The following is a 62,986-nucleotide window of genomic DNA, read 5'->3' on the forward strand; positions in this document are numbered from 1 at the left end:
GTCTGAAATGAAGGTGTTGGCTGGGTGGCTTCCTTCTGCAGGCTCCTAGGGATAACTGTTCCATGCCTCTCTCCTAGCTTCTGGTGACATCTGGCAATCCTTGTGTTCCTTGCTTTGTAGATGCAGTACTTCAGCCTCTGCCTCCACCTTCACATGGCATTCTCGCTGTCTCTGTCTCTTCACCTGGCCATCTTCTTATAAGGACACTAGTCATATTGAATTAGGGGCCCATTCTACTCCAGTATGACCTCATCTTACCTAGTTACGTCTGCAATGACCCTATTTCCAAATAAGGTCACATTCTGAGGCACTGGGGGCTAAGACCTCAACATATCCTTGTTGGGGGACAAATTCAACCCATAACAATAGCCCCATTCTATGATTCACGAAAGAGCAAACCTATGCTCTCGGATTCTCCCTAAATTCCCATATACTAGGCTTCTTCCCATTCTGTCCCTTTGCCCATGACTCTCCTACTTGTGATGTCCTTCCTACTCTCCTTCATCTACATCAATATCAAATGCAGCAAGAGGCCAGGCAGTTAATCAGAATGGGTGAAGCAAACAAGGCGATAAATGACAACTGATACTTTGCTGCAGTGTCCGGGAGGCAATGATTACTGGGGACTGGGGATCTGCAAATTTTGTACTGAGTCTAAAGGAGGGAGCTGCTACTCAGTTACTCCCAATTGCACCATGCAGACATGTGTGCCCTATTTGGCCACATCTTCTGATTGTCCAAGAGATGCTGAAAATCCAGATTCTTGAGTGAGTGGACGTGAAAGAAATTTTCTGATTTTAAAATGTTGGCCACTAATTCAAGTAAAAACAAACAGCATGAGTCAGGAAAATGTGTCTACAGGGAATTCCCTGGCAGTCCAGTGGTTAGTTAGGACTCTGCGCTTTCACTGCGGTGGCGGGGTTCAATCCCTGGTTAGGGAACTAAGATCCCCAGAAGCTGCAGGGAGCGGCCAAAAAAAAAAAAAAAAAAAAAAGTGTCTACAGTCTACTCTGGCCCAGGGGCCATACTTTTACAACCTCTGACTTACACAAATTCCTCCCACTGTTTCAGGCTCACCTTAGTTAGTACCTTCTAACTATTTCAATCCTTTTAATTCATATTCATGTGCATGCATTAGTTGATGCTACACAAGATGGAGTCCCTGCCTAGGGGCCTGGAAGACTTAGATAAACAGACACACACGGAACCAGGTAGTAAGGGTTTGTGAAGTAGACGCCAAACAAGCTAAAAAAAGATGAAAAGCTTAAAGAGGGAGGGAGGGAGGTGGCAATCCTGGAAGGCTTCCCAAAGAAAATGACTTTAGAAGCTACCCCTAAAAGAATATGCAGACGTTTACAAAGAAGAGACCAGCCCAAATCCCTCCCTCCTCCGAACTCCCAACAGTACGAACATTTTAGATGAGGTATTACAACATGTCTGAACCATACAGTTCATTCCTGTGGTTCAGTCTAGTCTTCCCAAAGGGTCTGTCAGTTACTCCTGGAGCGTTCTACGCGCGTGACACGGCATTGTGCAAGTAACAGGGTCAATTCATGCCCGGGGTTTGATTCTGGGCCTGGGGGAGATGCGGTTTGCAGTACTCACAGGAGGGAACTGGAACAGACTGGAAAAGGGAGACGCGACGCGGGGCGGTGGGGGTAGGGGTGTGTGGTGTGTATGGAGATGGGCGGGGTACGCCGAGAACCAGGAGAGGGCCAAGGGCATAGAAGGCCTGGCCACGCGCACCCGGCACCTAAGTCCCGGAGGCCGCAGCCTCTCCCCGTTCGGAGAAATGAGGGGTCAGCGCCCACCTCCGAAGACCTGCTCTCCACCCCGCTTCCCCAGGGCACCCAGGCGCTGGGGCCCCCAGTTCTGCGATCGCAGCGGGGTCTCACCTCCAGGCCACCCCTAGCCTCCCGCTCGACCGTGGCCCCCTGCACGGCCGCCAGCGCTCAGCCCCAGCTCCTCCCTCGGGCACGGCGCCACCACCCTGGACATCGTGCCCGCAGCGGCCGGCCACTTCCGGCGTGCTCCCCCAGGCGGCCGTCCCCCGCCGAGACGCCGGACCCGGCTGTGCCCGCCAATCCGCGGGCGCGCTCCCAAGCCTCCTCCCACCCGCTCAAGGGTCTTCCCTGCGCAGGTTCGGCGTCGTTCTCTCGGTCTCACGCGAGCAGAGTCCTGAGGGTCCAGCGCCGCGCAGGTTGGTGCACCTGCAGGCGCCAAGTAACGTGTGCGAGGCCACCACCGAGACGCAAGTCCTCCGGGGGGTCCTAGACTCGCCCACGGCTGGCTTCTGGCCAGTCGGTCTGGGTGGGGGACCCTGTCAGATAACCACGCTTTTGTTCTAATTTTTAATTTTGTTTTTTCCCTGCGTGCTTTTGTGGTCTCATTCATTGATGACTTCTGTTTGCAGTGCCCTCTCAAAGGCTTGGTAGTACAGAGATAAACAAGGATAGCGAAATGTTTAAAAGGGCAAGTTCTGAAGTGAGAACATCAAGACACTCAGAAAGTCAGACAGAATCGCTGACCCACCATTTATGGACTATGTGACTTTGGGCAAATTACCTAACCTCTCTGAGTCCAATTTAATGGATTATCCTACTTTTCCTCACTGATTTTTGTTTATTTTAATTTTATCTATTTTTGGCTGCACTGTGTCTTTGTTGCTGGCTGTGGGCTTTCTCTAGTTGCTAGGAGCGGGAGCTACTCTCCCTTGCGGTGCACGGGCTTCTCATTGAGGTAGCTTTGGCTTCTCATTGCGGTGGCTTCTCTTGTTGCAGAGCACGGGCTGTAGGCACACAGGCTCAGTAGTTGTGGCTCGCAGGCTCTAGAGCGCAGGCTCAGTAGTTGTGGCACAAGGGCTTAGTTGCTCCGCGGCATGTGGGATCTTCCCGGGCCAGGGCTCGAACCTGTGTCCCCTAAGTTGGCAGGTGGATTCTTAACCACCGTGCCACCAGGAGGTCCCTCCTCACTGATTTTTAAATGCTGTTTTTATCATTAACTAAATTCACACATGTACTTGGTTATGTATTTGAGGTACTTTCTGTCTGCTTATCTGTTTCTCTCTCTCTGCTTTGATAATAAACTGTTATAATTATTGTGAGCTTTTAAATATGTTTTAAAATCTGGTAGGAGTAGCCCTCTCTTCATTTACTCTTCTTTTTTCAGAAAAAAATTGTAACCCTGAATGTTTTCTTGTATTTCTTATATTACTTTTAAAAGAACAAAATAGTGTTTTTGTTTTTTTGTTTTGTTTTAAGAACCAAAATCTGCTTAAGCCAGAAGAATGAAAATGGAGGAGAGAGGGAAGAACAGTAGCTACATTTTTGTTGCGAAATGTAAAGTCGTTGAGGGTGGTTTGCTTTGGCTTTTTAGTCATTTTTTAAAAAGAACAAAAAACTGTCTGATCTCATCTGGGTTTAACATGCTGCGCCTGTCAGCAGTGTGAATTCATTATGTAATTCATTTGCTCTACAAATACGTATGGCGTGCTCGCTCTCTGCCAGACGCTGGTGATGCAATGAATGTTGAGCAAACCCATGGCTGTATCATGGAACTTAAGGTCATGAAGAGGAGATATTTAAACAATTCCATGAATAAATATAAAATGTTAACTGTAGTGAGTGCTATTCTGGAGAGTACAAAGTGCTGTAAGTGTTTATAAAAGAAGATTTGACGTACACAGGAAGGTCTGTGAAAGCTTCCTGGAATCAGGTTCTCCCTGAAGAGTTAGGCAGATGAAGGACAAGAAAGTAACAGAAACCCACCTCTACTTAAACATATGTGACAGGAAAGTCCAGGGTGTTGGCTTCCACAAAGGCCAGAATTCAAGGATTTAAGGACTGTCATCAGGACTCTTTTCTCCCTCTCCATTTCTTTCTGGTTTTTTTTTTTGCAGTACGCAGGCCTCTCACTGCTGTGGCCTCTCCCGTTGCGGAGCACAGGCTCCGGACACGCAGGCTCAGCGGCCACGGCCCACGGGCCTAGACGCTCCGCGGCATGTGGGATCTTCCCAGACCAGGGCACGAACCCGTGTCCCCTGCATCGGCAGGCGGACTCTCAACCACTGCGCCACCAGGGAAGCCCTCTCCATTTCTTGATTTCACTTTTCTCTCTGTTAACTTCATAGATTTTCCCCCCCACATGGAGATAGGTTTCAGTGCCCAGGGTTGCAGAAGGGCATCTATAGAAATTACAGAAAAAGGACTCTGATAGGTTCTGCTTGGATCACATGTCCAACACTGGATCAATCACTGTATCCAGTAGATAAGGTACTTTGATGGATCAGCTTGGATTACACGTTGGGATAGGGAAAGGGAGCCATGTTACTGCTAGACCCATCGGGGGATGGAAAGAAAATCAGTTTTTTGGTTTCTTTTTGTTTTTACCAGAAAAATGAGACAGTTCTTAAGACAGGCAAAGTAGCAGATGTCTACTATGGGAGACTGCAGGGGAGAGCATTACAGGCAGCAGGAACTATCTATGTAAGGCTCTGTGGCAGTGTCTGAGAAGCTGGAGGCCAGTGAGTGGATGGTGAGAATGAGATGAGCTTGGAAAGATTACGCCACAGAGTGCCTGGAAAGCCACATGTAGGCTTCTTGGCTTTATCCTAAGGGTAACAGAGACCTATTAGGGGTTCAACAGGGCAGGGTACCTGGGTGTGAGATGGGGGAGCCACCATCCCACTGCACCTGCATGAAAGACCTGGAGCGGGAACTACCCAGCCCAGCCTAACCCCTTATGAATTCCTGACCATAGAAACTGCGAGAGAGAATGAGAGGTTGTTGTTGTTTTAAGCCAGAATTTGGGCGCGATTTGTTAAGCAGCAATAGATAACCAGAATGTGAAGCACCTGTCACTATCATGTAATTTTCTTTGTATCAATTTTCTTTGCCATATTCTCATTCGTCAGTGGTGTTGCTTGTGATTCAAGTCATTTCCCGCATCACTCTTATGTACTTTGTGCAATGCTTCTTCTTTTGTTTGTTTTGTTTTGGTTTTGGTTTTGGTTTTGCGGTACGCGGGCCTCTCACTGTTGTGGCCTCTCCCGTTGCGGCGCACAGGCTCCGGACGCGCATGCTCAGCGGCCATGGTTCACGGGCCCAGCCGCTCCGCGGCATGTGGGATCCTCCAGGACCAGGGCACGAACCCGTGTCCCCCGCATCGGCAGGCGGACTCTCAACCACTGCGCCACCAGGGAAGCCCAATGCTTCTTCTTTTGTTGGAAGATTTGTAATTTTACTTTGTAATAAATTTTCATTGTACAGTATTTTAATTTTATTATACAATGTTTACATCACCTGAGGGACAAGATGTTAACTAGATAGGTGGGAACAGACATGGATATTAAGTCAGGAGGGATGTTTGCAAGGGGACTAACTGGAAGTTGGGTGAATATTTTCCTGTTTTGACGAATTTTCCCTACCCAGATTCATAACTGTGGATATTTAGATAGTGAGTATTTGAAAAATTAGGACTCCCTGGTTATCATCTTTGGGGCAGGGCTGTTTTGTTGGTGATGAAGGGTAAGGACCCCTGAATCCCTATATTGGAATGATTTTTGGTTGCCTTTGAAATCTTCGTAATTCACCATGACTTCTTTGACATAGTTACTAACGTTCAAGAATCATAGAGATGGAAGACACTCTGGAGATTATAGCCTTCTATCTCTTTTTTTGAGCATAATCAACCTTCCTTCCTCCCTTTCATCTTCTCTCCTTCCCTCCCCACCTTCCTTCCACAATATTTATTGAGATCCCTTATGTGCTAGCCATTGAGGATACAAAAGTGAACAAAAATGGGTATTGTAAAAAGGCCATGGGACTTCCTTGGTGGGACGGTGGTTAAGAATCTGCCTGCCAATGCAGGGCACACGGGTTCGAGCCCTGGTCTGGGAAGATCCCACATGCCACGGAACAACTAAGCCCATGCACCACAACTACTGAGTCTGCACTCTAGAGCCCATGAGCCACAACTACTGAAGCCCGGACGCCTAGAGCCCGTGCTTTGCAACAAGAGAAGCCACCGCAATGAGAAGCCTGCGCACAAGGAAGAGTAGCCCCCGCTCGCCGTAACTAGAGAAAGCCCCTGCACAGTGACGAAGACCCAACGCAGCCAAAAATAAATAAATAAATTTATTTAAAAAAGAAAAAAGGCCATGGATGTTTGTGTTTTCTTTATCATGAGCAAACGTTTATTGGGCCGTTACTATGGACTGCTGGTTTTTTTTCTGCCTGCAGTTTAAAAGAATCTCTCACTATGTAAATCAGAGACCAAGTAAAAGCAAGAAAAGAGGAGAGAAAGGAAGATATCTTTAAGTGAAGACAATAATCTATTAATTTGTTTTAACCATTGATTTTGCTGTTTGGTCTGAGAAATGTTAACAAATTTAAGTTATCTTAAGAAATTCCTCCAATGTACATGCAAATTACAGGGGTAACAAAGAGATCTACATTAATTGTCTCATTTCTAAAAAGATATTTAAGTAAATAATTCAATTTTCTGTCTGAATTACAGAATACCTCCAAACAAAATCTGGGCAAAATATTCAGTTATTTTTTTCTTAACAGCAAAGGCCATTTTGCCCATAACGTGGACTTCTTAATATACCAGTAGGTGGCAGTAGTTTGCAGCCCGTGGTTATTAACAGATTAAAACACCTTAAATACACTTTTATTTTTAGACAATAGAAAGCCTCCTAGTCTCCTACAAGAATCATATGGCTTTTGGCTATTCCTACCCTGTGAACTAAAAGTCTACATCGGTGAAAAATGTCCACGAAATACAGTACAGTTAAATTTTAAAGCAAGTACCGCGGTTAGGACTGAGTGCTTTCACTGAGGAGGGCACAGATAATATTTGCACTTTCTCCCTCTGTATCTCTGTCACTTCCTTCACTCCTTACACAAATACTTACTGAGCACCCACCATGTGGGTCACTGGAAATACGGGGGTGAGTAAAGCAGCAATAGTGCAGCCCCCATGGACCTTGTAGTCCCCTGCAGATGGACAGATATGTAAGTTCCACTTTCATATTACAACAAACAATACTAGAAAGGACATTTTTACACATGTTCTTGAGTTTCTCTTGGGCAGTGGTTCTCAAAGTGTGCTCTGAGCCATGAGAGCGAAACTATCTTTTTTTTTTTTTTTAAATTTATTTTTGCCTGTGTTGGGTCTTCGTTGCTGCATATGGGCTTTCTCTAGTTGCGGTGAGCGGGGGCTACTCTTCGTTGCAGTGCGTGGGCTTCCCACTGCAGTGGCTTCTCTTGCTGCGAAGCACGGGCTCTAGGTGTACGGGCTTCAGTAGTTGCAGCTCGCAGGCTCTAGAGCACAGGCTCAGTAGTTGTGGCGCACGGGCTTAGTTGCTCCGCGGCATGTGGGATCTTCCTGGGCCAGGGCTCAAACCCGTGTTCCCGGCATTGGCAGGTGGATTCTTAACCACTGCACCACCAGGGAAGCCCAAGAGAGCGAAACTATCTTTATAAATAATATTAAGATGTTATTTGCCCTCACTCATGCTTGCTGTCTCATGAATGTACCATGGAGCCTTCCAGAGGATACATGATGTTGATTTGCAACACACTGACTAAAGAATCAGATATGAGAATCTGGATATTTTTTATTAAACCAGACATTAAAGAGATTCATAAAAAACATAACACAATGCCACTCTTCTCACTAATTTTTTTTTTGGTTTGGGAAAATGTAATTATTTTAATTAAATTTTATTTACATTAATATGAAAGAATTGTTATTTTAAATGAATTCATAAGTATCTGAAGTCTTTCTCGCTTTTACTTTCCAATAAGGTAAATATCAATAGGTATCTTCTGCATAAATGGAATCTCTTTGGTGTCCTCAGTCATTTTATTTATTTATTTATTTTGCGCGGGCCTTTCACTGTTGTGGCCTCTCCTGTTGCGGAGCACAGGTTCCGGACACACAGGCCCAGCGGCCATGGCTCACGGGCCCAGCCGCTCCGCGGCATGTGGGATCTTCCCGGACCGGGGCACGAACCCGTGTCCCCTGCATTGGCAGGCGGACTGTCAACCACTGCGCCACCAGGGAAGCCCCCTCAGTCATTTTTAAGACTATGAGGAGACCTGGTACCAAAAAGTTCAAAAGCCACCGTTCTAGGGTGTGTATTTTGAAGTAGGGTTGCTGGGTCATATAGGATGTCCACAATTTCAATTTTGCTAGATGTTGCCAAATTGCTCTCCAAAGTGGCTAAAGCTGACCTTTTTAAAAAATCTGTATACAGTTGTTGTTTTTGTTTTCAGGCAAATATGAAACTGTAAAGAATTATAGAATTGTTATTGAGCTAGGCTAATGATACAATAGAGATTTGATATATGAAATATTGAATATTTTTTCTAAACAACAGTGAGAGATTCAGGGTAATTTTATGTTTAGTGTACTTAGAGGAAGAAGCTTTTCTTGGCCACTGAGAATAGTGTTGTAGAGTGCCAACATTAAAAGTATCGAAAATTTATTTTTGTTTGGCACTTCATGGGAGGTAGATGTGTACAAGTTATGCAAATAAACCTTTTTTTTTTTTTTACCATCAGGGGAATTTCAATTTTCTTAAATACTACCTTCTGCAGATTTAGTTAAAACCTAAGCCATATTCCACTGACACTCAACTTGTAAAAAAAATGCTGAGGCATCTAATATTAGAAAAGTAATAATTCAAAAGCTGTTAGCTCATGGGTCATTTTGTGAGAGTTTATTTTAAGCAATTCAGGGTGCTTTTTTGATGTAGAATATTCAAATTGTACAAGCATAGTTGATCTACTACTTTAACTGCCTTAAATTTTGGCAATGAGATGTGGGTAAATATACAAACTGACTTTTACAGTTGAAGGACCAAGATGCAACAATATTAATTGGCTGTTTCTTACAATGGTTTTGCAGGTACTGATTTGTACACTCCACTCTAGTAAAATGCACTGTGACCACAGTCAGCTGCTACCTACCTGTCTGTTTATGGTGGAAGGTTTTCAGCAACCAAGAGTTAACCTAGGTGGGATTTCATTCTGCCACACAGCCATGACAGAGCATACAGAGAAGGTGGATGGGCTAGGTTAGAAACTGAAGCACAACTCAGGAGACATGTCTGAGCAGTAATAATACTGTTGATGCAATGCACATCACAAGAGCAAATGGAAATTGGTTTTTTGTCTGTTGTTAGGAGATTATCCAGCTACTAGTGCGGCTACCTGAGGGTACTGTGTCTTCAGCTGAGAAGAAGATCTGCTGTATCTATTTGTGTCAATAGCCAGACTCACAGCAGGTCATGGTCTCTAGAGTTGTTGATCCAGGTGTGAATATGTTTGAAGGTGTAATTCTATGTGGCGTGTCCTTTCGAGGGGAAGATAAACTAAATCTGCTGGTTTTAGACTTTTGGATTACTGATTTTATTTGAATGACTGCAAGCAGTAAAGAACTTAGAAATCATCTAATTCAGCTGTTTTTCGGATAGAAGAAAATGAGACCTAGGGAGGGTTGCACATTCATTTGAAAGATGTCTTTTTAACACTCACTCTGTTGAGGGCAGACACTGACCTGATCATGAATAAGTAGAGTGAATGTATAATTTACCATCCAAGCCAGGACACTTTTTTTTTTTTTTTTTTGCGGTACACGGGCCTCTCACTGTTGTGGCCTCTCCTGTTGTGGAGCATAGGCTCTGGATGCGCAGGCTCAGCGGCCATGGCTCACGGGCCCAGCCGCTCCACAGCATATGGGATCTTCCCGGACCAGGGCACGAACCCGTGTCCCCTGCATCGGCAGGCGGACTCCCAACCACTGCGCCACCAGGGAAGCCCCAACCAGGACACTTTTGAGAGTGAAATGGGGTGCTATTAATAATTATGGCAAGGCATTAAACAAAAGCCAAAACTCCTGGGCAGGGTCTTCCCTGGTGGCACAGTGGTTAAGAATCCGCCTGCCAATGCAGCCCTGGTTCGGGAAGATCCCACATGCCACGGAGCAACTAAGCCCGTGTGCTGCAACTACCGAGCCTATGCTCTACAGCCTGCGAGCCACAACTACTGAGCCCGTGTGCCACAACTACTGAAGCCCGCGTGCCTAGAGCCCATGCTCCGAAACAAGAGAAGCCACCACAATTAGAAGCCTGCGCACTGGGATGAAGAGTAGCTCCTGCTCGCCGCAACTAGAGAAAGCCCATGCACAGCAACAAAGACCCAACATGGCCAAAAATAAAAATAAATAAATTTATTAAAAAAAAAAAAACGGGTTCAATCCCTAGTCAGGGAACTAGATCCCACATGCATGACACAACTAAGAACATGCCACAACTAAGGAGCCGGCGAGCCACAAATAAGGAGCCCTGGAGCCGCAACTAAGGAGCCTGTGTGATGCAACTAAGACCTGGTGCAACCAAATAAATAACTAAATAAATATTAAAAAAGAAAGATCCTGTGAAATCCTGATATATCTAATTATATCATCCAAACTGGAAACAACTTTGTTGGCAGAAAACATGGTTTTATTACAGGTGCCCTGTAAAAAATCTCAACCAAGTTACACACACCCAGAGAAAAATAATTTGTTTTTGTCAAACTGGTAGGTTTTCCATTAATGATAAACATTCAATAAGTATTTATTAAGTGCCTACTATGTACCAGGGTTTGAGATGGACACTGGGAATATAGCAGTGAGCCAGATAGCTTCCACCCCAAAGAACCCCCAGATTAGGAAGGAGGATGGAAAAGTAACTAGGCAATTATAATGCAGAGCTAGAAGTGTTTCTTTAGGGCCAAGTACAGGGGGAGCAGTGGGATCCCAGAGGAGTTCATTCATTCATTCAATTGATCATCATTCAGCATATTTATTGAGCATCTACAATGTTCCTGGGCACTGTGCTAGGAACAGAGAAACAGTGGGGAAAAGAGAGACACAGCCCCTGTCCTCATGTTGCTTTCAGTCTGGTGGAGAGAAAAGACAGGTAAACAGGTAGCTATAGCTAATGCTATGAGAGGGGAGCCTCTAAGAGGGCACTAAACCCAATTTCGGGGTGGTGAGGTAAGGCTCTAAGCAGAGATGGGAAGGATCATAAGGTGGGGAAGAATGTTCCAGACCAAAGGGACAGTACTGTGCATAGTCGCAGGGGCAAGAGAGGCCACGGACAAAGTCATTTTAAGTGGATGGAGCAAAAAGCTGGTGGAGTGCAGTTGCAAGGTGGTGGGAAAGGACAGCATTGGCAGGAAATAAACAGTGACCAGAGCCTGACAAATCTTGTAACCCAAGAGTTAAGGAGTTTGGGCTTTTTCTGATGATAATGTGTAAAGAAGAGATTTAAGCAGGGGAATGAAGTGGTCAGATGTTCACTTAAGAAAGTCACTGGCTGCCATGTAGAAAGGGGATTGGAGGGTGAGACGCCAGGGGCAGGAGACCAATTGGGAGGCTGTTGAAGTTCCATTGGCAAATGCTGGCAATGACCTAGGAACATCCAAGGAGAACATGGACTGATCAGAGAGCTACTTGAGAGGCACAATCAACAGAAAGTGGGGAACACTGGAGAGAAGGACTCCAGACATATGCTAGTTTCTGACTTCAACAATGAAGAAGATAGCAGAGCACCAGAAGTTTGGAAGTGGGGATAGGTAATCAGTTCTTTTCAACGTATGTTGACTGTGCGGGGCCTATGGGAGAGGCATCTGGAGATGTCCTGGGGGCGACTTGGTCTGGAACTGAGGAGAGAGCGCAGCTGGAGCCTGCGACTAGAAGTCTTCATAATAGAGGGGAAACTGAGCCCCTGGGTGTCAGTGAGGTCACTCATGAATGTGTGGAGCGAGATGAGGGTGGGGACAGGGACAGGACCCTGAGAAAGACTGGCATTGAAGAGAGGCTTCAGAGGAGGCAGGCTCACAAATAAGGCGGAGACAGGCCAGTCAGGCAGGAGGAGAACCAGGTGATGGCGGTGGCCAGAAACCAAGAAGGAATTAACATGTATCTGGTATTTACTTTTAACTTTTGGCATAGATGTGGATGGTTTACAGACAATTTACAAGGGGAAAGCATACATGTGAAACCCTTCTATCCTTTAGCCTTTTTTTTTTTTTTTTTCCGTAATTTAAGAAACGAGTCCTCTCTTTGGCTCACGGAATACCAGAGTTCCCTAAGGCCATAGTTAGAGAACCACTGGCCTCAAAGGAGGTATTATAAGACGCTGGAAGTTTCCTTGGAGTCTAGAAAGAGAGAACTGGGGAGGAAGGACACGTCCCCACTGCTCCTGCAGTGGTTGAGGGCGGAAGCTTAAATATGGCAGGAACATACTTTCCATCTCTTGAGGAGGAGCTCAGCCCAAGGGTCACCTTTTCACCATTCATGGTGCTCTCCCTGCAAGCCTGTTAGCTGGATTTCCCAGGGGTCGCTTAGAAGTCAGCATCTTGTGAGTTTGGTTAGAAAGAAGTGTCAAGTCCTCGGGCTCTAGCAGATCAACCTGAAGGGACCGGTGATGTTCAGGGCCTCCAAAGCTGACATGGGCCTTGGCGACCCCTTAGGACACTTGCTTAACAGGACAACAGCCCAGCTCCCCGGGCATGTCATTAGCTGCATATTGTATCAGAGTTTCTGCCTCCCGGCCACTTGGGGACAGGGGTCTGGCAGGGAGGGGCTTGACGCTGTTTGCCTTGAACTCTACACAAGGGAGGAAACAGTAATGAAAACATCGGAGGAGGGTATTTAGCCCCCTGAACTCTCATCTTGAATCTGCCACGTAATCACCCCTTTCTTTCCTGTTCCCCATGATTTTTCCTGGGGAAACCTACTTTCCCTGTAGCTCCCCCAATATACAAAATGAACACCTCTATGGGTAACTTCTGTCCTGTGGTCTGGAAGGTGACTTCTGTTCTTTGTTGATTGTTATGGTGCAGCTGGCAAGCAGTGGAAAAACCCTGGCTGGGAACTTGGGTCTCTGTGGTCAGTTTGGCTGACATCATAGAGAGGCCCTGGGGTTTGGGATTGTGTAGGTGGGGAGGGTCCACAAGAACAAAAACATTCCCCCACCCTTGAAGGACACACAAGGTGTGACGGGTGGCTTGCGCACAAGAGCGCTTAGCTGTAACTACCACCCGTAGCCGCTCAGTGTGGGAGATGGGGCGTGGGGGGGCAAGACATGTGCTTGGTGAGGGCTGTGCTGGGGATAGGAGCCTGGGAGGCTCTGTACAATCAAACGCCAAGTTTTAAGATCACTTAGAACCACACAAACAGGGGAAGAGTGCCGGGAACTGAGTGTCTCCTCACGGGTGGGGACGGCGGAACCCAGTGGTCCCCCGCCTGGAACCTCACTCAGCAGAAGCTCAAGGACTGACTCCTCAGAGCTGAGCATGGGCGTTTTTCCTCTGGCTGCGATTATCTGATCACTGATGCTTCTTCATCTACGATTCAGGAAGTGCTTATCTTACAGAGCTCGTACCATTACCACTGGCTTTCGGACCCGGATACCTACTGAAGTTCGACCATTCTTGACGGTTTAAAATAAGCTGTGTGAACGAACCCTCTTCTGCTTGTCAAAAAGAAGAAGCGGTTGTTTCAAGATGATGGTTTTCCATATGTGCAGGGTTATCAACGTCATCATAGTCATCGTCAGGCTCAATATAGCTTGGGACGGCCACTGTCTTCTTATTTCTAACTTTAGGTACTGAGGAGTATGCAGCTGGTGGCCGACTTGGGGTTTCCTGTGGGGCTAGAATACACAAAAAGGTATTAAATGCAAAGCTATTGTGTGTTTATATATTTTTGACCAAGTGGCTCTGCATGATTTTCATGGGTTTTGGTGATCCTCCCACTTCTTGGTGGACCAGATCCCCATTTTACAGAGAAAACTAAAGCCCAGACATGACACAGTCTCAGGCTCACCCAAGTGAGTAAGTGGCAAATAGTGGTCAGACATCTTGACTCCCGTGTCTCTTTGCCTGACTGCACTGCAGTAGGAACCATGAAACAAGTTTAGACAAGAAGCTGACCAGAGCTAGTAGCCAAATGAGTAGTGTTGTGTTTATAGATCTAATTCTCATAAGGAAGTGATACAAACCGTATTTCCTTTTGAGCACATCCCTCACAGTGACTTACACTGCTTTCCATAACTATCTATAATTGCTCATGTCCACAATCCCTCTGCTAAGAAGGAGGTGGGAAGTGGTGTTTTCAAAAGGTGGAATTAGTGGAGGATGGGTACATAGCAAATGGACTAAAGTGGTAGGAAAAAGATAGTGAAACAGCTCAGCTCCACCTTTGGTGGGGCCTGGAACTGCCTCACCGCAATCTCATCTTTTCCTAAGAGAACCTGAAAAACAAGCACCATTTCATTTCACACAAAGTTCTGCAGTTAGATCCAAGTTCATCTTCAGGGTCCAGAAGTCACTAGCTGTGTGGCCATGAGTAGGTCGCTTAACTTCTCTGTGCCTCAGTGTCCTCTTCTGTCAGAGGGACATAATAATGTACCTGCCTCATAGAGGTGTTGAGAGGATTAAATGAGATAGTACCTATAAAGTGCCTAGCATGGGACCTGACACACAGTGCCTGATCAATAAATGTTAGCTAATATTATTATTTATCCATTCAGTTAAAACATTTTCATCCATTATCTACTAAGCTCCAGGCACTGTTCTTAGTGGTGGGTAAACAGTGGTGAACAAGACAAGGAAGGCACCTATTTCCTAGAGTTTATATTATAATGGAGGACATAGATAATGAACAAATGAAGGATAACTAAATAAGCCCATTTAGGATTATTGCCATAAGCCTCATAAGGAGAATTAAAAGGATTTCTTTATATAGGATGGTCAGGAATGGCCTCTCTGAGGTGGTGACATTTGAACTGACACCTGAAAGGTGTGGTAAAGTCAGCTCTGTATACAGCTTAAGGAAGAACACTCCAGTCAAGGGAACCAGGCAGAGTTTTTCTGATAGGATATCTGAGAGGCCCAGTGTTCCTTTATACCCATGCTGCAGGCTGGAATTTGAATATGAACTCACACATTGAATACTGGAAGCATTGGTACTTATTCTGCCCCCTTAAAACTCAGTTCATCTCTTTAAAACAGGTTGCTGCCATCTGCAAATTCCAGTGTTATAGACTGAATGTGTGTGTCCCCACAAAATTCATATGGTGAAGCTCTAACCACCAGTGTGGTTGTATTTAGAGATGGGGCCTCTAAGGAAGTAATTAAGGTTAAATAAGGTCATAAGGGTGTGGCCCTGATCCAATAGTATTAGTGTCCTTATAAGAAGAGACACCAGAGAGCTCTCTCCCCTCCATGTGAGGACACAGGGAGAAGGCAGCCATCTGCAAGCCTGGAAGAGTCCTCACCAGAAACCAGATTGGCTGGCACCTTGATCTTGGACTTCTAGCCTCCAGAACTGTGAGAAAATTACTGTTGTTTAAGCCACATTGTCCATGTTATTGTTTTATGGGCAGCCCAAGCTGACTAAACACCAAGATAAATTTATTATTCTACCCTGAATGAGACTGTTATCAGCAAAATACACTCACAGGCAACTTCTGGAGAAAGCACACCCCTGGGTGGCAGAGGGGGTAATTGAACTGAGAATTGATTGGTAACATTCCTGGAAGAGAGGAAGAAGAGGAGTCAGTGTTTGGTTTGATCACGCCTACTGATTTAAAAGAAGGAAAGTGGATAGAGTTGAACATTCAAATCTTGGTCCCTGAAAACTGGAAGCATTTCCTTCCCTTTCTAGGTCTTGTATCCCATTTGTAACTGGCACTCTAAAGAAACCATTTCCTTTAGCCCAGGGACCAGCTGGATTTGAGGGAAGGGAGTTGAAGTACTATAACTTAGAGCTCATCTTCCTGTGTTCATCTGAGCTGGATTAGAAGGGGGAGGTAAGCACCAGGTGTATTTTGATTTGAAAAACAAATGTACTCCTAACGCTAAATGTACACACACCATGTGACAGCAATACTGGGTATATATCCTGCTGACCACCAAAAGATACGTTATAGAATGTTCATCGCAGCGTTATTCATAACAGCCCCAAACTGCACGCTACCCAAATGCCCATCAGCAGTAGAATGGATAAATTCATCATGGTTCACTCCCACAGTGGAATACTCTATGGCAATAAGAATGAGCAATCTAGGGCTTCCCTGGTGGCGCAGTGGTTGAGAGTCCGCCTGCCGATGCAGGGGACACGGGTTCGTGCCCCGGTCCGGGAAGATCCCACATGCCGTGGCACGGCTGGGCCCGTGAGCCATGGCCGCTGAGCTTGCGCGTCCGGAGCCTGTGCTCCGCGACAGGAGAGGCCACAGCAGTGAGAGGCCCGCGTACCGCAAAAAAAAAAAAAAAAAAGGAACAATCTACGACTACACACAATGAATCTCACAAAAAAAGGCTGAGCAGAAGAAGCTAAACACCAACAACACATACTGTCTAATTCCATGTATATGAAGCATAAAAAACAAGGAAAAACGAGCCTATACTATTTCAGGTAGTGGTTATCCTTGGGGTTTAATGGCTGAAAGGGAATATATGGGGCTGAGGAGCTGGTAATTTTGTTTCTTGACCTGGGTGTCACCTACCGGCTCTGTTCAGTTTGTGGAAATTCATTGAGTTGTACCCTTACCATGTGTACTTTTCTGTTTATATTATACTTCAGTAAGAAGTTTTAGTAAAAAGATAGATTCCAAGAAAGCTTCCTTACCCAGACCCCCCATCCCCTCTGTGTACTCTGATTTCCAAACTGGTACTAGATTCTTCTGAGCTGAGTTTTGGCCTCCTGTATGTGCTTAAGTCCCCTGGAATGCAGAAGCGTTGCTGGGGTGAGTGGAGAAGGGGACATGTGGCTAGAGCGCCATCAGTGACCTCACTCCACCCCTCCGTGGCTCTTCCCGGGAGAGGAGGGACATTTACCCGACTTGGGGAGAAATCTAGCTTCTCCCACTTTCTCCTCTAGAGCCGGCCTGACTGCCTAAAGTATATATTCTGCTTGAGTCTTTGCCATTCAGAGAAAGGGCCCTGCCCTGTAGGGGAGACCTGAGGCTGTCCAGGGCTGCCTATGTACCATGCAGGAAAGTTTGCCTGGTTTTGAATTAGGAAGCAAACTTGGCCATGGAGAAGAGCCACATTCTGCAATGTCAGTTTTATCCTCAATAAAGGCAATACTTTTGTTACCTAACTGCAGGATACATTTGTCTGACTCCTCAAGGGGATCAGAATTGGAGGGGAAGAGATCTATTATTTGCTGAATCCCTTGAGCCCCAACGAAAGTCACTTTAGAATGACTTTATATTTTTGTTTTTCAATTTATTTGTATTTTTAAGAAACATTATTTATTTATTTTAATTTTTACTTAAAAAATTTTTTGGCCACACCATGTGGCTTGCAGGATCTTAGTTCCCTGACCAGAGATTGAATCCAGGCCCTCGGCAGTGAAAGCGCAGAGTCCCAACCACTGGACCGCCATCGAATTCCCTGTGCCTACGTTTTACAGAAAGGACTGGCCCTTGACCAGCTTCTGGGAGATAATTCTAAACCCTTGGAATATCCTGCCTGTTAAGAGTGTCTTTGTATTAAGGGGCCTTGGGCTAGCCAGATAGTTTATGCTAACAATGTGACTGATGGTGAATGCCTGCTGTGTTTGCCAGGGGCCCTGTGTCTTTCTGTATCAGTTTGGCCTCAGGAGACTGAATTAGCTAAAGTAGGTCATGCAGGCGCTCCTTGCCTTTGTGACTTGCCCTGATTAAAAACCCTAGAAACCAAGGCTTGGGTGAGCTTCTCTGGTTGGCAATGCTTCACACATGCTGTCGCACATCAGTGTTGGGAGAATTAAGTGCAGTCTGTGTGATTCCCCTGGAAGAGGACAACTGCCCTGGACTCCACCTTATGTGCCTTTTCCTTTGCTGAGTTTAATCAGTATCCTTTCGCTGTGATAACCTATAACCTTTTCTGGGTCCTGTGAGTCCTTCTAGCAAATAATCCAGCCTAAAGTTGGTCTTGGGGACCCCCCCCCGACAGAGATAGCAATCACAAAGCCTCAAAGATATCGGAAAATACAAAAGTAACGCGAATGGCATATTTTTATTCAGCACAATAGCTTTTAGAAGACTCTACTTGTAGTCCAGCTAAAGAAAAGAAGGGTAAACCTAACCATGAGCGGTGGGCCCAGAACACAGCGCCCAACCTGTGACCTCTATCAAACTAGACGAGACTTGGGAGGACTTGGAGAGCAGAGAGAGCCAGGTGGTGCCCTGCACCCCCAAAGCACTGAGGTCTCTCCCCTTACAGTGGGGAGAGTTGGCAGACACGATATTTCCCTGGAATTTAAGGCACACGTTCTTAGCACGGGCGCAAGAATGGAAGTGAACAGGTGGTTCTTGAAATTAAAAAGAAGTGTTCCCCCCCACTTACTCATACATCGTTTCTTCATCTCTCTGCTTTTGTTTCAAGGGCTTGGCAATTTCGCATTTCTTGCCTAAGGAAACAAATAAGCATATTCATTTAGGAAGAATTATCAAAAGTTGTGATTTTTAGAGTTTAGAAGAGATCAGAGACCCGGCAGGTTCAGGACATGTGGGAGAAGAACCATCCAGAGCAAACAGACTTAGGGACACAGAGCTCATAAGTGATAGAGCCAGAATTTTTTTTTATAGATGTAGTTACGTTTTGTTTTATTTTATTTTATTTTGGCTGCGCTGGGTCTTTGTTGCTGCATGCGGGCTTTCTCTAGTTGCGACAAGGGGGAGCTACTCTTTGTTGTAGTGCGTGGGCTTCTCTTCGTGGTGGCTTCTCTTTTGGCAGAGCACAGGCTCTAGGCGCGCAGGCTTCAGTAGTTGCAGCATGTGGGCTCAGTAGTTGTGGCTCGTGGGCTTAGTTGCCCACAGCATGTGGGATCTTCCCGGAACAGGGATCAAACCCGTGTCCCCTGCAATGGCAGGTGGATTCTTAACCACTGGACCACCAGGGAAGTCCTAGAGCCAGAATTTTACCCAGGCCGTCTGACCACAGAGTCTAGGCACTATCCATTGTAGGCTGTGCCTGTTTCCTCATTGCCTAGTACTATAGCTACCTAGCACATAGCTGGCATTCAGAAATACTAGTTGAGTGAATAGCCAAAAGTATGGTTGGGAGGAAATGAGATAAAGAATGGGAAAAGCAGTTTGTAAACTGTGATATGCTGGACATGTAAGTTATTATTAATTATAACCTGCTTGTTAATAGGAGTGGGTCAAGTTAAAAGAGAATAGGTAAAGATTTTGTTCAGGATCATATTTTTGTCCATATCTAAAAATGAAATGTTTAAAAAATGTATAGAGAACAATAGGGGCTAGAATACACTTTTTGTATTAAAAAAGACTAATTACCATCAAGGGGTGGAGGGGAAAGGACATTGAACAGGCAGCCCAGTGAACCTGCGTTCTGGTTCCAACTCTGCTACCAATTCCTAGGAGACCTCAACCAAGGATCTGCCTGTCTCTGAGCCTTAATTTTCTTATCTCTAAAAAGAGATTGAGAAGAATGACAAAAAGTTTTCACTTCTTGAACAGCCCTGACCTTTCAGCACTGGTTCCGCAGGATTCTGAGGCTGTGCCCAGATGCAATGGGAGGACAGTGCCTTGATCATGGAGGGGTGCCTGCCCAGGTTGCCCCAGGGCAAGATGGCTGTACCTCTCAGTGTATTTACCATCCCCAGGTATACTCCAGGCCTAGGTCATTATGTAAAGGGATAGGATCTCAAGAAAACACACCATTGAATCAAGGGTTTCATGTTTCTGGAGATGAATGGTAAAGTAGAAACCCACTTGTAGATCATCTAAAGTTACATTTATCCTCCAATAAGCTGCTTATTTATGTCCAAGAATGCTAAGAACCTCTATCCGAGTCAGATGTAATACCAGAAAATTCAGAGTATGGTCTTAGAGTAGGCAATCATAGTGGTCAAACATGTTGATCATGGAATGAATCCATTTTTCATGCCTCAAGACATTTTTTAGACCACTTTATTGGGGAATGATTGCCATACAAAAAGCTGTACGTATTTCATGTATGCAACATGTATACAACTTGACGTGTTTGGAATCAAGACAGTTTTTGACATTCCATGGACTTGTACTCCCTTTCAAGTCCCAGAGGTAGGATGCTGTGATTGGCAGCCACACTGAAGAGAGATAGCATTAGTGCACAGTGTGCCCTGAAACAGATTCTGCTTTCCCCCAAACCGATGGAGCTGGAAGAGTTCTTGGAGATTAGGTAACCTCCCTCCCTTCACTATGCAGAGGGGGAAACTGAGGCCCAGAGACACAAATTAGTGGCAGGGCTAGGACTCAAACCCAGAATGCATGATGCTAAATCCAGAGTTCAGCCTATACAGGCCCAGAACTAATCTTTTGCCCTGAAGAAGTCCTAATACGCTGATAACCACCTCTCCCCTCCCCTACCTCCACCTGCCCAAATGAGATGGTCATTACCTTGTCTAAACAGACACCTACAGACACAGAACAGGAAGATGCTCAGGCCCACGCAGACAAAGATGATGGCCACAGCCAAGATGATCCAGAAATTGTTCCTCCACCAATCCATTGCCATGGGATCCTGAGAAGAATGGAGAGAGAGGAATGAGGCATGAGTGAAAGGCTTCCTGGGGTGGTGGGGGCAGTTATCTCCCATGTTGTGCAGATGCATCTGCTTAGGGGCCAGGCAGGCACTGGTTCACAGTCAAACCCCGTGGATTAGCAGCTGGGAGACCTCAGGCAAGTGACTTAACCTTCTCCAAGCCTCAGTGTCCTCATCTGAAACATGGGAGTGATATTGTCTACTACCTTGCAGGGAATTTACGAAGATTAGAGGTAAGACATGTACTTATTAGTTACTCTAGAAACTGCAGACATATTCACTGTTCTTTCTTATACTGTTAAACATGCAGCAGGAAGGGAAATGCCATTTAAAGCAATAGCTCTCTGCAGCTGTTTTTATATTGAAGGGGCAACATAGACTTAATTCATAAAAGGGGAGATAGAATTTTGAGAGCTTTTTTGTTTTTTGAGGTGGGGGTTAGAAAAATAACCTTGATGGGTCTCTTTGAGTGAGGCACGGTCAGAGGGAGAAGGTAAAGATGCAAAGCAAACTGAATTAGTAACAGGAACTTGGGGGCTAAAGCCTGACTGACTAGAGAGGAGGAGAGTCTGGGAAGAGGGTCAGAGCAGAGGGAGAGGTCACGAAGAGAGTAGGTCTTAAATGTTCTCCCCACAAGAAAGAAAGAGTAGTTGTGTGATGTGATGGAGGTGTTGGCTATAACACTATGGGGGTAATCATTATACAATATGTAAGTGTATCAAATCAACAGGTAGTACGCCTTCAAGTTATGCAATGTTATATGTCAGTTGGAGGTGTTAGCTAACACTATGGGGGTAATCATTATACAGCATGTAAGTGTATCAAATCAACAGGTAGTACACCTTTAAGTTATGCAATGTTATGTGTCAATTACATCTCAATAAAGCTAGGAAAAAAAAAAGAAGAGAGCAGAAAGTTGGAGCATCAGTAGAAAGTCCCCTTGGTGGAAAATGACCCATGCGTTTGTCGGAAAGTTACATCTAATATTCAGTCTTCAATTGTTGCCTGTAAAATGCTGTGCTGTGATTGTCTTTTCCCATCAAATCTTCAATAAAATTGGACAACAGAAGCTTGTATGAACAGAACCTGGGGAGAAATGACATGTGTGCAGTGGTTTTTCAAGCCACGGGTCACACACGGGCAAGTAGAACAGCAGCTGCCAGGCTCCAAGTGACGGTGGGGAGCAGGCTGCAGGATAGACTCCCAGGAGTGACCTCCAGGAATTCAGGGAGATCTGGGGGCGGGGCTGGGCTCTGCTCATCTGTGGAATGGACACTTTGCTAGTTCATGTGGATGTTAAAATAAAAATGATTCTTGGGGCTTCCCTGGTGGTGCAGTGGTTAAGAATCCGCCTGCCAATGCAGGGGACATGGGTTCGAGCCCTGGTCCGGGAAGATCCCGCGTGCCGCGGAACAACTAAGCTCGTGTGCCACAACTACTGAGCCTGCGCTCTAGGGACCGTGAGCCACAACTACTGAGCCCACGAGCCACAACTACTGAAGCCCGGGCACCTAGAGCCCGTGCTCCGCAACAGGAGAAGCCACTGCAATGAGAAGCCCGCGCACCGCAACAAAGAGCAGCCCCCACTCGCCGCAACTAGAGAAAGCCCGTGCATAGCAACGAAGACCCAACACAGACAAAAAAAAAAAAAAAAGATTCTTGAGGCCTGGGAGATATCCAGACATGTCCTGGTTAAATGAGAATCACCTTCCTGTGTCACCATTTAGCCAATGGAAACTCACCCATGCATGTTCATGTACTGCCATTTCTGATTCATGCTTTTGAGCTATTATTAACAACATCAGTGGGGATCCAGGCAGGGGGCCAAGGAACAGGGGCCAAATTAGGCTGCTGCTAAAGCCATTATTACTACAAAGACCTAATGACTTGGCTTACTATTTAAACATGTGTTTGTATTCCTGGCATAGTGTTTTCATTTATTAAGTTGTTATATAACGATTTGGATTTTTAGTTGCAAACATCATTTCTTTTGTGAAGGTTTGGCTTGATCAATATAATGTTCTTTGGCTATTCAGAAAGTTATATGTGGCAAACCAATCACGTGTAACTAGTACTCTTCTATAAACATGATTCTGCAGCTTACTTTTTTGTTCAACATTATGTTTTTGTCATTTATTGATGTTGGTAGACGTGCTGGGGATTCACTCTTAAGGGACTGAAGTGTCATCTACTGGGGGTATCACCCCCACAAAGCATGCACTCAGCAGATGTTTTCTTGTAGATCACCTTCTCAGGGTGCACAAAAGAAAGGAAGAGAGGAAGAAGACCAAAGGGAAAAAGGGAGACCGTGGAGAATGGAACCTTGGCTCTCAGCACGGGCCTGTGAAATTTGGTTGTGCAGAGCCCAGTGTGGTCAAAGGGCACTGGACTTAAGAAGATGCCACATATCAGAAGGCAACCTCTTTGTTCTTCAAACCTAAATTGGAATCTCATCTTCTTTAGCTCTAGGGAACCAGTTAGATAAATAGATACATAGAGGGCTTCCCTGGTGGCGCAGTGGGTGAGAGTCTGCCTGCCGATGCAGGGGACACAGGTTCGTGCCCCGGTCCGGGAAGATCCCATGTGCCGCGGAGCGCCTGGGCCCGTGAGCCATGGCTGCTGGGCCTGCGCGTCCGGAGCCTGTGCTCTGCAATGGGAGAGGCCACAGCAGTGAGAGGCCCGCGTACCACAAAAAAAAAAAAAAAAAAAAAAAAAAAGATACATAGATACATGGAATGATGGATAGTTGGATGGATGGATGGATGGATAGATAGACAGATGGACAGAAATTTCTTCCCTCCATTTTCTCCTTATCTTATTTATTTATTTTTATTGAACTATAGTTGATTTATAATACTGTGTTAGTTTCAGGTATACAGCAAAGTGATTCAGTTATATATATATACATACATTCTTTTTCATATTCTTTTCCATTATAGGCTATTAGAAGATGTTGAATATAGTTCCCTGTGCTATACAGTAAATCCTTGTTGTTTATCTACTTTATATATAGTAGTATGTATCTGTTAATCCCATACTTCTAATTTATCCCTCTCCTCCTTCCCCTTTGGTAGCCATAAGTTTGTTTTCTATGTCTGTGAGTTTGTTTTTGTTTTGTAAATAAGTTCATTTGTATTATTTTTTTAGATTCCGCATATAAGTGATATCATATAATATTTGTCTTTCTCTGTATGACTTCCTTCACTCAGTATGATAATCTCTAGGTCCATTCATGTTGCTGCAAATGGTGATATTTCATTCATTTTTATGGCTGAGTAATATTCCATTGTGTATATATATCACATCATCTTTATCTATTCATCTGTTGATGGACACTCATTCTCTTTTCTCTTATTTAAATGTCTCCTCGTTCTTCGTCTAATTTTCCCCTCATATTTTCTATCTCTTCGTCTTTTTCTTATACTCCCTCATATTTTCTATCTCTTCGTCTTTTTCTTTTACTCTTGAAGGATTTCTCCAACAAGAAACATAAACATACTCTTTAGAGCTATAGAAACCAGACATAGAGTTAAAAGCTGTGCACCTGAAGAGTATGACTGGACGGGAGGAGGGAAGTGGGAGACCAGGCAGCTGTGACTTTTCACTATAAACCCTCTGAATTCCTTGATTTTTTTAACTTTTGCATTTACTTTGATAACATTGAAAAAAGGGCCAGTTAACCATATAGCGTAGCTTCCCATTGTTCAGATTTCAAGTTCAAAGAAATTTTATTCTCATCAGATTCTTGGGGAAGAAAGAGGAGGTAGGATGATGTCAAAAAGTGAAGCAATGGGTCACTTTTCAGAACTATGCAGAATGGTAAGCATTCTGCAGTTTTTTTCTTACAAATCGAATGGATTTGAATTGCCATCAGGTGTTTCGCAAGTGTTCGGTGCGCCAAGCATTCTGCAAGAGCTTTCTCATTGCTCACCTCATTTCATCCTCACCACCATAGCCTTTTCTAGACAGGGGCCTGAGACAGAGGTGAAATGACCTGCCCCAGGTAGGAGGGAGGGCAGAACGCTTTCTCTCTGTGTCACAGGGCCTTCCCCTGTTGATGTTAGTCATGATGCCTCCAAATCATCAAGGAAAGGCCAAATGGTGGTCAAGATACCTTACTTTGAAAAAAGCACTGATGTGGTAGTGATATGGTGGGGTGAGGGCCCAAGGGATTCCCTAGAATGAATGATCAGGGCCCACAGCTGAGAATGAAAGTCCCAAGTTCCCCACAATCTACGATCAGAGAAATAGCACTCTTCCCCATGGACTGCTGACAGAGGCCTTTTCAACAGAACCAAGAAGAGCTTGTCTTCTTGGAAGAATGCAGCTGAGAGAGGGGGCCCACGAGAACCACATCCTGTTCCCAGTTAGATGTTCTCTGGACTACCAGGCTAGTTTAATAGCCAGGGTGTCCACAGAGAGGGGACAAGAGCTCTGGGGAGAGATGGCAGGGAGTACAGCCAGTGGGGAGTGTGTCACAGCTGCATGGTCAAGTTCAGGTCCTGTAAAGGTATGGAAGCTGAATCCCACCTGTGTTGCCAGGCCTGGAGTAGATAAGGTTGTGGGGTGCAGAGCTCCTGAGAGCTACTGAAGCATGGGGCAAAGAGGTGTTTGCGTGAGAGGATGCTGGCAGCCAGCCCAAAGATTCAGCTGAGTCTCTCAAGGGACCACAAGGGACCTCTCAAGGGCCAGTGGTTGAGTCTCCACCCAACACCACAAACTTGATCGGCAGCAATGGTCCAGTGAGGGGAGACTTCCTGGGGAAAACTGTCTATCCCCGTCTTTCCTCTTCAATCTCATACCAGGGAAGTAGATGCGGGGAAGCTAAGGAGCTGAGACAGCCCTCACTCCTCTCTCTACTCCCCTCCTTGGGCAAAGGGGGGAGCTTTGAGTCAAAGATAAGAGGGAAGTTTTCATTTTTATTTATTTGGCTGCACTGGGTCCTAGCTATGGCACGTGGGCACTTAGCTGCAGCATGTGGGATCTAGTTCCCTGACCAGGGATCGAACCTGGGCCCCCTGCATTGGGAGCGTGGAGTCTTAACTGCTGGACCATTGGGAAGTCCCAAGACGGAAGATTTTAAATGAGCATGACTAAATTTTTAAATGAGTCTGCTTAGTAATCAAAAGTAACTTAAAAGTTTTGGAATTGGACTGAAACGTCACTGGGGGAGGCGGGATCGCAGGCAGCAGTGGTCATTAGAAACAAAATGTATTTGTTTGCTATGGCTGCTCTAACAAATTACCACAGATGCAGTGGCTTAAAACAACAGGAAAGTATTATCTTATAGCTCTGGAGGACAGAAGGCCAGCATGATGCCACTGGGCTAAAATTAAACTATGGGCAGGGTTGGGTCCCTCCTGGAGGCTCCACTAGAGAAGCCGTTTCCTTGCTCGTTTCAGCTTCTGGAGGCCACTTGTGTTTCTTGGCTAATGGCCCCTGCCTCCATATTCAAAGCCAGCAATGTTGCATCTCTCTAACAGTTCTCCCCTGGCCACATGTGACCTCCCCTTGCCTCCTTCTCCCACTTACAAGAACTCTTGTGATTACATTAGGCTCACCTGGATAATCCAGGATCATCACCCCATCTCCAGGTCAGCTGATTAGCAACCTCAATTGCACTTACAACCTTAGTTCCCCTTTGCCATGTAAACATGTGACATATTCACAGGTTGCAGGAATTGGGATGTGGACATCTTGGGGTGAGTGGGGCACCACACGAACCACTTCATCCTCATATGGCAATAAGATTCTAGTTAAAGTTGTTCCATGGGTTTATACATTTTAAAATTTCTTTTTTTTTTGCCTTCTACTGATGTCTCCAGAAGGAAAAAAGGTCAGTGATAATTCTGCCATCTTTGACCAGAAGTCCACCACAGAGCGCCCGTTGTTGCTGACCCAGTGAAGAAGCAGTGGAGACCTGCCACAAGGCTAGGGACAGACAGGGGTCTCTTATGAAAAGAAACATTTATCAGCTTGGTGTCAGCCTGGCAGAGTAAAAAGAGCACAAACTTTGGCATCAGACAGAGCTGAGCTACAATCTTAGATTAGTCAATCTAGACTTAGACTAGTCTAGTTAACTAGACTAGTTAAATCGAGTCTTAGACTAGCTGTGTTGCCTTTAGCAAATTGCTTAATCTCTCTGAATTCTCTCTTTTTATCTGTAAAATGGGGGTAATAAGAACACCCCCAGCTCTTGCCCTGGGGTCTGACACACCAAGGCCCTTGACAGCTAATAACTAAAAGCAGCTCCCATAGTTCTCTTACTCTTCCTTCTTCCATTTATGGCGTCCACCAGATGCTCCCCAAGTTGACAAGACTGAGGTCAGGCCCTGCAGCTCCCTGACCTCCTCCCGGCAGCCAGGACACCTCACCTGTACTGTGGACTCAGGTCCTCACCCTCCCATGGCCTGGGACCTGCTGACCTATGGTTCAGGGCTGGACCAGCTCTGGCCACGCTCCCCCCTCAAAAAAAGTCTGAGGTCATATGAAGGTTCTCAAGGCCGGACTTGGACTCAGAGATAAGGCAGGGCCCTGTGAGCCAGAGTGGGGGCCCATGGTACAATATAGACCAGAAGAGGGTAGGATCCAGTGTGGCCCCAGAGCTGGGGCAGGAACTTGAGGAACATTGGAAGTTCCCAACCTGCGGCCTGGCCATTGGGATTTTGTTTGTTTGTTTTAGTAAAGTTCTCCAGATGATTCTAATGGGAGGCCAATGTTGAGAACCAGTGACATACATGTTATCATTTAATCCTTATTATAACCTGGTGTTGCGGGGTGTTCTTATCACCCCCATTTTACCATAACAGAACTGAAAGCAGAGCCCTCGGTCAAGAAATTCCAATATTGGCAAGACCTCAGCTTTTAGCTGTGACTTATTCCAAACCATAAGAACCTCAATATGAAAATGCATTTTAGAAAAGTAATGCACATTATGTGCTACTTTACCATGAGTTCAACCACTCTATAAGGCAGGTCATAATTATAATCCCATTTTACAGATAAGAGAATAGAAACTTAGAAGAGCTTGATTAACTTGCCTAAGGTTGCAGATCTAGTAAGTGGAAAAATCAGAAGCCAAACCCAGGGCCCTAAGTTGTGACCACCAAGCCAGACCTTTGGGAAATGTATTAAAATGCAGATACCAGAGTCCTATGTCCCTACTCTATCTACTCCCAGTTCTGATTTGTAGGTCTGTTGTGGGACTCGGGAATCAGCATTGTTAACAAACACTCCAATTGGTTCTCAGACCTCGGGGAGGAACACAGCATCCAGCCAGCCTGCAGAGCCCCCAGCTGGGGCAGGTGAGGAAGCTGGAGGCTTGTTCCCTGCAACATTCATAGGCAGTAGCAACAGCAGTCGAGTAGAATGAAAGCACTGAAAAAGACTCCTTGGGCTTCCCTGGTGGTGCAGTGGTCAAGAATCTGCCTGCCAATGCAGGGGACACGGGTTCGACCCCTGGTCTGGGAAGATCCCACATGCCGCGGAGCAACTAAGCCCCTGCGCCACAACTACTGAGCCTGAGCTCTATAGCCCGCGAGCCACAACTACTGAGGCTGCATGCCACAACTACTGAAGCCCATGTGCCTAAAGCCCATGCTCCACAACAAGAGAAGCCACCACAATGAGAAGCCCGTGCACCAAAACAAAGAGTAGCCCCCGCTCGCCGCAACCAGAGGAGAGCCCGCAGGTAGCAATGAAGACCCAATGCAGCCAAAAATTAAATAAATTAATTTAAAAAAAAAAAGACTCCTTGAACCCAAAGACCTCCCCTGTTTGCTTGTCACAGTGATGATGGAATTCCATCATTAAGTCACTCTCTTCAGAGCAAAGTTCCACACTACCTCCTCTCCCCACTTCCCATTTGCCTGGGTGTGCCAGACACCGAGGAAGAGGAACTGATTTTTGCTAGGGTATGAATGACTTCAGTGGAGCCTCAGGATTTCCCCAGGGCGCTGGCAGGAGCAGGGGCATCCTAGAATCCTATCCAGAGTCCTTAGAGGATAGTCATAACCGAATATGACATAGGAATGAAGTTCCTGCCGGACTAACAAGACCCAGGAAGACCCTGTTGTCTGGCCATAGTCCTCCCTGCTTGTCGGGCCCCTCCCTGCTTCACAGATGCTCCCCACTCCAGAGCTAGTGTCCTGCACTCTCTCCCCCGCTTTCTCCTCAATCATCCTGTCCTCATGACAGACTCTGCATCTCATTCCCTCCTCTGATAACAGCTTAAAGGGAGCTCTGGTCAGCCTGATGAAAGCCCAGAAGGCAAGGGAAGCCTGAATTTCAAGAAGGGAGGAAAGTGAGCTTGTTTGTTTAAAATGCAGAGAGTCAGTGTTTATATACTATGAAGGTGTCAGGAAAGAGGACAAAATGAGATACAGGGATAGAAGAGAGAGCAGGAGCTACCTTCAGGGGCCCAGATGGAAGAATCCACTTTTAAAAGGGAGCAAGGAAAAAAAAAAAAAAAAAAAAAAAAAGGGAGCAAGGGTGGAGAGAGGGCTGTGCTGCTCAGGGGAACCAGACTGGGTTGGGGGTCAGGAAGCTGAAAGCTCATACCCGAAAGCTCCCATTCTCTCTGAATTAGGAAGAGTCAACAGGCGGGGTGCCGGGTTGGGGGAGGGGCAGACATCCCTGCCTCCCCGCAATATGTTATGATCAATATGCTAAATGCATTTTTCCTCCATCTGAGCCTGCCTACTCTTACTGTAACAGCTGTCTGTTGGCTTATTTGATGTTCATTGTCTGTCTCCCACACTGGCCTGTGAGCTCCAGGAGAGCAAGGGCCTGGCTGCTTCCTTTTCCACTCTTTCTAGTGCCTAGAACATCACCTGGAGCGCAGTAGGCGCACCATACGTACCTGAGAAAAGGAGTTCAGCCTCTCTTCTATACGACTGAATGACTGATGCCCCGGCCTCTTCCCCTCTTTCCTCCACCGTTGGCAGACTTCCCCTCTAATGATGCAGAGCAGTAGGCGGTTTGGATCCAGGGTCTGAAATTCGAGTACTGGGCATCCTGATTCTAAAGCACCTCACCTGGACACGCGACCTTGGGCAGGCTCCCTGCTCTCCTCCTGCCTTTGGCTGTGGGCGTCAAGCAGCTGGCTGGGAAGCAGAGGCCAGGCAGACGTTGCAGGGTGGAGTGACAGCTTCCTTCTTCTCTCTGCTTGTCCTCCAGTAGCCTAAGGCACTCGATTCTGGGTAGTGTCAGGGTAGGAGAGCAGGCTAAAAGCAAACCACCCCCCCAGCTCTGACTCTCACTTCCCCAAAAGGCATTTCCGGGGACTCAGTGACAGAAATCACATTCACTGTCCATCACAGGGAATTCTGGAGACTTTGGGTTAAGAATCCGCCTGCCAATGTGGGGAACATGAGTTCAATCGCTGGCCCAGGAAGATCCCACATGCTGCGAGCAACTAATCCCGTGCACCACAACTACTGAGCCCACATGCCACAACTACTGAGCCTGTGTGCCACAACTACTGAGGCTGCATGCCATAACTACTGAAGCCCGTGTGCCTAGGGCCTGTTCTCTGCAACAAGAGAAGCCACCGCAATGAGAAGCCTGAGCACTGCCACGAAGAGTAGCCCCCACTCGCCACAACTAGAGAAAGCCCGCACACAGCAACGAAGACCCAACACAGCCAAAAAGAAAAAAAAAACCAAAAACCAAAAACATGTTTCTCAAAATGTTTTTAGGACACGCAATGCACTCCAACTAACATGTTCTCACCTATACTAGCCCATTTCATGAGAAAAAGTCCTGAGTGTAAACCCCTCAATTTATTTCAAAATGGTCATGCCCTGTGTATTAAAAAACTCGAGTTTTTCTCATGAAAAAGAAATGATCTGAAATAGCCATGAGTTCCAAAAGGTGTGGGTAGAATGCATGTGTTGGGGGTGAATTAGAATTTCAGAAAGTTGGAGTTGGAAGAAGTCTCTGTGGGAAGAGGCAGACCTGTAAACAGCTTAGCAGGAAGATGGGGAGACCTGAATATGAATCCAGCTCCTCACTCCCTGCCATTAAGGGCTTCGTGGACTTGGACACAAATCCCTCTGCCCGAGGCCTGCACTGTCAAAGACAGCAGCCACTGGCCCTGTGAGGCTATTCCACTGAGCACTGGCTAGATGGCTAGTCGAGGCCAGGATGTGCTATAAGTGTGAAATACACACTGGTAAAAAACAATAAAAAAAATAAAGAAAATAAAAAATTTTTTTAAAAATTTTAAAAAATTAAAAATAAATAATATAAATAAATAAAAGAAATACACACTGGATTTCAAATATTTGGTACAGAAAGAAGAACATAAAAGATCTTACTAATAAAGAACCTGCTGTATAAAAAAATAAATAAAATTATTTTTAAAATCTCATTAATAAATGCTTATCTCAATTACATGTTGAAATGATAATATTTTGGATATAGTGGGTTAAGCAAAATGTATTATTAAAATTAATTTCAGCTTCCCCCCCTTTCTAATTTTTCCTCCCAGTTGAAAATCCCCCACTTGACCCTCCTGCTCACGCTCAAATTCTTAGGGTTACCATCTGGGCATTACTATACTTACTGGTGTCAGCTCAAACATTGTAACACTGTGTAAAAACAGAATGGAATTCCACAGCAGAATGGATAAATAAGCTGGTATAGTCATACAATGAAATGCTACCCAGAAATTTAAAAAAATGAATTCCTGATACACACAGCAGCATAGATGAATCCTGACAACATTACAGTAAGTGAAAGAAGCCACATTTGAAAGAGTACAACCTGTATGAGTCTCTGTGTATGAAGTTCAAGAACAGACTAAACTACTGATAGAAATCAGAATAGTGGTTTCAATGGGGGCAGAAAGGATCTGGTTGGAAAGGGCACAAGGGGATGGAAATGTTTACATCTTGTTATGCAATTGTCAGATGTACTGAACGGTACGTTTAAGACCTAGGCACTTTATTGATAACTATACATCATCAAAAAATAAAAATAAAAAATAGAATGAGCTGCCTTTCAAGCACTTACCTGGCTGGGCAGGGAATGAAGTTTGCTGGTAGGAACTGGATGGAGACTGTTGAATTCCTCTGGGTACTGGGGCAGGTGGGGGTCTGGAGTTCTGGGGGAAAATGGGAGGAGGAGAGGAAGGGGAGCCAGTTGGATGGTTGGAAAGTGGGAGAAGCATCTGGTGGAAGATGATCAGGAATGGAGTGGCCAAAGGGCCAATGGCATTTTTTTTTTTTTTTTTTGCAGTACGCGGGCCTTTCACTGTTGCAGCCTCTCCCGTTGCGGAGCACAGGCTCCGGACGTGCAGGGTCAGCGGCCATGGCTCACGGGCCCAGCCGCTCCGTGGCATGTGGGATCTTCCCGGACCGGGGCACGAACCCGTGTCCCCTGCATCGGCAGGCAGACTCTCAACCACTGCGCCACCAGGGAAGCCCGGGTCAATGGCATTTTAAGAACAGGACTGGATTATGTCAGTTTGCAGTGGTCTGCATTGCTGCATTAGAAACTTCCCCTATGGCCCTCATCCAATCTTTAGTAAAGTCTACTGCATCTCCCAATGCGTTGGTACACAGTTTTGTTTTGGTGATGTGGGGAGTGAGGGAATGACTGAGTTTCATCCCTGGGTCAGTGCAGTATGGAACAGAGGCTCACCCACAGGGGCTCGGAGCTGGGCTGGCCATGGGAAAGTGGAGGCCTCCTGGGGAGTCCACAGAAATCTGTAGGAGGGCTTTGGACTTCGCAGGGCATGGAATGAGGGTTTGAGCTGCTCTCCACCTAGATCTCAAGTGTCTGGGAGATTGTAGATAATACTGAGGCTACACTTGCAAGTCAGCTTGAGCAGTGATTGCCCGAATTCGCCTCTTGTTCCCAGACTGTCACTTCCCAGGCTCAGTAAGGCCAAGTTCCCACCTGGCCACTTCACTGTTGTCAGCACCAGAAATGGCCATGTGGATAGTTGATGGCCACTTAAAATCCAGCTGTGGCTGCGGAAGGGCAGGGCAGTGTAGTAAAAGGAGTTCAGCCTCTCTTCTCCCTCTCTCTATCCTTCCATTTCTGTGAAAGGCTAAATATAAGGCCTAGAGAACTAAGAAGGAGAAGGCAAGCCAAACATCCTTTTTTGCACATGAGGCCTTCAGTATGACAGCTTATCACACCAGCTCTCAGATTAATCTTGTCATCTGGTTTATTTCATTATAGGGCTTGACTCTGCTTCACACTGAAATATTGACACATTCACCCATCATAGTTTATTGCTCCCCTGGCCACAGTTAGAAACTACATCTATTTGCTAGCAAAAAATGAAAGATAATCACAAAATCCTATCCTGGCAAAGTTGTAGTGAAACGGACCCTCCCACAGGGCCAGTGGTACTATACATTGATTTCTTTTTTTAAAAAAATTATTTAATTAATTTATTTTTGGCTGCGTTGGGTCTTCGTTGCTGTGCGCAGGCTTTCTCTAATTGCGGAGAGCAGGGGCTACTGTTCGATGCAGTGCACGGGCTTCTCATTACGGTGGCTTCTCTTGTTGTGGAGCACGGGCTCTAGAGCGCAGGCTCAGTAGTTGTGGCACACGGGCTTAGGTGCTCCGTGGCATGTGGGATCTTCCAGGACCAGGGAGCAAACCCATGTCCCCTACATTGGTAGGCGGATTCTTAACCACTGCGCCACCAGGGAAGCCCTATACATTGATTTTTATAAATTTATTTATTTATTTATTTAATTTTTGTCTGCCTTGGGTCTTCATTGCTGCGTGCGGGCTTTCTCTAGTTGCGGTGAGCAGGGGCTACTCTTCGTTGCAGTGCGTGGGCTTCTCACTGCAGTGGCTTCTCTTGCTGTGGAGCACAGGCTCTAGGCTCGTGGGCTTCAGTAGTTGTGGCACATGGGCTCAGTAGTTGTGGCTCGCAGGCTCTAGAGCGCAGGCTCAGTAGTTGTGGTGCACAGGCTTAGTTGCTCCATGGCATGTGGGATCTTCCCAGACCAGGGCTCGAACCCATGTCCCCTGCATTGGCAGGCGGATCTTAACCACTGCACCACCAGGGAAGTCCCTACATTGAATTTTTAAAATTTTTTTTGGAAAGAAAATAGTAATACATTTGAAAATGGGCTTCCCTCCATCTTATAACATTACTGGAGCATGTGGCTGGAGACGGCTGGGAGAAAGCACAGAAAAGCGAATTTTGATTGTTTAGTGTGTGAGAGTAGGATCCTTCTTTCTTTCCCTGCCACCCAGCCTTGCTGTGAGGCATAAAGCAAACACAGTTTCAAAAATTTAGGTATCACATTTTATAAGAGCTTCTGCTCCCTGCTCCCGAATAGGTTGATATTCTAGTATCTTTGAGATGTTCTAGGTGATGTGAGCCTTCCAGAGCTGCAGATCATTCAGGCTTCTTAGTAAGTTTATCCCAGAATTTCTACAACCCAGGAGTCCTTTCCTGGGTCCAACCAAATCGCCTCTTGCTGTTGCTTACTTTCTCTTATTTGCTTGGCTCTAAGAATGCAGAGGGAAACTTGAACCGGTCGCTCAGGGGCTCTTTGGCAGGAATGTTGGTGTCATGTTAAGTAGATGGAGGGGGTCAGGGATGCTGGTGCCTGATGACAGCGATGACGCCTGTATTTCTATGTCTAGAATGTACTTACATCAAAATAAAACATAGATAAGTTTCCAAAACAGCTACACCTCAGAAAAAAAAGACTGGCAGGCAAGACAGCAAACTCTTTACTGTGATTATTGTGAGGTGGTGGGATTTGGGGTCATTGTTTCCCCTATTGCTCAGCTGTTTTCTAATTTTCAGAAAGGGAAAAAAAGATGCTAAAAAAAAAATTAAAAAGAAGCTCCCAGGCTTTGTATTCTCCAGGCTCAACAATCCCCACTTTTGACGCTTCCTCAGAGGTCCACCCATGCAAAGGGACCAGGAAAGGGAGTGGCTGTAGGGACAACTGATGCATGAGAAGGTGGAAGTGAAAAGGACAAAGCCGAGCCCAGGTCTCCTCCGCAGTAATTTTTTCCAGGGGTCAAGAGCAGACTGCTCAATTGAGATCTGACCCCAGCCCAACACACCTTGACCCTGAGGCCTCTGAAAGGCAAGATGCCTTAAAGATAAATCCTTGAATGCCAGAGACACAGTGACAAAGACACCAAGGCTGGTGGTGTTCATCCACGGGTTTCAAGATGTAGCCCAAAGTTCACATAGTCAATGCCTCAACTCCCATCCCGCCTCCAGCACAGACCAATTAGTGTCCTCTCACAGGTCAGTTACCCCAACTCGCCATCAGAATCCAGAGAGCGATAACAGCCCTCTCGCAGTACACACCTCTCACTCTTGGTCATTATGTCATTTCATCCTGAGAAGTAGGCCTCTTCATGGCCCCACCATACACACAAGATGGAGGCCCAAGGAGGTGAAGTGATCCCGAGGTCACCCGGCCAGCCACCAGCAGGGTGGGCTCTTCAAGGCCAGTGTTTCTCCAGCCCCACCCAGCGGCCATACCAAGGCCCCAGGCTACAATCCCTCAGCCCAAGCCCAGGTGGTCACTCGCACTGACACAGGCCCAGGTGCTTACTAAGTTGCAGGAGGTCCAGCTGTGAGCGGCTGAGGGACCAGCAGTGCTCTGAGTCATGGCCAGCGCAGCTGGGGAGAAGTGGTTCCTCGCCCACAGGCTTTCCACCCACCCGAGCCATGAGTGCCAGCCTGACCACACTTCCCCTTTCTGCTCAGCCCACCGGGGAGAGGCCCAGGCACCGTCACCAGGCAACCAATCCCTCTTCCAAGAAAGCTGACTCCTGAGGCCTTCCAGAATCTTCTTGCTGCCCCTGTGCTCCTGTAAGTCCCACTGGCGGACTGTCCTGGGGTGGAGGGATCAGGCCCCAGGGCGGAGGGGGTTAGGGTGGGGTGGTCCCCACAGGTGAGCCTGCCCTGAGCAGCCCAGAGCTCCAGAAAAGCTAAAGGAGCCTGACTCCCACCCAGGCTCAGAGACAGACCTGGGTGAGAAACCAGTTTACGTGTGGCTCAGAGACAGACCTGGGTGAGAAACCAGTTCACGTGTACCAACGCCGTCCCACAAAGAAAAGAGCTCTCACAAGCCCCGGGAGCCCTGGCACTGCTGACCCAGCTTCTGCTCGGGGAGGTGAGGGGAGCCTCCTGTTTCTGAGGGTGTGTGACAGCCTGCATCAAGAAATGGATCCAGTGGACCCCTGGACTCAGTTGCCTTCCCACAGCACCACCTCTGAAATGGGGGCCGGCGGTGGGGAAGCCAACCGACCGTTTGGTGGACTTGACCGTGCTGACTGAAATGAGTGGTCACGTCAGTAAAAAGAGCCAAGCTGGCGTGCATTGTGTCTGCCCGGGGTGAACAAGTTATGATTATTCTCAGCCATAATGATGATACCCTGGGATGTCTGGTAAACGTTTAGCAACAGGCTCTCGGGAGACAGAAAGATTCCTGGTTTGTAGTGCTTGCTCATTTCCATGATGTAAATATCCCCACGGAGGCCGATTTCAAGCTACCAACAGGAGTCGCTGGACTTGGCATTGGGAGGGGACGCACACAATTGGCTGCTCACCACAGAACTGATAAATCCCATTAGGGAGCAGCTGCTGGGGACTAGGGCCCGAAACCGGTGCCCTTATCTCACCCCATCTTCACTTACCTCCTGGAAGATTATTGTCTCCATTTTACAGGTGAGAATATCGAGGCTCTGGGAGGTTACACCATGAATCAACACTGCACAGCCCGGGAAGGACCTTCAACCCAGATCTGTCCATTTGCCAAGGCTAGGTTCTTTCTTATTAGGGTCGATCCAAAGCTTAGCGGCTCAAAAACCTCTCTAAGAGCAAATCGTCAATGATCTTTTGAGAAGTGAATAAATGCTTCTGTGGGTACAAGTCATCTTCTGCTACCAAGGTGGTCACTCCTTGGTTTGTGTTTCACTGACTCATCCAATAAGCGATTTTGCTAAGGCTTCGGGATGGCCGTGTTCAGCTGTGATGCAGTGAACTTGATAAACCTACTGCTTCGCACAATGCACTTGTCACAGCACGTCCGAGTGGGGCTGTTAGGAGATCCAAATGCCAGACTCAGTCTGCCAACAACTTCCTATGTGAACCCCTCCCCTCCCTGAGCCTCAGTTTCCTCGTTTGTAAAATAAAAGAGTTTGATAAACATGAAGGTGCTTCAGAGATTGTACCATAAATCACTCTTCCGTTATTGTCTGCTCTCTGCAGCTGGGACAGGGCACCTCCTCAGCTATCCTCCGCAACTCGGGCACCCAGCACGGTCCTGGGCACAACAGAAAATGCCTGATAGATACGTGTCGACTGAAAAAAGAAGCCAAGTAGTCTACAGGGAAAAGAAGTGAGTTACATACTCCAAAGGAGGCAACTTCATTCTAGCAAACTTGAGGGCCTACTTTGCCATGTCCTGTGCTGGGTGGTATGAGGGCCAGAGAGAAGAATCAGACCTAGTGCCTGTCCTCAGGGAAGCCTCTCAAGGTGTAGGAAGAAGGTGGAAACATATTATAATGCTGGCGAGGTTCAATGCTCTTCGCTTTGTGCCAGGCCCTATGCTCATGTGTCTCTGCTCAGAGCTGAGCAAGTTGTCCCTGGGGGAACCCATGTTCTTCAGGACAGAAGGGCACATAACTAATTACTATTGAAAGCAATGAATACTGGTGCCATGGGAGCACAAAATGGGAGGGCTGAGAGGGCATTCGAACTGGGCCTTGAAGGATGTGTAGGAGCTCACCAAGTGGAGATAATATGGAGAGACAAACCCAGAGTGTTTGGACAGCAGCAGGGGATTGTGTGTCTGGTGGGGAGTGAACGTGTTGGCAGAGGGAGGCTGAAAGCAAAGTTTAGGGCCCCACCAGGTCATTTGGACCTACCCACTTCCTTGCCGTCCACACTCTTCCCCTGGCTCCACCACTGTCTTCCCACAACAGGAGGAGGACAGGAAGTCGGGGTGGTCTGTTTGGCCTTCCTTGCGCACATCTGAAATGCTGCCTGCTGGCCTGGGTAGCTAAAGACATCCCTGCAGGGGTCGAGGCACCCTCTGGTGGTCATCTGTGGAGCTTTCCTCTCCTCAGGATTCAGCTTCACCCTGTGGTTCAAAGTATCAAACTACCTTAAACTGAAAGAAAGGAAAAAAAAAAGCAACAGTATTTTTTAAAAATTTATTAATTAATTAATTTATTTTTGGTGCATTGGGTCTTTGTTGCTGTGCGCAGGCTTTCTCTAGTTGTGGCGAACGGGGGCTACTCTTTGTTGCGATGCGCCGGCTTCTCATTGCGGTGGCTTCTCTTGTTGCAGCACGGGCTCTAGGTGCGTGGGCTTCAGTAGTTGTGGCATGTGGGCTCAGTAGTAAGCAATAGTTCTTATTTTGGTCAGGCTGGACCATACCTTGGAGGTCAGGGTGGACAGATAAGATGTTCACCACTTAAAGCCATAGAACCGGAGACCATCAGACTAGAGGAGACTCAGAAGGGAATCTAATCCATTCCTCGCCCCACGATTCAGTGTCCTTGTCAACATCTTTCCAGGTAGCACACAGCTTCTGCTGTGTTGTTTCTTCTCCCTAAGGCATCCAAGCCATGTATAAAATGAAGGTCTTACCCCTTGTACCACTTCACAAGTGTCAGTTAACCTCTGCCATGAGCAACAACTGAGGTCAAGTATGTATGGGGTCATATGGACAGAAATAACGTATCTAGAGGCTGTGATTTCTGCCTTCTGATCGCTTAAGTGCTGACACAGGGAAGAAGTTTCCACTTGTATTGTGTGGCATCAAAACAGAATCAGAACCAATGGGTGGAAGCTCTCATTGTGGAAGCAAGCCCTCGTGGTGTCAACTGGCACCTTGGAAGGAGTGGTCACTGAAGGGTGGAGGCCCCGAAGCTTAATAGTGTTTGATACCTTGAACCATAGGGCATAGTTGGGCAACCTGGTACAGTGGTAAAAGCACTCAATTTGGCAAACTCAGATTTGAGTGAGATCCCCCCAAATACAACTTGAGTGGCTTTTTCCACTGAACCAGGATGCTGGTGTCCTGAAACAGGGTGGCATGACTTGGATGGAAAAACTCTTTTATTCATGGTTTTAACCCCTTCTCCTTCCTACATTCTTTTTTTTTTTTTTTTTAACAGTGGTTAGATGCCACGAAGTAAGTGGCAATGCCTTAACCGTATGCGTGTTGTTAGGCCTGAAGGCCTCTTCCATCCTTGTCAAGGGGAGTGCTAACCTTCTCTCCTTTCATACAACACCCTACATTCTTATTGAGCCCAACAACTTCATCACCCTATGGTTCAAAGTATCAAACTACCTTAAAGATTTAGTTTTTAATTTATTTTTGGCTGTGTTGGGTCTTTATTGCTGCACGGTGGCTTTCTCTAGCTGCGGTGAGTGGAGGCTACTCTTCGTTGCGGTGTGCGGGTTTCTCATTGCGGTGGCTTCTCTTGTTGCAGCACGGGCCCTAGGCGTGTGGGCTTCAGTATTTGTGGCGCACGGGCTTAGTTGCTCCGAGGCATGTGGGATCTTCTCAGACCAGGGATCAAACCCGTGCCCCCTGCACTGGCAGGCGGATTCTTATCCACTGCGCCACCAGGGAAGTCCCTCAAACTACCTTAGACTGAGAGAATGGGGAAAAAAAAAAAGCAACTGTTCTTATTTTGGACTAGACTCTAGTGTTTTCCCATGAAGACTTATAAACATTGTCCAGTCCATGCAATGACTAAACAATCTGCGCAAGGCCTTGCTGCATGTACCCTGCCTCTCGGGTAGCTTTCTTGGGAACTCACCCAGCCTGAAATGCAAACAAGTGTTGGTCACTGGAGCAGGGGCCTCCCTTGAGTTGTCTAACTGCCTCTGAGGTTGCACCTCCGTGTGCACATCCTCCACGTGAGATGAGAGGTGATTGTGCATCTGCGCTCGGGGGTGGGGGATAGGACCTCCAGAGAAAAGCAGCAATGATGCTGCATGACACCATGTGTTAGTACTCATTTATTGGACCAAATATTTATCGAGTGTCTCCTATGTGCCGGGCACTGAGTACAATGGTGAACAGACCTAGTTCCCATCTTCTGGTGACTTACAGTCTAGTGGGGATAAAGACAAGTGAGTAGATTATTACAGTCTGGATAACTGTGCCAGTGACACACACTCTCACAATAGAGAGTCCTGACGCTTGGGAATTTAGGATATAACGGTGGCATTTCAAATTATCACGGGAAAGAAGCATTATTCATTTCATGGTACTGGCTAGCCACTTTGAAAAACTACCTAGCTAGATTCCAATCTCACTTCTCCCAGGAGAACACATTCCAGGGTGTTCCAGCAAAGATTTAACTTTAAAACATGAACTTATAGGAGTGCCAGAAGAAAATATGGATCATTTTCTTTTTAAAATTATCAAGAGCAGGGAAAGACTTTCTAAGTTTGCTACAAAGCCAGAAGCCATAAAAGAAAAGTGATAAACTGGATTATATTCTTAAAAGGTTTCTGAAGGATAAGAGAAACCAGACAGATGACTGAACAGGAAAAAATATTTGTTACATAAATAGGGAAGGATCGATGTTTCTAATTGAAAAATGTCTTTTATAAGCTAATAAGATGTAAAATAAACATGTCAATAGAAAAATGGGCAAAAGGCAATTCATGGAAGAAATACAAATAGTTGGCAAACATATGAAAAATGATTACATCTCACCAATAATAAAAGAATTGTATACAACCATAGTTTATTATGATGAGAATTTAAACCAGTACAGCCTTTCTGAAGGGCAGTTTGGCAACATGCATCTGTATTAGTTTTCAAGGGATGCTGTAACAAAGTATCACAAACTGGGTGGCTTAAAATGAAATTTATTGGGGCTTCCCTGGTGGCGCAGTGGTTGAGAGTCCGCCTGCCGATGCAGGGGACACAGGCTCGTGTCCCGGTCCGGGAAGATCCCACATGCCGCGGAGCGGCTGGGCCCGTGAGCCATGGCCGCTGAGCCTGTGCGTCCGGAGCCTGTGCTCCGCAACGGGAGAGGCCACAACAGTGAGAGGCCCACGGTACCACAAAAAAAACAACAAAAAAATGACATTTATTGTCTCATAGTTCTGGAGGCTAGAAGTCCAAAATCAAGGTGTCAGCAGGACCACGCTCCCTCTGAGATTCTGGGTAGAACGTTTCCTTGCCTCTTCCAGCTTCTGGTGATGCCTGGCAATCCTTGGCTCACAGATGCATCCATCCAATCTCTGCCTTTGTCATCCCATGGCCATCTTCACATTGTCTTCTCTTTCTGTGTGTCAGTGTCTGTGTCCAAATTTCTCCTTTATATCAGGACACCAGTCATGTTGGTTTAGGATCCAACCTAACGACCTCATCTTAACTTGATCATCTGCAAAGACCCTGTTTCCAAATTAGGTCATTCACAGATGTTAGGGGTTGGGAAATTGACATACTCTTGTGTAGGGGGCCTCGCCATGCGGCTTGTGGGATTCTTAGTCCCTGACCAGAGATTGAACCTGCGCCCTCGGCAGTGAAAGCGTGGAGTCCTAACCACTGCACCGCCAGGGAATTCCCTGGCGTACCTTTTTGAGGAACACAGTTTAACCCATAATAGTATCCAAATGTAAAATGAACGTACCTGTGACTCAGCAATCCCATATTTAGAAATGTACTCTCAGGAGATACCTAGACGAAAAGCAAAGAGGTTCAGGATAGTATTGTTTATAATAGTGAAAACTTAGAAGTTGTGTATTGGTTAAAAATGTTATTCTATACAATAGTATGAAACCAATAGAAATGGAGATGTAATTCTATATTTATGGCCATAGATAAGCAATCACACCATATTGCATGAATGAAGCAGATTATAAAGCAGCATGTGTATTGACTTTGTAAACTTGTGCACTTAAATCTAAGTCAAGAGAGATGAAAAAAAAAAAAATCTAAGTCAAGAGAGATGTACCCCAGTATAGCAGTGGCTCCCTCTGAGTTGGTGGGATCCTTAGAGATTGAAATTGTCTTCTTTCCATTGTCTGAGGATGTTTGGATACATTTATAAGTCACAAAAACAAGAACAACTCTTTAAAGGGCTCTTACCGGGGTATGGAAGGCCAGAGCATGTGGGTGGAGCGGGGAGTCGTCTTGAAGCCCACCGTGTTGCTCTGTTCTCCCCCAACAACAACAGCCTTGCAGGCCTTGCACCTTTTCCCCAGCCCCCATGCCTTCCCTGAGGTCACTGAGGGGAGATCTTCCCGGCCCAGATGGAAGGTCAAAGTGTAGATATTTGGGGGGTGTGGTGGGCAGGGGGCAAATGAAAGGGGTCCCTGCCCACTTCTTCCCATTTCTAGAGGCGAAGAGCCCCATGAGAGAACCCTTGAATATGTTGCCTTGTATGGGCAAAGGAACTTTGCAGATGTGGTTAAGTTAAGGACTTGGAGGTGGCGAGAGTACCCTGGATGATCTAGGTGGGCCCCAGGTAATCACCAGGGTCCTTCCAAGAGGGAGGCAGGGGGCCAGAGTCAACAGTAGGAGATATGACCATGCAAGGAAGAGGTTGGAGTGATGGAGGAAGGGCCTGAGCCCAGGAAGGCAGGTGGCCTGTAGGAGCTGAAAGAGGCAAGGGAATGGATGCTCCCCTGGGACAGCTATGTGGAGACAGCAGTGATTTCAGTTCTCACCCTTGAACTTTACTCCTTCTTTTGATTCCCAAATGCTAGTTCATGAGCCCTGCTACCACTCAACTCTGACTGGGGCTCAAGTTGGTCCTGCTCTGTTAATAATACCTAGAAATTGTATGTGTCCTGTCAATTCAACGTGGTTATCTCTCTGCCAGGCATCCTCCCCTAGATATACTTTGCAGTGGTTTTAAAATATGACCACAGAATCTTTTTCTTTGGGGGGGGCGGTTCGCGGGCCTCTCACTGCTGTGGCCTCTCCTGTTGCGGAGCACAGGCTCCGGACATGCAGGCTCAGCGGCCATGGCTCACCGGCCCAGCCGCTCCGCAGCATGTGGGATCTTCCCGGACTGGGACACGAACCCGTGTCCCCTGCATCGGCAGGCGGACTCCCAACCACTGCGCCACCAGGGAAGCCCGACCACAGATTCTTTGACACTCCTCCCTCTGAGAAGGGGTCTCTGTCCCCTCTACTTGAAACTGGGTGACCTTAGTGACTCGTGTCAGCCACAGCATGTAGTGAAAGTGAGGTTACGTAACTTAGGAGGCCAGGTCAGAATAGGTTTGCAGCTTCTGCCCCGTTGTTTTCCGGACACTCACTCTGGGGAAAGCCAGGTCCGCACCCCACCCCGCCGCCACCCCCATGCCTCCAGGGGGAAAAGATAACTCCCCACTTTGTGCAAACATTGTACCTGTCCATCTCTCTATCACAGCTATAGTGGATGCCTGTTTGTCTTCCCAGGCCTTCACCCCTTCTTTTGTGACTAACTACCCTTTCTTTTGGAAAGTGTCCCCCTCTGCCATGATTGTTTGGTCCAGGGGTGAGCACCTGGCACAAGGTGTCTTAGATTAAGATGCCCCAGAAGCAGACCCTGAGTAAGTATTTGAGTGCAAGTAGTTTATCTGGAGGCACCAACAGGGGCATGGGAAAGTGAGATTGGGGGAGGGAAAGAAGTTAACACAGGGAACAGCAAAGAGTGGGTTTCCACTGTGAGTAACTGGGACTCAGTCCTGCTGGGAACCATGTGGGGAGCACTGTAGACATTTCCTACCCAGGGGGCAAGGGAGCTCAGGTGTCTACCAAGTCCAGTGAGCCATCGGTTGAGAGCTGGTCTCCTAGACTTGAACTACCCAAGGTTAACTTCCCAGCATTTCCAGCCTGAGGCAGAGCTCACTCTGGTGGCCAGAGAAAGGCCAGGCCAAGAGTCACAAGCTGTGGGCAGGAAGCTTGTTGGGTCTGCAGGGGAACTGTGAGTGCCGAGCAGAGGACTGGGGGCGGGGCACCAACAGCATCTGACGTACAAGGTGAGCCAATCACAGCACTTCCCTGGGACTTTGGAAACTGGACCAGAGAGAGAGAAGCAATCTTCCTCCACTGGAATGTGAGGTTCAGGAGTTGTAGGTGGATCTGCAATGAGAGAGGAATAAGCAACCACACACAGAGAAACAGAGTTGCAGCTGTCACACATCTGTCTTTCCATTTCTTCATCCATTCTTTTATGTCCTGGTAGCATTTGCATCCCTGGCTCAGTTGTCCCTAAGGCCCAGTGGCCTTCCTTCCCTTCCCAAGGCTTGGTCCTTTAACTCTTCAAAGATCTAATTGTATGAGATCCTCCACATATTCCCCAGTCCTTGGGTTACACATCAGCACATGAAGATGAATGGTTTACTTAGTTTCAAGGATATGGACATAGAGATGTATCAAAGGGGCACAGAAAGGGCATAATAATGACTAGAAAGACCTTTGTCACAACATCCCAAGGAGCAAGCATGAAAGGGTGGTACAAAGCACACAGGAAGCCCAGAAGGAGCCAGAGACACCCCTCCCCAGGCAGGCTGTGTGGAGGAATATGGGGTGTATGTTTAGCAATGTAACAGGCACATCTGGGTACATCCAGTTCAGGATCACTGAGCATTCCTGCCCTGATGGGGATGTCCAGGCACATCCACATGAGCCTCACTAAGCCGTCTACAGTAAGCTGAATGAAGACGTCCCAATCCCCAGAACGTGTGAATATGCTCTTTACACGGTAAGAGGACTAAGTTAAGGATTTTGAGATTGAGAGATGATCCTGGGTTATCCAGGTGGGCCCAGTGCAATCACAGAGGTCTTCCCAAGAGGGAGGCAGGAAGGTCAGAGTCAGTGGTAGGAGAAAGGGCCATGGAAGCAAGAGGGTGGAGTGACAGAAGGGTCACGAGCCAAGGAAGGCCAGCAACCCCTAGGAGCAAACAAAGGCAAGGAAAAAATTCTCCCTGAGAGCGTCCAGAAGGAGCCACCCTGCCAACCCATTCTAGACACCTACGTCCAGAACTTTAAGAGATTAAATTTGTGTTGTTTTAAGCCACTAAATTTGTGGTAATTTGGTACAGCAGCAACAGGAAACTGATACGCCTCCAGCATCTCCAGAATCCTACCAAGCCTTCTTGTTTATGTCTAAGCCAGTTCAAGGATGGTTTCAAGGTCATTTGCTACCCAAACAATCCTGTCAGAACAGCAGCAAGCATCACCCGGACAGATGTCTCCCCCTCACACTGTCAGCTCCTTCTTTTTACCTCCTCCATTCTGTTCCACAGAACCTTCTAGATGGTGGCTCTCAGCTGTTGTTTGTTGTTTGGTTGAGAACTAAGGGGGTTTGGTGGGAGGAGGAAGGTTTATTTTTAAAAATCACACATGCACATACACCGAAGTTCAGTCTCAGAAGCTGTGAAATCTTGTCCAATTTCAGCTTTACCCACAGGAACCCACCCAGAAAAGTATTCAAATTAGCAACTCTTTCCTTTTTTTTTTTAGATTTAGATAAAATGTAAATAACATAAAAATTTTTTAACCATTTTAAAGTGTACAGTTCAGTGACATTAAGTACATTTACACTGTCGTGCAACCATCACCACCATCCTGCTCCAGAACTTTCTCATCATCTCAGAGTGAAACTCTGTCCCTGTTAAACATGAACTTGATGCCGAAAACTCAGCCTCTGTGCACTGGTGCCGAACCAAATCTCAGAGACAGAGTTTTGCATGAAGTAGAAAAGAATAGCTTTATTGCTTTGCCAGGCAAAGGGGGACACAGTGGCTCGTGCCCTGAAAAACTGTACGTCCCAACCCGGGAGGATTTGGTGAGGAGTTTTAAGTTTTATAGCAATGGTTCAAGGGTGGGTTTGCTGATAAGGATCAGGGTGTGTGCAGGGCCTGCATTCCTTTAATCTGTTCTCAGGTAGTCTCTTGATGAGCTTCTCTGGTTCTTTTAATCTGGCCTCAGGTGGTCTTCTCTGGAATGAAGAATGCTAACATCTTCCATTTGTTGGGGGTTTTAGTTCTGTAAAGAGCTCAAAGGAAAAAAAAAAAAAGAGCTCAAAGATATTGTTAAGTGTATCGCTTGGGGAGGACCCAGGACCCTGCCCCAAGGCTGCACCATTGTTTCCTGGCTGCTCCTCCCTTATCTCTGCATCCCCTCCCTTCCCTGATTAGCAACTGTTTGAAAGGCTTTTGTGCCCAGGAGCCCCATAGGGTCCTGCTTGGTTTCAAACTCCCCATTCCCCCTCCCCCCCAGCCCCTGGTAGCAACTTTTTCTTGGAAAAGGCTAAAGCATGTTAAAACCGTCAAAAGCCAACCATTTTACCTGGCAAGCTAGGCTCTGGAACTGTTTTAGGGCAAAACTACACAGAAACCTTCAAGGCAAGCCTCCTCCCACGACTCCAGAAACTTTGCCTTCAAGACAAGATCACCACAGAAGTGAGATCTCCACCAGAGGCCAGAGGGCAATTGAAGGGGAAACAGGTCACCCTGGTTGTTCCCCCTGATAGGGTACCCCTCCAGGTCTCAGTGCCAGAGATCTGGGCTTTTCTGCGTGCAGGGCCTACCCATTTTAGTGTTAAAAGATGATTTTCAATGAAAGATAAAATCATGAATCTCATGCAGATATAAAAATGAGCACCTGTTCAAGTTTTTATTCTACTAATAAATCAATGAGGCAACCAGGCAGATGTTAGCGTAGGTTTAAAAGAACACCCAAAGGACAGATTTATAGATTAAGAGTGTTGAAATAAATGTGCAAATGTGAGCCAAACTGGTTTTTCCATAGAGAGGGTCAGGTGGGAGGAAAGTCGTTCCAACCTCTACAGGATAGGACAGAATTTCCATATCCGTAGATATGAATTATTTTTGTCTTGCTATCAATTATCTCTACACTTTACAGAGAACTGGGATCAGAACAGGGGTGGCCTCTAGAGTTTAGACAGTGCATAGTTTCCCACTGAAACAATTTTTTTCTCTACTTGAGAGGCGAAGGAATTAAAAAGAAGAGCAGATCAGTGGAGCTTCTGAGAGAAGAAGGGCCTCAGGAGTAGAGAAAAAAGTCCACATACTTCTGGAAGATACTAGAGCTTCAGTTGTTAAGTTGTTACCCATTGCCTGGGACACCGCTGAATTTTGCAGTGAAACTCTGATGTCAAAGAGCTGAGGGTTTGGGCTTCCCTGGTGGTGCAGTGGTTGAGAGTCCGCCTGCCAATGCAGGGGACATGGGTTCGTGCCCCGGTCCGGGAAGATCCCACGTGCCGCGGAGCGGCTAGGCCCGTGAGCCATGGCCGCTGAGCCTGCGCATCCGGAGCCTATGCTCCGCAACGGGAGAGGCCACAACAGTGAGAGGCCCGCGTACCGCAAGAAAAAAAAAAAAAAAAAAAAAAAAGCTGAGGGTTTGCTTCAGCGACAGCCAGGAAGGGGAAACCACAAAGCAAGGCTGGACCCCAGAGCCTTCATGGGCAGGAGACCCGCAGTGTTGAAATGAAGGCAAAGCTGCAGGGGAATGGCACTAGGGCCACACAGGCAGTCTGACCAAGGCTGGACCTCTCAGACCAGGTGCAGCCTTGGGTGTTCTCCATGCCAGACTGGCCCTGAGGCCCGGGCCTGAATGGAGGGGTGTGCATTCCAGAAGTGGGAAGGGCAAGGTTACCCCTAAAGGTGGAATTTTGAGAATGTGAGGGAATTCCTGCCGGTGGGCATGGAACAGTCTGGAGTCCCTATGAACACAACATAGGGAACTCTGCTTGTGATTGCTGCCCTGGCACCCCCAAAGCTGAGTGGGGGGAAGGAACCACGTCAGCACCCACTGAACTGAAGAGATTCTCAAGAAATTAAATCCAGGCTGGTCTGGCTAAACCCTTCCTCTTCCTCCATCCAGCCTCTTCCTAGGATTCTCAATGGAAATGATAAATTGCTGAAAGTCTGGAAACATTCTCATCTCTACCACCAGATGGCGCCAGTCACCACTACACTGGCTAATTGTTAAACCAGGTAAGAGGTTCTCACACTTACAGAGGAGCTTGGCAGAACCCAGCCCAACCTGCTCCCCTGGCAGCACAGAAACCATGGGAATTTCTAGTCTTTGGGCTCACGGGAGGAGCAGAGGAAAGCAGATACTGCCTGGAGAGCTGAGAACCCAGACAGGAAAAGAAGATCCTGATCAGAACTCTCTCTCCTATTCTCCTCACCACACACTGCTCGTATTTTTTCTATTGTTTCAATTCACTTTCCACAAAGTTTGAAATTCCATCCATTAAAAATTCATTGGTTCAGGGCTTCCCTGGTGGCTCAGTGGTTGAGAATCTGCCTGCCAATGCAGGGGACACAGGTTCAAGCACTGGTCCGGGAAGATCCCACGTGCCGCAGAGCAACTAAGCCCGTGCACCACAACTGCTGAGCCTGCGCTCTAGAGCCCGTGCTCTGCAACAAGAGAAGCCACCGCAATGAGAAGCCCGTGCACCGCAATGAAGAGTAGCCCCCACTCGCCACAACTAGAGAAAGCCCGCGTGCAGCAACGAAGACCCAACGCAGCCAAAAATAAAGAAATTAATTAATGAAAAAATAAAGATGTGGTATATATATATACAATGGAATACTACTCAGCCATAAAAAAAGTATGAAATAATGCCTTTTGGAGCAACATGGATGGACCTAGAGATTATCCTGCTAAGGGAAGTAAGTCAGAAAGAGAAAGGCAAATTTCATATGATATCACCTACATTTGGAATCTAAAATATGACACAAATGAACTTATCCACGAAACAGAAACAGACTCACAGACATAGAAAACAGACTTGTAGTTGCCAAGGGAGAGGGGGGATGGAGGAGGGATGGACTGGAATTTTGGAATTAGCAGATTCAAACTGTTACATATAGAACAGATAAATAACAAGGTCCTACTGTATAACACAGGGAAATATATTCAATATCCTATAATAAACCATAATGGAAAATAAAATAACATCCCTTGATGAAAAATGACCAAGCATTCAATGAATCAGGAAACTACAACTCATAATGGGAAGAAACATCAATCAATCAAAACAGACCCAGAAATGACAGAGATGATGGAATTAGTGGACAAGAGCATGTTAAGTAGAAATGTAGAAGATATATATGATTCAAATCAAACTTCTTGAGATGAAAAATACACTGAATGGCATTTACAGCAGATTAGACACTGCGGAAGACAAGATTAGTGAGCTTGTTACAGTAAGAGAAGCTATCCACAAAGAAACAAGAAGGAAAAAAGGCTAAAAGTAAAGGAACATCGAGTGTGAGATAACTTCAAGAAGGCTAATATACACGAGTCCTAAAAGGAGGAGGTGCAGAAAAAATATTCAAAGAAATAATAGGCACCATTTTTTTCAAATTTGATGAAAACTATAAACCCACAGATCCAAGAAGCTCAATGAACCAAAAGCACAAGAAAAATGAAGAAAACGACACCAAAGTACATCACAATTTAAACTAGCAATAAAGAGAAAATCTAAAAGCAGCCAGAGGAAAAAAGGGCACAATACGGCTAGAGAAACACATATTTCAGCAATCTTCTCGTTGGAATCAAGGTGATCTAAAAGATAGGGAGAAACATTTTAAAAGTACTAAAAGTAAACAAAACAAAACAAAAAGACAACAAAAAACCCCCTATCAATCTAGAATTCTATAGAATGACAAAACAAATGCTAGAATTAATAAGTGAGTTTAATAATGTTGTAGAATACAATACAAAACTAAATCGTATTTTTATATTATAGCAATGATCAATCAGATATTGAAAATTTCCAAAACACCATAAAAGTATTAAATACTTGAGGAGACATCTGACAAGGACCAAGGACATGTAAGACCTGCACATTGAAGACTACAGAAAAATTAAAAGAAATCCTCAATAGAGAGCTATATTATATTCATGGGTCAAAAGACTCAATATTCGTAAGTGTCAATTCTCCACAAATTGATCTACAAAATCAACACGGTTCCAATCAAAATCTCAGTGGACTTTTTTAGTAGAACAAGCTGATTCTAAAATTTATATCGTAATGCAAAGGATGTAGAATGGCCAAAATAACACAGAAGAAGAAGAACAAAGTTGGAATACTTAACACTACCTGATTCAAGACATTATAAATCTCGAGTAATAAAAACAATGTGTTATCAGTACAAATACGTCAAATAACAAACAGATCTGTGGAACAGAATACAGAGTCAAGAAATAGACTTGCATGTATATGGTCAGTTGTTTTTTAACAAGATGCAAAGGCAATTCACTGGAGAAAGGGTAGTTTTTCAATTCCTTAAATAGGTCATGGAACAGAATAGAGTGTTCAGAAATAGATGTACACATATACGGTCAATTGATTTTCAACAACAGTACAAAGGCAATTCAGTGGAGAAAGAAAGAATAGTCTTTTCAAAAAATAGTGCTGAAACCATGGGACATCCATAGGCAAACAAAACAAAACAAAACAACCTAAAACCAAAACAAACAAAGCAAAACCAAAACACTCAGAATGAATCATAGAACTAAATGTAAAACTTAAAATTATACAACTTCTAGAGGAAACATAGGAGAAAAATCTCTCTGACCTTAGGTTTAGCAAAGATTTCTTAGATACTACATCAAAAGCACTATCCATAAAAGAAAAAAAAATCAATAAATTGGGCTTCATCAAAATTATAAACTTCTCTTCAGAGGATAGTGTTGAGATAATAAAAAGATAAGCCAGACACTGGAAGACAATATTTGAAAATCATATATCTCATAAAGACTTGAATACAGAATATAAAAAGGACTCTCAAGACTTAATGATAAGAAAACAAACAATCCAATTTAAAAATGGGGGACTTCCCTGGTGGTGCAGTGGTTAAGAATCCGCCTGCCAATGCACGGGACACGGGTTCGAGCCCTGGTCTGGGAAGATCCTGCATGCCGTGGAGCAACTAAGCCCATGCGCCACAACTACTGAGCCCGCATGCTGCAATTACTGAAGCCCGAGCGCCTAGAGCCCGTGCTCCGCAACAAGAGAAGCCACCGCAATGAGAAGCCCGCACACCGCAACGAAGAGTAGCCCCCACTTGCCGCAACTAGAGAAAGCTCGTGCACAGCAACGAAGACCCAACGCAGCCAAAATTCAATAAATAAAAAATAAATACATTTATAAAAATGGGGAAAATAATATTTGAACAAACACTTCATCAAAGAAGATATACACATGGCAACTAAACAATTGAAAACATCTCCAACATCTTTAGTGGTTAGGGAAATGCAAATTAAAATCTCAATGAGATACCTACACACCTATCAGAATGACAACAATGAAAAACACTCACCATTCAAGTCTTGGTGAGGACATGGTCGATCTGGAACTCTCATACACTGCTGGTGGGAACGTAAAATGAAGCAACCACTTTGGAAAATAGTTTGGTAGTTTCTGAAAAAGTTAAACATGCACTTACCCTATGACGCCCCCTCCCTGCATGAATCCCCTAGGTATTTACCTGAGAGGAATGAAAGTATATGTCCAGGCGAAGATTTGTACACAAGCACTCAGAGCTGCTTTATTTGAGAGTCAAAAACTGCGGGCAACCCAAATGTTTGTCCACAGGTAAATGGGTAAACAAATTGCAGTACATTCATACTATGGAAGGTATTAAACTCAGCAATAAAGAGAAATGCCCTGTTGATCCATGCTACGGCAGGGATGACTCTCAGAATACTTGTGCTGAGTGAAAGACTCCAGACAAGAAGGAGTGTGTACTATCTGAGTCCATTTATGCATAAGACACCCACAATTGCAAGCTATTCTACAGTGACAGAAAGTGTATCAGCGGTTGTTGTGTGGGGACGGGGGGAGAAATGGGAAGAAGGGATGAAAAAGGACGTGAGAAATTTTGGGGGGTGATAAATATATTCATTATTTTGATTCTGATGTTGGTTTCTGGGATATATATTTGTGTATATGTCAAAACTTAACCAAATTGTACACTTTTTTTTTTTGACCGCGCTGTGAGGCTTGTGGGATCTTAGTTCCCCCACCAGCGATTGAAGCTGGGCCCTCAGCAGTGAAAGCGCTGAGTCCTAACCACTGGACTGCCTGGGAATTCCCCAAATTGTACACTTTAAACATGCAGTCTCTTTTATGTCACTAATACCTCAGGAAAGCTGTTGCAAAAAGAAAAATCTGGGGGGAAGGCTGAGTGTCAGAACATGGTGGACTTTGAAAGCCAGACTGAGGAGTGTGGGTGACCCTGAGGTGATGGGCAGCATTGAGTGTTTCAGATGGATTTGGTTGTAGGAAGCCAACCCTTGTGGGCAGGGTCTGGAATAGCCCGGAGGGGGCAAAGCCAGGGCAGGAGATCCTTGTACAGTAAAGGCCCCACCAGAGGGGTGGGGACGGATTCTAAAGATAAAAGGAAGGAGAAGCAACTGGATCAATGATGATTTAGGGCTCATTCCCTGGCTCCCAGGGCAGTCATTTAATAAACCAAATCTGGGCAAGAAAGGCCTCTGGGACTTGAAAAAAAAAATCCTGCATGTCTGCTTCTTTCCGGTTTCTCCCTCATGGATGGCGTCCGGTGACCGCAGCTCTCTCTGCTGACCGCAGCTGGACATTACTGCCTGTCAGACACTCACTCAGCCACAGCTCACCCGGCAGGAAGGGGCCCGAGATCCTGCCCTCCAGGGCAGTGAAGGAGCCGATCAACTGAGCCACTCTTCCTACTGATCTCCCAGGCGCTGCCTTTCCCCTGCCTAAGCCAGGCACTGATTTCTCCTTCAAGTCCTGGTCCCTCTTGGGTCTGACCTCCATCTTTCCAGCTTTCATGTAAGCCACACATTTTCATTTCTGCCCTACATCTTGCTTGAATGAATCCTGGGTCAATGCCCAGACTTCCTGCCCCCTTCCTCACTGCCCCCCGTCCCACCTCAGTTTACTCCCCAAATGCCACAGCTGCCACTGTGCCCTGATTAATGGATGACCCCATCAGGTGACAGAAATCTAAATATAACTGTGGCTGGCTGCCTGGCTGGCTCATTCGCTGTGTGTGTTCAGGGCAGAAGACCAAGACGTGAGCCTTCCCCAAGCCTGCAGATCCAGGCTCTTGCTGCAGGGAGAGCGCTTAGGGCACAAGTTTGCAATCCGATGACAGGGAGGGAAAGAGCAGGTGTGAGTGTAGAAGATAGCGTGGTCCAGAGAAAGGTGGGGGTAGAGCTCAAACCTCGAGGCAAGGTGAAGAGCCTTGAAGAGTGACTAACATCCCTAAGGGATGGATTCCTGCAAAGTTCATCCTCCCCCGTGGGGAATCTGCAGGAAGCCTTCTACTGACATCCTAATAGTAAACGCTGTCTGAACACCCTCCCCAAACCAAGTGTTTCTTTCATCTAGTTATCCTTGCAGCAAATATTCATTGAAGCCTCTTCTTTGAAGCTCTGGTTGTGGACCTACATTCTGCTTTCAAGAAGTGGAGACCAAAAAACAAACCCAGAAACAGCAAACACTATGATAAGGGCCCTAAGAGGCCTGGTCTTCAGCCCAGATCTAGGAGGGGATGAGTCAGGGAAAGTTTGCTGGAAGAGATCCTATTTAGACTCAATCCAAAGGGTTAGAAGGAATAAACGGAGAGAAATGTGTGAGGTGGGACCGATGACCTTGGAGATACCTTCAAGGAACTATACGTACTGATAGTTTGGCTATTGGGCGCTTGGTGAGATGGGATGAGGTGTTGAGACGAGGTGAGGTGAGGTGAGGCAAAGCTGGGATCCTGTTCTTAAAGGCCTTGTATGAAATGTAGGTTGTATCCAGCTAGCAGCAGGGAGCCACCCAAGGTTTTAGGCATGTTGGAAGGATCATTCAGAGTCAGAGTGGAATGGAGGTAAGTAAGTTGGGGGGAGGTGGGGAAATCAGCAAGGAGGTGATGCAGGCATACCAGGTGTCAGAGGTGAGGCCTGAGCTGGGCACTTGCGGTGAGAATAAGAGGAGAGACATGAAGTGGGTAGAATTTGATCTGGACATCAGCCCCAGGGCCCTAGGAAGGGCAGGTATGATCATCCCCATTTTTTTTTTTTTTTTTTTGATCATCCCCATTTTATAGGCAGGAAACTGATTCTCCTCCATCAAATATCTTTGAACACATATTTTTTGGGGGCACCTATTTTGGGTCAGACATTGTGCTGAGGGATTAAGAACAGTCCTGGATCTACTGAGAAATTTGCTCTCATGAAATGATCTCCAGATTTAGGTGATTCTACCATTAACAACAACACATCTTTGAGCACATGCTACCAATTATTCCAGTTATTTATAATTACTCAAACTACTGTTATTATTTTTTCAAAACTGACCATACACTCAGGGTCAAAGGCATTAATTATCGTGGATATAAACATGTATTTCAAATATCCTTTTTGATAATTTCTCTCTCTCTTGCTCATTTGCCAGATTTTTGTCAGATCTGATGAGTTGATCGTTGTTTTCGCTTCATAACATGGCTGTAGAAGGACTTCTGCCAGGAGTAGGAGAGGCATTGGGTCTGCTGTTTCCTTGTTTGGGGCTTGTACTGGTTTAATTGGTTTATCTCCAATCTGTGTATCTTTGCAAGGCACGTGTCCAGTCTTGGAGAGCTGGTTTAGTGCAAAGTGGATAATATCAGAAAACCTGTTTCACTGGGCCCACTTAAGCTGCAACATATCACAATAAGCTGGAAGCAAAGATTGTAGTTGCCACTCTGCTCCCCCTCCCCCCGGCCCCCAGAAGCTGCAGGTGGGCCTGCCCACTTCTTTTATTTTTTTACACATTTTATTCGAGGGCTTCCCTGGTGGCGCAGTGGTTAAGAATCCGCCTGCCAATGTAGGGGACACGGGTTCGAGCCCTGGTCTGGGAAGATCCCACATGCCGCGGAGCAACTAGGCCCATGAGCCACAACTACTGAGCCTGCGCGTCTGGAGCCTGTGCTCCGCAACAAGAGAGGCCGCGACAGTGAGAGGCCCGCGCACCGCGATGAAGAGCGGCCCCCACTCGCCGCAACTAGAGAAAGCCCACGCGCAGAGACAAAGACTCAACACAGCCAAAAATAAATAAATATTTTATTCGAGTATAGTTTATTTATTTTTAAAGTTTTTATTTATTTATATCTTTTCTGCTGCGTTGGGTCTTCGTTGCTGAGCGCGGGTTTCTCTAGTTGCGGCGAGCGGGGGCTACTCTTCGTTGCGGTGCGCGGGCTTCTTATTGCGGTGGCTTCTCTTGTTGTGGAGCATGGGCTCCAGGCGCGCGGGCTTCAGTAGTTGTGCGGCTCGCAAGCTCGGGCTCGCGGGCTCAATAGTTGTGGCACATGGGCTTGGGTGCTCTGGCATATGGGAGCTTCCCAGACCAGGGATGGAGCCCGTGTGCCCTGCATTGGCAGGCGGAGTCTAAACCACTGCGCCAGCAGGGAAGTCCCCTCCCCACTTCTACCAGGACACCTGGTGTATCCTGCCGGACTTGTGGGGATCTTATCTATGCACCAAGAAGCCAGGGCCAAGTTGCATATGTTAGCCATGTGTGATGTATTTCAAACTTTTTAGGTTTGATACAAAGTCACACTCAGATCAGTTTGAAGATCCCTGGAAATAGAAGCCAGGTCCATAGCAGCTGTTCTTTCTTGTTTCAAAAGAGGAGAAAGCTCTGATGTAGCCTACAGGAAATATCCAATCCCTAAAGGGGTCCTTGATTCTCCTGCTGAAAACCCTCCAATGGCTTCTCACTGCATTGAGAAAATATCCAAATCCTTCACTGTGGCCCTCAAGTAACGGCAACTGTATTATTTGTTGTCCAAACCCAAACACTGTTGAGAGTGAAAAAGGCCGGACAAACTTTAAAGGGGCCAGGCAATAGGAAAACTGGGATGAAAGGCCTCTCTGGAACATGACCCCAAGCTCTCCAACCACATGTCCTGCAGCTCCCCGTCCTTTACGAAGCTCCAGTCACTCTGGTCTTCTTTCTGGTCCTGTGCCAAGGTTTTCTTCTTTTCAGGGTCTACATACTTGCTGGTCCCTCCAGTGTTTTACATGGCTGAGTCCCTCTCATCGTTCCTTTCATTTGTTTATTTATTTATTTGTTTATTTTTGGCTGCGTTGGGTCTTTGTTGCTGCGCTTGGGCTTTCTCTACTTGCGGTGAGCGGGGGCTACTCTTCGTTGCGGTGCTCGGGCTTCTCATTGCGGTGGCTTCTCTTGTTGCGGAGCACGGGCTCTAGAGCGCAGGCTCGGTAGTTGTGGCGCACGGGCCTAGTTGCTCCGTGGCATGTGGGATCTTCCTGGACCAGGGCTCGAACCCGTGTCCCCTGCATTGGCAGGCAGATTCTTAACCCCGGCGCCACCAGGGAAGCCCATCATTCCTTTCTTAGTTCAAGTATCACCTCCTCAGAGAAAATTTCCCCAACCACCCTAAGTAGCATCCTCACCCTGTTCCAGCCTCCCACCATGCCACACGTTCCCACTGTAACCTCATGCTGTTTTTAAAAATAGCACTTGTCATTGAGTGAAATTGCCTTTTAGTTTATTTGCTTATATATCATATCTTCTCTGCTAGACAGTGAGCTCTGTGAGAGCAGGAACATTGTCTCTTTCATCAGGGTATCCTCAGTACCTAAAACAGAGCTTGGTAGGCAATAGTCACTTTTTAAATATTGGATGGATGGATGGATGGATGGATGGATGGATGAATGAATGGATATGTGACATAAAACCATTCTGGTATGTCTTGGTGACTTGGCCAAGGTAATCCACCCAGTGAGGGCAGATCTAAGACTCAAGCTAAGTAATTTTCCTTCTGTTTCTCTGCCCTGCAGTTCCACAGCAGGGTACTTGGAGCCCAGCACTGACAGTCACATGGCCCTGGGGCAGAAATGAAGCAATCTGGAAGGAAGCCAGCCTAGGGAAGTGAGCCAACGGCACATCTCTGTGGGCTTGCCTTTCTGGTCTCTCCATCTGGAATGCTCTTCCTTGCCTTCACTTGCCTAACTTCTACTCACGATTTAAGACTGAGCTCAATTTAATTGAACTGCAGAATACAGAACAAATTTATAAAGACTAGAAGCCATATGGAAAATATTTACCAGCCTGACTCTCTATATATTAAGAGACAAAATCTTCCATACAAGGGTAGACATTCTAAAGTTGAAAGATAAGCGTGAGTCTGGGAAAAAATATTTGTAACACGTAAAAAGAGACACAGGATTACTATCTATAATATATGGAGAGCTCCTATTAATAAAAAGACAAACCAATTAAAGAAACTCAGGCAGAATGTATAAACAAACTGTGGTACATCCATTCAATAAAATATTATTCAGTGATAAAGATAGATAAAAGGATACGAATAGGCAATTGCAGAATAGAAATAAAAATGAGCAGTTAACTTCCGAATAAACCAGTAACAAGAGAAATGCAAAATAAAACTTTGTATCATTTTTTACTTATCAGATTGCCAAGAATTTAAAAGACTGGTAATAAACAGTGGTGATGAGGGTGTGGGGAAATGGGTACTCGTATATACACTGTTGGTGGAAATGTAAGTTGACAAAATATTTTTGGAGAAAAAATTGGCAATTTGTATGAAAAATATTTTAAAAAACACCCCCGCTTTTTAAGTACACCTCACTCACAGGGATCTAGTTTATTGAAATTCACTGGCCAAAGCTCTATTTATGAAGCTACTATTCATTACTGCAGCATTGGTTTAAATTGAAGCAAGTCAAATATTCATCAACGGGGTAATGGATAAAAAAATTATTATGTATATATTAAAATGTTACAAAAATGAGTTAGACCCATAACTACTGAAATGCAAAAATGTCCAATATATGTCAAATTAAAAATTTTATTTATTTATTTACTTAGGTTACTCTGGGTCTTAGCTGCAGCAGGCGGGATCTTCATTGCGGCATGTTTAACTGCAGCATATGTGGGATCCTTAGTTACAGCATGGATGTGGGATCTAGTTCCCCAACCAAGGATCGAACCCGGGCCCCCTGCGTTGGGAGCTCAGAGTCTTACCCACTGGACCACCAGGGAAGTTCCCAATATATGTTAAATTAAAGGCATCTTGCTGAGCAGCGTGTAAAGCATATTCCCATTTCTCTGGAAGATATGATGGTTTTAGAGCATTCTTACAGTCTCAGCTGTTCATTTTTATGATATTTGAATCTTTTACCAAAATAAACATTTTTGTATAAGTGAGAAAAAAAGTTATTCTACAAAGCATCAGTGTTCTTAAAAACTCAATCAAAAACTTTTTCTTAACTAATTTTATTATTGAATTTAATTGAAGGTCTGTCCTCATTGGCTAAGTGATTTACATTATATAAACATAGAAAAATACAATTACTATCTTCTAGGAACTTAAATTAGAACAAAAACCAAACTCAAAGAATTCAGCAGCTGTGCAATACCCAGAAAAGGGATTGGACTTGTTGTCACAAAAATCTGAGCATAAACTTGGCAGTCACTAATTAACTGTGTGTCTTCAGACTCAAACTCTTGGAGGCTCCCATTCCTCATTTGCAAAATGAGGATTAACAGAAAAACGGATGTAGGAGATCTGGGAAGCAAACAAGACTTCCCTGGTGGTCCAGTGGTAAAGAATTCCCCTTCCAATGCAGAGGACGCGGATTCGATCCCTGGTCTGGGACTAAGATCCCACATGCCGCGGGACAACTAAGCCCGCGTGCCGCAAACTACAGAGCCCATGAGCTCTGGAACCCGTGCGCCACAACTAGAGAGAGAAAAAACCTGCAGGCCACGACTGGAGAGAAGCCTGCGCACCACAACAGAAGATCCTACATGCTGCGACTAAGACCCAATGCAGCCAAAAAAATAGAGAAAAAGAAGAAAAGTGGCATTACCGTAGGCAGAAGGAAAAATAAAGAGCCACGAAAAGTAAAATGAGAGATTAGACTGAGATATACACATCAGATTCCCATCTTACCCCCTCCCAAAGTCTGGAGTTATAGCTACGCTGGAGAATTGATTTACACTGGTCGCCTGCATGATTGAAAAAATAACCACAATCATCTCACCTCTACTACTTAATAATGATTTGAGAGTTTTAGCCAATGTAATGAGACCAAAATAAGACACAAAAGGTACAATTGCTAGAAACATATAGTCAAAATTATAAAACAGAAAACTTGAATCTAGCCTTAGTTAAAATCAAAAGAAATAATTGGTCACAAGGGTATTTGAGGGGAGGCTGAAAAGGAAATATATTTTTGCCAAAATTATTTGAGAATGCAGGTGCTGTGCTGGTTATTGCCATCTTAGCAAGAGAAGGAAGAAAAAGTTAGCACTGTTGGGGACCAGCCAGGTGTCATCAAAGATCTAATTTATGATTAAACTGTACATGCTTGCTTCCTTGTCATCATAACAGTTCTTTGCAATGTGCTTACTGGTATTTAAAAAGAAGGAACTAAAGACTTTCCATAAGATAGTCATCTATTTGAGTATAAGAGTTTTTTTGTTTCTGTTTAATCTAACAGGAATGTAACCTTTAACCACAAGGCTTGGGATAACGATAAAACTTGTAAAGTATATTTATTATGCCAGATTGTATTTGTTCATTTAGGCCACAGAATATGTTTGCTATAGGAAACTGAATTTGCTCCCTTAATCCGCCAATGAACTTAATGGTTTTATGATAATTAATGTACTATTTTATAAATGAAGTAATTTGTGTTGCATACACGTTGATTGGCTCAAAGAGTTGCTGGGAGGGCCGGAGAACCAGGTTTGAGGTTATGTGCTAAGACCCACAACCAAAATTTTGGCGTAGAACCAGTCTGGAGAGGGCACCTCTGCTGCCATCCCAGAGGGGTAAATGTGCAGTGACATTGCTGATGGCACTGGGAACTGGAGGCTACCACTGGTATTGTTGCCACTGCTGATGCCAGAAGCTGGATGTTGCTGCCACCATCTCTGTTACTGTCAGTGATGATGCTCCACCGTCTGTGTTTATTCCTTTGCTCCCAATTTGAAATTCAGGACAGGGCATTTGATTGGCTGTACCTAGGTCATGTGCTCAGTCCCATCTGCAAAGGAGACTGGGGAACTAAGTATCTGGCAGTTTCAGCTTCCATGCTGGGAGAAGGGTATACCATTCACCAAGACTGTTAAGGTGGGGAAAAGACTTCCAAATATAGGAATAGGATTCCGATATAGGAAAGGGGTTCAGATTCTGAGCAGTCATTACAAAATATATAATCACATGTTTTTTTAAATTAATTAATTAATTATTTTTGGCTGCGTTGGGTCTTTGTCGCCGTGGGGGGGCTTTTTCTAGTTGCGGTGAGCGGGGGCTACTCTTTGTTGTGGTGCACCAGCTTCTCATTGTGGTGGCTTCTCTTGTTGTGAAGAATGGGCTCTAGGTGCGCGGGCTTCAGTAGTTGTGGCATACCGGCTTAGTTGCTCCACCGCATGTGGGATCTTCCAAGACCAGGGCTTGAACCCGTGTCCCCTGCATTGGCAGGTGAGTTCTTAACCACTGCGCCACCAGGGAAGTCCCCACTAAAAAATATAAAGTCCATCATAACTGGTTAACTTCAACTCTTCTCTTGCTTTGCACCTGTGCCCAAACAAGTGCATGTTGCGAGAGCAACACCTCCCCATATTGATTGAACTCACTTTCAACGTATGGCCACTCGATCAAATGAGTTTGCAATGCTGCCAGACTATTCTGCTTTAGTTTCTTAGCACATTCATTTTTCTGCTTTCTGACACACTATCTCATATTTCTCTCCTCAAATCTGCGGCATCTCCCCCTCAGCCCAGCAGTGTCTCTGCTCAGTGATCCCTCGAGAGAACAGACCCATTAGAGGAGCGCTATCTTCTCTTCCCACCAACGAAAACCCTTCCCCTTTGTCCTCTGGCTCCTACTCCCTCTCACCTACTCAACTCCTTTGCTCTTGAACTCTCCCCTTTTTCACAGTCTCCTGGATCGTTCCCACTGACATGGAAACGTGTATTCACATGCCCTATCTTCAAAATCATGCTAAGCAAAACAAAAACCTGCTCCAACCCCATGTCCCCTTCCAACTTCTGCCTCGTGTCTCTGTCCTTTTTCTTAAACAAACCTCATCATCAGAATTGTCTATCCTTGCTCTCACTCTTCCTCAAATCCAGTTTTCTGCAAACTACTTCAGTCAGGCTCTGTCCTCACTATTTTATCAAGGTCACCAATGACCTACTTCTTGCCGAAGCCCATGTTTGTTTGTTGGATTTTTCTGTTGGCATCTTATTGAACTTCTCAGCAGCATGGGATACTGTTGAACACTCTGTCCTTTTTAAAACACTTTTTTCTTGAGCTTCCAGGACTTCACACTGGCTTTTCTCCTCCTTCTCAACCTGCTTTGTTTCCCCAGGACTCCTCTCCTTCGTAGTCTCCTCTCCTCCATCTAATTCTCTCCCTCAGTGATTTTTCCAGTCTCTTTACCTAATTTTTTTTAAAGCTCAAGAGTATTTATGGGAATTCAAAAATATACAGCATCCAACAAGATAAAATTAATAAAGTCTAATAAAGAATTATCAGCATGCAAAAAAGGAAGATATTATGATCCATAAAAGGGAGAAAATAATCAATTAATCAAAACCAGTCCAGATGGGACACAGAAGATAGAATTTTGTAAACCAGGAAAGTTAACAATTACTGTAACTATATTCCCTAAGTTTAAGAAGCTAGAGTGGGCTTCCCTGGTGACACAGCGGTTAAGAATCCGCCTGCCAATGCAGGGGAGACGGGTTTAAGCCCTGGTCTGGGAAGATCCCACATGCCACGGAGCAACTAAGCCCGTGCACCACAACTACTGAGCCTGAGCTCTAGAGCCCGTGAGCCACGACTACTGAGCCCATGTGCCACAACTACTGAAACCCACACATCTAGAGCCTGTGCTCCGTAACGAGAGAAGCCACCTTAATGAGAGGCCTGCGCACTGCAACACTGAGTAGTCCCCGCTCGCCGCAACTAGAAAGAAAGCCCACGTGCAGCAATGAAGACCGAAAACAGTCATAAATAAATAAATAAATAAATAAATAAAAAGCTAGAGTAAATATTGCACATGTTAAGTAAAGACAGAAAATGTTTAAAAAGACCCAAATTGGACTTCCAGGGATGAAAACTGCAATGTGTGAAGTGAAAAACATACCGGGTAGGATTAATGATGGATTAGACATTGGAGAAGAAATGATTATTGAACTTGAAAACATAGTAATCGAAACTATACAAATGAAACACAGAAAAATGACTGGAATAAACCACGAGGCATTCATGAGTATTTACCGCAAAAAAAAAAAAATTATTTATTTTATTTTTGTCTGCATTGGGTCTTAGTTGCTGCGTGCAGGCTTTCTCTAGTTGCAATGAGCGGGGGCTACTCTTCGTTGCGGTACGGGTGTTTCTCATTGCAGTGGCTTCTCTTTTTTTTTTGCGGTACGCGGGCCTCTCACCGTTGGGGCCTCTCCCGTTGCGGAGCACAGGCTCCGGACACGCAGGCTCAGCCGCCGTGGCTCACGGGCCCAGCCGCTCCGCGGCATGTGGGATCCTCCCGGACCAGGCCACGAATCCGTGTCCCCTGCATCGGCAGGCGGACTCTCAACCACTGTGCCACCAGGTAAGCCCTGCAGTGGCTTCTCTTGTTGCAGAGCACAGGCCCTAGAGTGCACGGGCTTCAGTAGTTGTGGCACACGGGCTTAGTTGCTCCACCGCGTGTGGGATGTTCCAAGACCAGGGCTTGAACTCGTGTTCCCTGCATTGGCAGGCGGATTCTTAACCACTGAGCCATCATGGAAGTCCCTTAATATTTCTTACAGTGCAGCTCTACCAGAGATGAGAGGAATCCTTTCCGTTTTTTCCTGAACCTATTTTGTTTCTCCATGAATTTTACCATATTTCCACTCAACTTGTTATTTTGAAAAATTTCAAGCTTAATTAAAAGTTAAGGGACTTCCCTGGTGGTCCAGTAGTTAAGAATCCACCTTCCAATGCAGGGGACATGGGTTCAAGCCCTGGTCTGGGAAGATCCCACATGCCGTGGAGCAAATAAGCACAACTACTGAGCCCGTGTGCCACAACTAACGGAGAGCCTGTGTGGCAACTAAGACTGGATGCAGCCAAAAATAAATAAATTTAAAATAAATAAATAAATAAATAAAAGTTGGAAGAATAGTAACTATGAACTCTTCCATGAGGCCCATCAGTTGCTAACATTTTGCCAACATTTATGTGTGAACTCTCTCTCTTCCTCTCTCCCTCACCTCTCCCCCTGCCCCACACACTTTATTTTTTTGCTGAACCATTTGGAAGCAAGTTTCAATCAACATGATACTTCTCCCTTAAATATTTTAGCATGCATACCCCTAGATTGGAATAAAGATTTTCCTATGTAACTATAGTACTATCATTACATCTA

General features: G+C 45.8%; 1 protein-coding gene and 1 non-coding gene across 2 annotated transcripts; both read right to left on the reverse strand.

Moving 5' to 3' along the window:
- Nucleotides 1–1,908: 1,908 nt before the first annotated feature.
- Nucleotides 1,909–30,317, reverse strand: SCIMP (SLP adaptor and CSK interacting membrane protein). The gene is given in 6 exon segments (XM_022596131.3): nucleotides 1,909–2,210; nucleotides 13,526–13,714; nucleotides 15,524–15,597; nucleotides 18,399–18,462; nucleotides 20,456–20,579; nucleotides 29,461–30,317. Coding segments are annotated over 5 exon segments (747 nt in total). The 5' UTR covers nucleotides 20,574–20,579; nucleotides 29,461–30,317.
- Nucleotides 30,318–38,726: 8,409 nt separating this feature from the next.
- On the reverse strand, nucleotides 38,727–38,852 carry LOC115803633 (U6atac minor spliceosomal RNA). Its single transcript, XR_004024389.1, has one exon. It is a non-coding gene; the product is annotated as a U6atac minor spliceosomal RNA (small nuclear RNA).
- Nucleotides 38,853–62,986: the final 24,134 nt, after the last annotated feature.

Source organism: Delphinapterus leucas, chromosome 19, assembly GCF_059928025.1.
Source record: "Delphinapterus leucas isolate spDelLeu-1000000601 "Yukka" chromosome 19, BTC_Dleu_Yukka2, whole genome shotgun sequence".
Taxonomy (NCBI): domain Eukaryota; kingdom Metazoa; phylum Chordata; class Mammalia; order Artiodactyla; family Monodontidae; genus Delphinapterus; species Delphinapterus leucas.